Source organism: Ictidomys tridecemlineatus, chromosome 12, assembly GCF_052094955.1.
Source record: "Ictidomys tridecemlineatus isolate mIctTri1 chromosome 12, mIctTri1.hap1, whole genome shotgun sequence".
In the NCBI taxonomy this organism is placed as follows: Eukaryota; Metazoa; Chordata; class Mammalia; order Rodentia; family Sciuridae; genus Ictidomys; species Ictidomys tridecemlineatus.
In genome coordinates, this window is record NC_135488.1 from 48,739,940 (window position 1) to 48,811,822 (window position 71,883).

Consider the following 71,883-nt stretch of genomic DNA (forward strand, 5'->3'; position numbering starts at 1 on the left):
TGGACTTAAAAATCAGTTCCATCCCACTATTATTTTTTACTTCTCAGGAACTTCAATGCATGCCAGGTTTGGAACTTCCTCACCTGTCTTCTGCTTTGGACACTTTCTTTCCACTTCTTTCATTTTGTCACTGTCATTTTCTTGCTGTCCTTCACTGTCTCCTATTAAGTTTGCATTTAAAGCTTTTCTCCATTGTCTAATCATGATTTAATCTGTTTCTTGTATTCTTTTGGTTTTTTCCTATATCTTTCTTGTCTTTCTTGATTTCTACAGATCTTTTTGTACTTGTCTATCTTTTTTTTTATTTCTACTCTTATTTTTTGTAGTTCTCTTATCATATATATATATATATAATCCCCAAATTTCTGTTTCAGAATATTGAATTTAGTCTGACAGGTTGTGGCACCATGTTTTCAGGTTTGTAGTTGGTTTGGGAAAGTGTTTGGCTTTCTTTTTGTGACTTTTACAGTAATTTGGTACTAATACACTCGGTCCTTTTCCACCCATGTTCATTTTATAGACAGGCCTTAGTTTGAAAGCGCCCTCTTGCATCTGTAGTGCCTCTTCTGTGTGCTTTTCTTTGTGGATAGTGGCGGTGATGGGAAGAGGAGGAAGAACAGTCAAGAGCTGCTTTTCTTTTCATTTCCACGAGGTCTTTACTTTTTCTTCCTTCCCTCCCTTCTTTCCTTTCTCCACCATATTTCCATCTAATGCCTCCCTTTCTCCGTAGATCTGCTTCTTTGTCAGAAGGTTTGCTCTCCAGGGCGGGCACTTCTGCTTCACTTGCAAGCCTCCTCCTGAAGTTTACGTCGTGTTTCACCCATCCCAGCTGCACTCAGTGTCTTAGCACTTAGCACTGGACTTTCTCTTTCTAGGAATGATTTCGTCCAGGCCTTATTCAGTCTTGCTGGCCTTGCTCATCTCCTGTTTCTCACAGAGCTCCACCTCTGTGGCCCTCCACACCCACAGACTGATGACTTCCCATCATGGCTCCCACATTTAACGATGTGGAAAAATGACTTGATCACTAGAAAGCTCCACTTTTGAGTTAAAAATATCTTGCTGCACAGTGCCCAGTGCTGGCCCATGACAGGAACTTGCTTATAGAAGTAAAAGCTGAAAGAAAGGCTGAAACTCTAGACAGAGCTTCTAGGGCCATCGAGGTGCCCCAGTGACCTCCCTCCCCTCAGAGGAATCGGCAGCTCTTTTCCATGCGATAACAGAGACACGCAAAGAACCAAATACCCCGAGTCTTATTCTCCCTAAACTTAAACCTCCAAAGCCTCTTTGTCTGCCCACCAGGCGCACATCAGTGCTCAACAGGAGAGGAAAGCGCTGTTGCCTCCGTGTTTTGCTGTGCCTCATTAGTGTCGCGCTCTCCCAGAATGGACAGGTAGACTGTGTGGGCAAGGGCGGCAACATGGTCTACGACATCATTCTCTAAGGCACAGAGCCAGTCATGGGGTCAATGTGGTTCCCAGCGTTGGACAAAGCACTATTGGATCCATGCAGCTGATGAGAAATGTCAACTTATTTCCCAGGTCTGGACCTGGCCAATAAGATGCCTTCTCCCAGAACCCTGAAGACTCATCTACCTGTTCAGATGCTACCACCGTCCTTCTGGAGAGAGAATTCAAAAGTAAGGTTTGCTACTCTAAGTAGAAACAAGCAAAGACAGCCAAAGGAAACTGATCAGAGAACTACCTAGAACATGGCTGCAGGCCATGATACCATACCCTCCACTCTGGATCCACCTGTCTTTCCTAATACTATTTCTAGAAATACACTGGGAAATTGTTCTGATTGACAGCTAAGCCACCGTCCAAGGCAGTGGTCAATGAACAAAGCAGGCGTTTCCTGAGGAAGGTCGGTATCTTAGTTTGGGCCCTCCAACAAGCACAGGGTACGGGGGGGGGGGGCGGGGGGAGCTAGATATGCAAATATCTATTTGGGGGAAAACCTGCGGGGAGAAAGTGGAGACAAAGGAGCATGCAGAGCCATCAGATCATGATGCAGGCCTGATCCCGTGGGGCAGGTAAGGAGATCTGGGACATTCGCAATGAAGCCCTGAACAAAATGCAGCCACAGCAATGCAGATTCCCCAACCAAAGCCAACCATCAGAGAGCCCTGATCGCCTAGATAGCCCTGTCATGCTCTCTCTTTAGCTAAGAGCAGCCTTTCAGAAATGTGGCCTTTCAAGGAATATGGTGGCAAATTCAGAGTGATGCAGCTGAGTCTGTCACTTACATTCTCCACTGTCAAATCTGAAGTCCATGCTCACGTTCCTTTTCTGGCGGTTCCAATTAGATAATGTCCACTTTGGTGTTCAAAAACTATTTCTCTTCCTTTCAGGATGAGAAATCTGATTTTGTTCGCATCTAAAAACTTGGCCCACACTTAAAAAGAACATATCTCATGAAGCAAGCTTCCAGAGGGTATTATGCCTCTATGTCCTCCTTTACAAATATTTTTGACACTTCCTAATTGAAATCCCACAAATGCAGTGCACATTGACTACATTAGTGTTTCCTTTTGATATGTGCTCTACCAGTGAAACTTGAAATCAATGTAATATGGAATATAAAACAAATACCAAATTAAAATTTCCAATAGAAAGTACAATCACGTGGCAGAATCAGATGCTCATATTAACTGGACTAGAATATCTCCTTATGGGCAAGATCCTAGGGAAACCCAATTACCTGAAAGTTGCAAACAAAGTGAGTTGATGTTAGGTTTCTCACTGCCAAGATAACCACAAGCTCTTTCACTTTCTATATGAACTCAATTAGAAACCCTAAGAGTTATGTCTGTTTAGCTATAGCACTGTCCTTGGTGCCGTGTCCATATACTACATGCAATTCTGTTTTCTGGGTTTCTAGGACTCACCAATTCTTTATCTTGACCATCTCCTCTCTCCCTAAAGTACAATATTACTGAACAGCTGTTCACATTCAGAAATGCTCTCCCCTTCCTGTGAGGGGGAAAGTGGGGGCAAGACAAAATAGTATAGACAGCCATAAGACTATGCTCAGGAATTCTACCCCATTCCTGAGATTACACCCAAGCTACCTTGACTCGTGAAAATTTTTTGTTTTGTTGCCACAGATACTTCCATTCATGACATGCTAATTGTGCTGCTCAAAAACCAGTATTATTACCAGATCTTGTAGGCTTAGTGTCAGAAGATACACTAGTTCTTGGTTAGTCACCATACTAACACCTTCTTTTTGTAAACTCGGGTCTTCTAAATAATGTAGAAATATCAATGGCATTATCTCTCTTTATCCACTAAGATTTGTGGGTTAGTTGAGTAGGAAATGACTTTAGAGAACTTAGTACAAGGTTTTCATTTTAGGATGGTATAATAGGGTGAAGACTGATTGCACAAAGATATCTGCATCTATTAAACAGTACCTGGGAATGTTATTATTGCAAAATGGACCTTGTAGGTATGATAAAATTAAGGATCTTAAGATGGTATAATTATCCTGGATTATCTAGGCTCTAGATATCACCATGAAGGACTTTATAATACAGGAGAAAGCTGATCAAAGGAGGAAATAGGAAATGTGACAAATAAAGAAGTTAAGAGTGATCCAGGAGGGTGTCAGGAGGCAAAAAATGCAGTCACACTCCAGAAGTCAAACACAAGGAAATGAATTTCTCCCTAGAGCTAACAAAAAGAACCAGCTTTGCTTACACCTTGACTTTAGCCCAGTGAAATCTGACCTCCATATCTATAAAAGAATAAATCTGCATTGTTTTAAGGCACTGAATTTGTGGTGAGTTGTTTCAGCAGCAATTCAAAACTAATACAGGCCAACAAACTCTTGGAAATTGATTTAACATTGGACTACACATCTCTATCTAGCCCAAGACTCATACTGTTAGTTACTCAGGCCTTGAAAGCAAGAGCCGACATAAAAATTAAGAAATAGCTAAGAAAATATATTGATACATGGCTTTGCAGTTACCTCAATTTTTTTGGTTTCTTAATTATGTTCATGAATATTGGATGGAAATCCAACAGCAAAAAATGGGCCAGAAAAATATTTATGACAGGACTAAGAGAATAATAGGTAAAATGCAGTTGGAAATGTGTGTGTGTGTGTGTGTGTGTGTGTGTGAGAGAGAGAGAGAGAGAGAGAGAGAGAGAGAGAGAGAGAGAGAAATTCACCAAGAGGAAACTATAACTGAGTATTAGTTGTGTTGGACACAAATTCTGTTGATAAAGTGATATGCTGGGCAAAAATGCTTAAGAAAATACTGAGCTTGTATCAGTTAGCTTTGAAGTACTGTAATGAAATACCTGACACAGTTACTTGTGAAGTAAAAGGAGGACTATTTTGGCTTGAAGGTCAAATACAAGACCAGGCAGCCCACTTAGTTAGACCTCCAGTGAGGGCAATTTATGGCAAAAGTGCATATCAGAGTGAGTTTTCACATCGAGAGAGAGAGAGAGAGAGAGAGAGAGAGAGAGAGAGAGAGAGAGAGAGAGAGAGAGAGAGAAGAGGACACAGGGTCCTACAATCCCCTGTGAGAATACACCTCCAATGACCTAAGGCCTCCTCTCACCACGCTCAGTCTCTTGAAAGTCCGTAGCACGTCCAGTAATCCCACCCTCAGCACCGACTCTTTACATACGGACCTTTGGGGGACACTGCCCATCCTCACGGTGCTCTTCCTCCCCAACCCCACTGACAGCAGCAGAGGCTGGGGCAGGAGGGGGACAGCAAGACAAGAAGCCAAGGGGTCACTTTTCCTTGCCAGGACAAACCATTGCCTTTCCTTTAGGAATCAGCATCCCAGACATCACTAAAGGAAGAGTTGGCACTGTCCTTAGAGGGCCTCAATCTTATCCAGGAATAAGACGTAGCAATGATGATTTACCTATAAGCCTGGGATTCGTCTTGCAGGAATGGGACGATAAGCTCATTGCTTTGGCTCCTTCCACTTTATAATTTAGATTTCTTGTTTATCAAGATCCAAGGAGAACCTCTCCTCCACATGTTATGACCCTCAAGTTCAAATACTGAAATTCTAAACCTCAAAGTAATGGTTTTAAGAATGGGGGTGCGTTCGTAGATGATTAGGTCCTTAGGTCCTAAAACATGGTCATCTGTGAGGAAGCAAGACCTGATCAGGCAATCGAACCTCTAGAACTGTGAGAAATAACTTTCTAGTTTTTATATGACACCCAGTCTCTGGTATTTCGTTAGAGCACCCTGAATGGATGAATCCAAGTTAAGTTAGGATGAGTGCAGTATTTATGTGCAAACCAGGATAATTCTAGGATTTTTTTTTTTAAAAAAAGAGGTACTCAGTAGTAATACAAAGACTACCAGCCACAAATCAGAACGATTTCTAGGCAGACTGGAAGAGATGATCACTCTGTAGAAAACATATGTACGTTCTATTTCTCCAATAGGATCATCCAAGATTCTCAAAACAGCTTTCTAAAAACAACAACCTCAGCACTAAATGGTGATGATTTTCTATCTTGCTTACTCTCTGCCTCTCTCTCCCTTTTCTGGATGATTCCAGATTATCTATGTAGCCAGAAATGCCAAGGACTGTCTGGTGTCCTACTATCATTTCTCAAGAATGAATTCAATGGTGCCTGACCCTGGTACGTGGGAGGAATACATCGAAACATTCAAAGATGGGAAAGGTAAGTGGAAGGAAACTGTGGGATCCTGTTTTCTCACTCACTCAGCTGTTGACATCAGAAAAGAAGAGTCTTCGCTGAATTGATTCTGTCAAGGTCAGGCAAGGAAGTAGATGTCAAGAATGAGGTTTCCCCGGAGATGTCAGCAAGTAGACTATCACAGTGCTGTGGGCAGAGTTGGGGAAATCAGTGAAGAATTCCTGAAGGAGCCACAGTTGCCTGCAGATAGGAGAGGTGCCCTTCCCAGGAGCTGAGGCCTTCGGTGGAGGGAGCAATCAACAAAGTGAGCCAACTGGGGGGCATCCGTGAAATAAATGTATTGTTCTTCCTCTCCTCCTGCTTGCCAAAGCCTCCCAATGCTTCTTGAGGTAAAGTCCACCTGTAATTCTGAGGGAAAAGGAGCCCCTGGTGGCAGGTTGTGCAGGTCAACTTGCACAGTGCCTGGTGATGTAGACAAAGACGCGAGGTAAAGGAGGGTTCACCCCGCAATCTTCTCTCCCTCCCATTCACCATCACTGACACCAAAGATGCCCAAAGAGCAGGTCATTAGAGACGCTTTAAAATAAAAGCCTTTTTTTTTTTTCAAAATCAGCATGCTGGAAACGATATTTATTGATCCAGGCAACTGGTGGTGATGCAAGGAAAAGATTTTTATTCCCTGGCCATAGACCATGTTTTGTGGAAAACTAAGTTCAACTAAGTTTCCCGGGAAATATCACCCAGGGAATTCAGAATATTTTCCACATCTTCCAAAATACTTTCAAAGGACAAGTTTTCTGTCTTGTGCAATAAGAATCCTTCTGCGCAGTATCGTTGTATTTTGGTTGTATTTAGTAACTGTCCTCTTTTATTTGATAAGTCATGCTCATTTGGTAAGTTTCATGTTGACATTGATGTCCCTTCTCTCTCCTCCTCAGTGCTGTGGGGCTCCTGGTATGACCACGTCAAGGGATGGTGGGATGTGAAGGACCAGCACCGCATCCTCTACCTCTTCTATGAGGACATGAAGGAGGTGAGGGGCAATATGATCTCATCATGTCCTCCCAGTTCCTGGGATGTGGGGGCACAGAAGAACCTCTCCATGGCACTCTTTAGGTTTTCTCCTCAGCTCTAAACACGATTTTTGTCTTCAGAATTACCTTGACTTTTGTTCACACTTCCCAGAAGACCCTTCTTCCTCTGGAAATAGCCTGCGCCTTCTAGCCAGATCACCTTGTTGAGTCCTGATACACAGGAGCCATGTTTCTTTACCTACAAAATCACATCATCTCTATCTCATGAGATCATTGTGAAGATTTGTGCAATCTTAATGATCAAGTGTGCATAGTTCTGTTCAAGAAATCGACTTCCTTCTCTCTCCTGTGCCCTCATCACTACTTGAGGTCTAGTCCATAGGATTAGTGTCACACATGAGGACAGTGGACTGATCACTGTGGATGAGTGGATTCAATCCTTGTGAGTCTGGATTAATGTCCTTGAATTACAAAACTACCACCTATGACCATGCTAAGAAGTTCTCTAAAATTGAATCTAAAGCTATAACTCCTTTTTTTGCAACTTTTTCAATCAGAAAAAAGCAAGGTATAAACATGTTCATTTCTGGGTAAATTGGATATCCCTTTTACTCATCCTTTTATTAGCCTTCTATTAAACTCATAGACCACTTGCTGCCAATTCTTATAGCCCAGAGACTAGAGTTGATTATCATACTGACCAACTCTATCTGTTCTCACTATGCCTTCCCTGATCTTCTCCTTCTCTTGAGGTCTCCTGGTGCTCTCTCTGGGTGCAGGAAGCACATTCCTTCTCCACCAGAACCTCAATTGGTCATTTTATACCCAATTTCCTTCTTGCAGGGTAATTTCCTTGATGATGGAAATAGTCCCAATCTTCTGTTGCTGCACATCTGGGGTAGTACAGTGCCTTTCACTAGGAACACTGGAGAATATTTGTTGAATATGTTGAATGAATCCCTTAACACATCTCTTTAGAAATGCAGTTAATCTAAACAGAATATCATCCCTAATGGAAGACCCCAAAATATTTGTTTTTGTGTCATTGTTCTACATACAGGACCCAAAGAGGGAGATTGAGAAGATACTGAAGTTCCTGGAGAAAGACGTAACGGAGGAAGTTCTGAATAAAATCATCTATCATACCTCATTTGATGTCATGAAGCAAAACCCAATGGCCAACTATACTACTCTACCCAGCAGCATCATGGACCACTCCATCTCCCCTTTTATGAGGAAAGGTAGTTGAGACACATGTCCTAAGCTGTAATTCTCACGTCTCCTTGGATTTTCCCATTAGTGTTTGCTGCTGCGTGGCTTATTCTTGCCAGCAGCACCACTGTACAACCTGGGTGGACACTCAATTCTCCCTGGACTCCTGCAGCAGTCACTGAGACTTTGCCTTGTTTCAGGGATGCCTGGTGACTGGAAGAACTACTTCACTGTGGCCCAAAATGAAGAATTTGACAAGGACTACCAGAAGAAGATGGCAGGGAGCACTCTGACCTTTCGCACAGAGATCTGAGAGCTGCGGTGGGGGAGGTGGGGTGCTGCCCCAGACGTTATTACTAGATTGTACCCTCTTAAGCCCCGTGATACTTAAAGGCATTCTTCCTCCCATCCTGAGTCATGCCACGCTATCTGTAGATCCTGTACTACTATCATCATACTTCATTAAAACACAGTCAAATCCTGGGTAGAAAGTTTTAAATTAGTTACCTGGTCCTTGGTGCGGACTCCTGCCTCATGAAAATTTACTCTGTACTAAGGCAAAATAAATACACCTTCACTCCATCACTTGTCTACAGCTATCTGGTTTCTCAAAGAGAAAACAAAAGAGGTAAACAAATAAGAACAGAATTTCCGCTCAAGAGGAATTTAAAAATAAAGCAAAGGGAATGAGAAGTCCCAGGGAGAATGTGAAGAACTATTGTTTTATTCTAAACATTGGTCTTGGTCCACTTTGTGATGCCATAACTGACATGGATGATTTATAAAGAACAGAGATTTGTTTCTGAAAATTCTGAAGCGTAGGGATTTCAAAGTTGAAGGGTTCACCTCTGGCAAGGACTTTCTTGATGGATCATTCCATGGTGGAAAGTGTGATGGTAAGGAAGGATCAGGGGTGGGGGCTTATCCTTTCATTAGGAACTCACTCCCCCCCCATTCACTCCTCTGGTGATGCCTTAATGACCTCATCACCTCTTAGGAGGGTCTTCCTCTCGACAGTGTTGCGATGGAGACTGAGTATCTAACACAAGGTTGAGGGACATGTTAAAAACAGTGATGGTCAAGAGTGAGAAAAATGATGGCACAACTCTAATATTAGACCATGAGATACAGAGGATAGCATGAAGAGTGGGATCCAGTGAGCTGGTGTTGAAACCGTCTAAAGACCAAAGAGAAAGGCCACTGCTGGGCATTGGAGCAAATGCTGAAAACAGAGGATAATCCAGAACCTGAGCCAACCTCTGTGACCAGAGTAAGGCTGGAAAGCAGAAAGAGATTTGATATTTCAGATGAACTTCCTAGAAAAAAGAACTATAAATTCACCTAGGAAAAATAAAATGAAATATCCAGTCCCTTGTACATTTTCAGAAAGATTTGAATCTTATATCTCTGGGGGAAAATATCACTTTTCATACTTCTTGAATAGAAGGCTTCTAGCAAAATTGTCCTTACGGTCAAGTTAATCATAAAATCGTGTTCTGTTTTCTCCTTTTCTTTAAAATCTGTCTCACAAAAATGTCTGCCATCATTTGCACAAGGTATTCAAACATATGCATTATTTTTACAGAATGTTAGCAAAATGCATTTTGTGTGAGGGGTGATTTCCTATACCACTAAACAAATGATAAAGAAAATTATCTCCACCCAAGAACAAATGAAGCCCTATCTGTGTTCTTTCCTCTTTCCACTTTCTAAGGGAAGCAAATCATTAACCACACGACAAACAATCCAGTGCTGTGGTCGTTGTGCAGTGTGGACCAGCGTGAAGGCCTTCAGTTCACATACCAGGAACTTCCTGAAACTTCCCACAGAAAGCACATAATCCTTCCCTTCTCAATGTCATGCGGGCTGGTCATATAAGAGGTATTAAAATATGAGCAATATGTCTGGAGTTTTCAACTAGGCAAAACCTACCTTACTTTTTTGAAAATTGTAAAAATTTTTTTACTTTTATTTTTGTAAAAATGAATTCCACTCTCCTAGTTCTCAAAAATTTCAATTAAAGTATTTCTGAACTTCTTTCTTTAAAGCTCTGTTATGCCCTTCTAATAATAGTCTAGGTGCTACAAAGAATATTATCTGGCTTCCATGTTGCACTCCTGTAACCCCAGTGATTTGGGAGCCTGAGGCATGAGGATTGAGAGTTCAAGGTCAGCTTCAGTATCTTAATGAGATTCTCAGCAATTTAGTAAAACCCTGTATAAAAATACAAAAAAAAGGGACTGGGTATGTAACTAAGTGGTCAAGCGTATCTTGGTTAATCTCTAGTACCAACAGAAAAGAATAATTAGTGGTTTAATTTAGTTTTTAAATATCTGTGGTCCCAACCCTATAGAATAACGATGATAGAGGCAAGGAACGTCCACATGGCCTTCCTAACCTGACATGCTCAACGTTCATGGGCACTTTCACAAACACCTTTATTCTAATGAGACACACACACACACACACACACACACACACACACACACACACACACCCCTAAATGAATCAGTCATGGAAGATCAAATTGTAAATAGTTATGGAAAAATTACTTGGTAACTATTCACTTACAATAAGTTTGATCAAAAAATTAGAAATAGAATTAGGAGAGCCAGAAATATTTCACTATTCAACAACCTCACTTTTTAGATGAGAAAACCAAGAGAGAGAGAGAGAGAGAGAGAGAGAGAGAGAGAGAGAGACACTATGTTGGATGCAGTGGAATAAGGATTCCTCCAGTCTCTAGCTAGTGTTCCATCCCCTCCTCACTATAAAACCATAGATTTGGGCTGGGGATGTGGCTTAAGCAGTAATGCACTTGCCTGGCATGTGCCGGGTGCTGGGTTTGATCCTCAGCACCACATAAAAATAAAATAAAGATGTTGTGTTCACTGAAAACTAAAAAATAAATATTAAAAAATTCTCTCTCTCTCTCTCTCTCTCTCTCTCTAAAAAAAAAAAAAAAAAAAACCACACACCATAGATTAAAAATGCCTTAAGCTTAGAAGGCTGAAGCAGAAAGATTGCAAGTTCAAAGACAGCGTCATCAACTTAGCAAGGCCCGGAACAACTTATTAAGACCCTGTCTCAAAATAAAAATAAAATAAAAATGGTTGGAGATTTTTCTCAGTGGTTAAGCACCCCTGGATTTAATCTCTAGTACCAAAAGAAAAGTACCTTCTCTTCAGACAACATTTTTTAGTTCTTTGATTCTACTTAGCACTTAGAAGAGCACTACCACAATTTAACTGCTCTTTGGATCCTTCCTTATCATGTAACAAATCCCGAAACCTAGCAAGCTGGCTTTATTCCATGATTAATCCTTGAATTTCCCTGACTCCCAAACCCACCTTGGCTTCCATTTAATTAACTATAAAGTCTCTTCATTAAAATCATCAACCATTTCATATTTCATCTTCATCATAACCAAAGCAAAAAGAAGGGTCCTTGTTTTTTCTGAGTATCTTGGTATCCCTCTTGGAAACCTCTTCTTCCTGGGAAATCTACCTGTGCACTGGGCTGCCTCTGGCCTTGTACCGGCATTGCCTCATGTTAGCCAACATTCTTGTCTTTTTTTTTCTTTATTTAAACAGCCATTTTATAAATTAATATGTATATAATGTAATTCATATGTATACATTACAATGCATGTTTTTGACAGGTATATACTCTATTGTCTTTGTTGTTGTTAGATACACATGATGGTAGAGCACATTTTGACATATTATACCTACATGGAGTACGACTCATTCCAACTAGGCTCTCGTTCTGTGGCTGTCCATAATGTGGCATGGCACTGGTAGTGTATTTGTTGAACTCACGGAAGTATGTCTGTACCAACCACCCACACACCCTGAAGAGCAGAAGTCTTGGGTTGCATAAATGTCCACCTGCCTGGAGTGAACATCACTGATTCGCCTCATCTGAGCCTTACGTAAAGAGACAAAATGATAAAAATATATCCAGAACATGGTTCCTTCTCCTCTGCCCCAGAGAGGCAGTGTGGCTCAAGCTGCATTTCTGGTGCCATCTAACTGGGACTTCTCTGAGAGGTGAACAGACATCCTCCAGATCCATATTTATGAAGGTAGAAGTCCTGCTTTAGGATCACCTGGAAGTCCCCAAATCTAGATGCTCTAAGAACTTTCCAATCTCTTTCCCAAAGAGCACTGAGGAGACCTCCTTCAAAATAGGAGGCTATCACCAGAGAGGGGGTTGCATCTGTGTGAGGCTGACGAGGGGGAAACACCCAACTGTCCAGCAAAGATGAAGGTCCAGGTTACCGGATCTGCTGAGCTCCTGAGGCGGGAGCTCCTCCTCCACTCAGCTCCCCAGGGGACAACCCCTTGGGAAATGGTCTACATGACATAGGAGTAGGGAGGTGGACACAGAAGAGACCCATGGTCAATGTGGTCATGCTGGCAAGAACTCTAAAGACAAGGTGATGTTTTCAAGTCATTAGCAGGAACGTGGCCTCCATCTAGAAGAGGAAGGGAATCAAGAAGAGTTCCGAGTACTTAGCTCTGCATGCATCAGGTCATCCCCGGTGAACCACTGGATTGTGAAATGTCGTGGGGAACAAGTTTCCAAGGAGAAGTCACGGATGGCACCCCCCAGAGTGATCAGGCCCATATCCAGAGTTTCAGAGGAAAAACTGAACTGACTAACTAGCGCTTGGCCTGCCAAGGCTGAAAATTCCAGAATCCATCATGTCTAACCAGGGGCCGCTGTCTGCCTCACTCAACTCTGAGGTGATGAAGAACATCCCCAACCACCAGGTGTGAGCAGCAGGGCATAATGAACCGTGCAGGTGAGGGGACAGCAGGCCAGTTCGCCTCCCTCCAGAGGGTCTGTGAACAGGGCTGTCCCTGCGGGAAGCCACCATGAGATGCATGAGGACCTTTGTAGCACAGAAGCCAGCGAGGGGGTACCAATCCCTGCTATCAAGATCGCCCTTTGCAAGTGGACTCCCCCTCCATCTGCCAAAAGGTCCCCAAGCATCACCAGAGATGGCATGACCCTTTAGGAACTGAGCAACCTGCCTGCCCCTACCTTTATCCTGTTTTGGTGAAGAATTTTCTATCAAAAATCTCTGATGTTTTCTGATATAAATAGATCAAGCGTGGGCTCCCTTCTTTGTTAGAAGCTAAACCCGTCTGGTCAGCTTGGCCCATGGCTGCCCTCACTCTGAAACTACTTTTCTGTGTCCTGTGGTCATCTCGTAGGAGTACGACTTAGCTTTGGTTCCTCAGCCAGCCCATGCTTCTGGAGGGAACTATTCCCGCGCCCTGGCAGGACGTGGGCGAAAAGTTCAGATGCCCCTCCCAGCAGCCCACATGTTTGTGAGCCCAGGACTCCTGTCCGGGCCTCAGGGAGGAGGAAGGGGGCATTGTTGGGACATCAGGTCACAGTCTGCTTGTAATCCTGCAGGAAACTGCAACCGGCCACAGGCTCTTTATGAGGAGCCTTCTCACAGCTTCAGGAAGCCACGGCAAACTCTGTGTGGAGCTGGGCTCCCAGAAGCAGACCCTGGCAGTGAGATTTGGGTGCAAGTTCTTCAAGAGAGGATCATCAGGGAGTAGGGAGACCACATGGAAGCCAAGCAGGATGTGGGCTCCATAAGTCCCTGCCTCAGCCTGATCTCAGCCTGTTCCAGGTAACATCCCTCCTGGAGGCAGGAACTGGGCTTCCTATTTACACATCAACCCAAGAGCCACAGGGAGGCTCTCGGAGTCTCACAGCACAGTGAATCAGTTCAAAGGACTGCACTCTGAAGGAGTCCAGGCCCAGGCTGCAGAGTGAAGAGCCAGACTGGGAGATGAGGCGGACTATTGGGGTTGGGGATTCACATGCATCTGAAAGAGCACCAGCAGCATAATTCCATCTATAGTGAGAATTAACCCTTTTCTGCAACCCACATGAACAGTACAGCTCTATATGGGCACCATGAAGACCCCTGAACTCCACATGACCACAGAGCATCCTTGTGAAGCCAGAGTCTTGGTAGTCAAAGGAATATAGGTTACACATGGGGGCTGGTCATACTGAGGCACAGCAGAAGCAGCACATGTGAGATTGACCTGCCAGCCCGGAGTTGTGAATTCCTTTTTGCCATACAAGCTGGAAGAACCACAGGTGATTTCCACTTGCTGTTCAGGAGAGCAAAGTTTCCTTGAGTGCTCTTGTTGTTGATATCCAATTTTTTAAATACTATGATATAAAGCTTAAAATGCTTAAATACTATGGTATAAAGGCAAAATGTCTCATGTTAATAAATGGGAAGGAAGAATATAAACACAATATATAGAGAGGGGAGAAAACACAAACATACACAATGACAGTCCTCAATTGTGTTAACTGATCATGTATCTAGGGGAATTGGTTCTAGGATTCCTCCATGGATACCTGAGTCCATGGATGTTCAATTCTCTTACATCAATGCTGCAGTATTTGCCTATAAACTACATACTCCTGTATGCTTTAAGTCGATTCTAGTGACAGTGCACTGTAAATGACTGGCAAACTGTATGGTCTATGGAATAATGACAAAAAGTAGTCAGTACATATTCAGTATAGACACAATTTTCAGTCTACGTTTGTTTAATCTGAAGATGCAGAGACTGTGGACATGGAGGGCCACCTGTACCTTGTTTCACTACCCATTTCATATTCTTTTTTTGTCTCCATAAAAAGCTCAGCAGATCTTTACCTGGTGTGTGGAAAGGGACCTAAACATTCATCCCTAAGTGTCTTAAGTCTGAATTGAAGTGTTATAATTCCCATTGGTGTCCACAGGTCATGACAATACTACCAGAATTCCATTCTGATTCATGTTTGCAGAGTATAATGATACCAAGAGAAAATCTAGGAGATCTGCTGTGTCCTGGACTTGCTCTTCCTTGCCTCCATCGTAGTCTGTGGGGCCACGGGCATTCAGGGCGATACATCATGTACGGTACTTGCACCATCAGGGACTGCCCAATCCAATCTCATATGTACCTCTTCCACTCATTGACAGTGCTGCACTGCACATGCCACCTAATAACTTGGGGGGGGGCAGGTTATAGCAGTTTGTGAGGGCAGCTGAGGTCACATGGTAACCTGGTGGCCCATAGTTAAATGTTCAGTCTCTATGAAAGTCTGGTAGCAGGCTAAGATCTATCTCTAACATGGGGATAGTTCTCTGAGGGTGATTACAGTGATTTGCTCAAAAATCCTGAAGGCCTGAGTGATGATTCACCTATGCCTGATGCCTGAGTCTCTTCACAGCATCGATATCACAAGCACCATCCAAGCACCACTGTATCTGGTGGATCGTGTGGCAAGGCAGACTACACATACCGCTCTGGGCCTCCCTCAACACAGAAGCTTTGTGGTCAACAATATAGGGACTGTTCTCTGTCAACATGCCCCTCACTGGAAGAGCATCAGTGTGCTCTCCATGTCGCAGTCCTCTGGTCAGTGGACTCTGCGTGGTGCTGAGTAAGGCCAGGCAGCATCTGCTCTAGAGCTGCATTGCCAAGACCATGGTTCCTGCAACAGCAGGAGGACCGTGCAACCTGAGGTCTGTGTCTGTGCACCTGAATGTTGATCCCTCACTTCAGACTGACACACCTGATGCACTCAGTGACAGAGATAAGGTTGAGTAGGCAGTCACACCAAGACTCCACAGCCCACATTTCAGAGCCCAGAGTTTTCTGTCACCAGGTGACATTGAAACTTTGAGTGGCTACATGATACTCTATTGAAGCCACAGACAAGGCTTATTATTCCTCCTGCTCCTACAAAACCAGATTTCAACTGTCCTCAAAAAAAAGATGCAGAAACTGGCCGAGGGTGAAGGGCCTATGACCAAAGAAGAATTTGCAAAGATGAAGCAATGACTGGAAGCTTTGATCTTGCTGTCTTTAAGAAGACTATGTCCTCTCATGAAGTATTTCTTCAGTAGCTTTCTTCTCATTCTGTTCTCAGTAAATCACAACTTTCATGTTTTCCTGGAATACGATCAGGATCTTAGTGTTCGGTGGAAAAAAGAGATGTTTGGTGGCTTCTTTAACAGTGTGGTGAAAAGTGCTGATGAAGTTCTTTTTCCTGCAGTTAAGGAGGATGACTTCTTGGAGCAAGAGGACTTTCTTATTTACTATTCCCACAGGACCAAGGATTCCTGTCCTAAAGCAGACAGAATGACCAGATCTCATACAAATGTTGCTGATGACTATAGTCACACTGCAGCCAGCTTGCACAGCCTGGCTTTAGGTAAACCCACGATCGTCAAAAATACCTATTGAAGTTGCTGAACAATTTGAAAACCTTATGAAAGTGGAGGGTAGAGTCTTATCAGATGAAGATTTAAAGTTGTCAGAGCTTCTCCAATATTACATGCTCATAGAGGCTGCAAAGGGTCTCTTATACAGAGGCACCAAAGGCTTCATCAACTAGAGAACTCAAACAAAGCTCTGGATAAGGCCCAGTTAAAAAGCAAAGGTGTCAGGTTGGCTGAGGAACACCAGCAGAAATGCTAAGAGAAATTAGAACAGCTTTCTGAATCTGCAAAAGAAGAGCTTAAAAATTTCAAACAGAAGACAGTGGCAGCATTTAGAAAGAACCTAATTGAGGTGTCTGAACTGAAAATAAAGCATGCTGGAAACTATGTCTCCTCTTGCAAAACTGCATTGAGTTGAGTTGTTCAAGAACAACTAATCTACCTTTTCTCTGAAGGAAACGAATGTGAAAACTGCATCACTTAAATCATTACTGTAAAGTATGATTAGCTATGACTTTAAAATTATGTGAATAAATATTCTGATTTCTAAAAATCTTAACACTTAACCATGTTGGTTTAAAAATATGTATTTTTTATTTTTTAAAATATTTATTCTTAAGTTTTAGGTGGACACATTATCTTTATTTTACATTTATGTCGTGCTGAGAATCGAACCCTGTGCCCTGTTCATGCTAGGCAAGCACTCTACCACTGAGCCACAACCCCAGCCCTTAATTTTTTTAATATTTATTTCTGATTTGTAGTTGGACACAATATCTTTATTTTATTTATTTATTCTTATCTGGTGCTGAGGAGAGATCCCAGGGCCTCACACATGCTGGGCGAGCCCTCTACCACTGAGCCACAATCCCAGCCCCTAAAAACATTTTTTTTTGCATGTTACTTGGACATAAGTAATCTTTTCCTTATGCATTTAATACCTCAAAATGGGCAGAATCTAAATACTGGATTCTCATGTAGTTTGTCTTTGGTCACTTAAGAAAAGGTGTAGAAGACACGTGTCTTCTGGAAGTGAGTAGACACAAGCACCAGGCCCATGTCCGTTTCCCTAGTTCATGTGCCCATGTCCCCACACACTGATGATGTCAGAGGTTTCCGTTCAACAAATCAGAACAGGTACTTGTTACAGCTAGAAGATATTCCATTCCTTCATTAGATGTTTCTTTTTTATTTTCTCCTTGTTACTCTCATGGTTCTTGAGTCACCTCAAGTTTTGTATAATAACAAAGGCTAGAAGTATACAATAAAATAACACAGCATACTTCAAAAAATACATGGACTGGTATAACTCACCAAAATAAAAAATATGATGCCTTCAAAAATCTCAAGAGCTCCACTCAGCATTTTCCCTCTATTGTTTGGCTGTAAGAGAGCAGCAAATGACCCTTTACCTTAGAAGGGGTACCTCAACAGGCCTCATATCACCAGACACTTAGCTGTGCTCTGAATTTTTTAGCAGGAAGATCTGAATTTTGATTAGAATTATTTCCTACCTTCTCACATGGAACTGTCTTAAAATGTATGAAATAGTGTCTTTTCACTAGGTCCAACCAACAGAATGGACCAGCATAACATCATGTGGAAGGGAAAGGGGATCAAGATTTCTGCAGACTAGTGAAAACTAAGGGCTAGAGAGTTGATATACCCTTGAGGAAGGACAAAGAATGTGTATTTATGGCCTTGCCAGAAAACAGAAAACTCTTTCTGGTGGACCTAATTGACAGGAAATGGATAAAAATAAAATTCTCAAATCAATAACTGCATACCATGTGCCAAGGATGTGTTAAGCAATGAAACCAAATCTGGTATAGTAGCTGCAATTGAAGATAATACCTAGTTAAACTTAGAATAATTCATTGTAATTTTCTAAGATGCATCGGGTTTTTCCTATTTATTTATTTATATATGTCAGCAAAATTCATTACAATTCTTATTACACTTATAGAGCACAATTTTTCATTTCTCTGGTTGTATATAAAGGATCCATCTGCTTTGTGCACAGGGTGAACAGGAAAGTTGAATGAGGATGTGGAAATCGCCATCCTTACATCTCCCAAGTCCCTGATGGTGGCACTACTCTCCAGTCCCTTCAGGAATTGGTACTGTTTTTGGCTTGTGACTTTTTTCTAGGAAGGGACAGTTCTACTGTATGACACTTGCCATTTTGCACCATAATAGCCCTAAATCCATAGGAAAGGAAATCACTGTTGATGATTATGACTGTGCCAATTATACATGCCTGATCCAGGAAAACAGCCACAGAATGAGTTTGTGAACATAGAAAACCACTAGGAGAGAGAACCGAGGTAAAACTCCACTGATCACTCGACTTCCGCATGCCCAACAGGTAGACCTCACTGATGTTTAGTCTCCTAGGATTAATTTTAGTTCAGAGCCCATGTGTTCAGTAGTCTCCAAAATTTCTGATTCTTTCCTTTTTCTCATTGCATTTAACCTGATAAAAGACCATAGGTTCCTTGGAGGAAGACTGGGAGAAACACTAACAATATCAATGTTGGCAGTGTACAGGGCCCTTTCCCTTCCATTCAAAATACTGTGCATCTGTAAACAACCTCAAGCCTAGGAAGTGATTGAGGGACAACAGATTTATAATCCTCTGATTCAGGTTAGACATTGGCTCACTTGACCTAGAACTTTCCTGCTTACACAGAACATGAATTTAGCAGTCCTATCTATTTAATCTCTGGGAACACCTTGATCAAGTAACCAACGCCATAGTCCTGCATGAGGCAGACTCTTCTGATTGTTGCTTTGACTCATTACCTTACAGTGAGTGTCTGCCACTTGGCTCCTGCAATCCTGGTATCCAGTCACTGTCACTGAATTCAGAATTCCCGATTCAGGGGCCACAGTTCCCACTATACTGACTCGTGTACAGAGAAGAGCGACCACCAAGTCCTCAAGAAGGCCAGGGCTCCCCTCACTTATTTGTTTCTCACAGTTGTCAGGAAAAGTATGTCTCCAAAATGGGTGACAAGATCTTAAGTGACAGATCCACTCTGACATTGAAATCTCCTAAGACTGACAATCCGTATGTCTACACTAAATCAAGACTGGTCTGACACTTGTAGCTCATTCACTGTGAGCCATTTCTCAAGCCATGTTTCAGCCAACCATATAAACTTTGAAAGCCTTTTCTAAGTCCCCAAGCTCTAAAATTAACTGCACTTAGTAAACTCATACCAATAAACTCAGCCAGATCCAACTGTGTGTTCCCCTCCTTGTTATCCCATCTCTTTAATATTTGCTGCACATGTAAACTCCAATTATCTTGTATAAACTGGGAAACTCAAATTGTTCTCATGGGGTATGGTTCACCTCTTCATGGGTCACATGCTGCACTTAACCTGGGGCCTTCTGGTTCCAGACTCTAATTATAGGATTAGAACCATGAGGAATGATGGGGTGGGACCTGAGTAGAGGATCACTCCTTTGCCATACAACTGGCTGGAGTGGGGATGGAGCTATTATTTTTCCTTAGGTAATGCAAGGTTAACTCCTCAGGTGATTTTGAAGAAGTTGCTTCTACTGGAAAAGACTATCATTAGAATTTAGGGATTCATTTTCTCTAAGTTCTTCAGTCTTTACTTATCTTCCCAATTCAACGGATTTCTTCCAAATGAATGTCCTTACATTAAGAGTAGACATCCTGTGAAGATGGTGATTCAATGTGAGTTGTATTTTTTTTTTAAAGACAGAGTGAGAGAGAGAGAGGGAGAGAGAGAGAGAAATTTTTTAATATTTATTTCTTAGTTCTCGGCAGACACAACATCTTTGTTGGTATGTGGTGCTGAGGATCGAACCCGGGCCGCACGCATGCCAGGCGAGCGTGCTACCGCTTGAGCCACATCCCCAGCCCGTGAGTTGTAATTAAATCACCTAAAGGATAAGATTCTGGGTTTGATTTTTAATGAAAATAAACTCTGCAGCTATGAGAGATAAAAATCTCTCTCAGGACAGAAAAGCTTTCAGGTAGATTTGTGTGGCCCTCAGCCCTGGGCCCAACTTTTTCTTTCCCCACTTTGTTCTGCAACATTAGGAGCAATGTTATTATATGCATTAATTTAGACCAGAATATTTGCAAGTACCATATATGTAATCACCCAGATTCTTGCTTTTTGTGTTTGATTAGGAATTTAGAAAGGGGATTTTTTTATACCTCTTTAGTCAGATCATGTCATGGACTATCATGCTCTCTTTACTACTGAAAAGAGAATCGTTAACGTTTTTAAATCAATATATTAGAGAGTCGATTTTCAAAAACATAGAAGCAATTCAGAAAATTCACTCAAGATTTGTTCTTCCAGAACTACTCTCCAGAGAAACAGAAACCATGGTACAAACATACGAATGTGAATGTAATATATATTTATTATAACCAAGTGACTCACACAATCATGAAAGCCGCAAGTCCAAAATATACAGAGCTAACATCTCAGTATGTCCAAAGACCACAGGACTGCTGCAAGAGTCCCATTTCCAAGGCCATCAGGGAGTGCTGTAGTGCAGTTCAGTGGCAGAGAACCTGCTTAGCATGCACAAGGCCTACTATCGACGCCCAGCTCTGTAAAAAGAAAAAAAAATGGTGGGGGGAGTGAAATAGAAGAATACTCTTCTAATCAGATAAGGTTTAGCCTTTTGTTGTATTTAGGCCATTAACTAATTAGATAAGGTCCAATACAAACCATTTTACTCAGTCTAAATGTTAATCACATCCAAAAATGTCCTAATGGAAATATATAAAATCATGTTTGACCAAATATTTGGGGATCCCATGACCCAGTCAAGTTGATATAAAATATAGACCATCATAAGGAGCTAGAATCCAAGTTGTGCATTCTTAGCATCTCACTCTCTAGCAAGCCCCATGGTCCCATATCCAGTAATGGCCACCTGTCCATATGTGTTGCCTGCTGTTTTTCTCTTTCCCATTATCCCTCTCCTGGGCTCCTATAGCAGCCTTGTAATTTCCCTCCCGTTCTCCACAGTGGTTTCTCCAGCCCATTTGGTGGTCTTCCAGCATACTTTCCTTTAAAGGAAGCTCCAAATATGCCATTTTGCTACACAAAACACTGTGAAAGTTACCTATTGGCTATCAGACTACTCATGTGCTCCTTGAAACAGGATTAGAAAAGCTACCACAGTATTATGGCCATTATATTATTTAGGAGTCCAAATAGATTTTGTTCATCAATATATTTTATGTTAGAAATTCCATGAGACCTTTTTTTAAAACACAGGAAACACATACTACTTATTCCATCATTTCATTGATCATCAAAATAATGGCATCATCACATATGATATAGCTCTGAAGAACCCAGGGCACATTCCTGAGAGATGAGTGTGAAAAGAAAAATGCCAACTTATTATTATGAACATTACTTTGACCTTGTGGGACTCCTGATAGGGTTTCAATTATCACCAGTATTTCAAAAGCATACTTGGGAAAGTGCTGCTCTACATTGAAATCAAACAAGAATGGTCTCCATTACCCAAATAGATCTTCACCTTCCCATCCCCTTAACTTTATTCCTTTGTCTTGATCCTTTCTGACAATCTATATGCTATCTTGGAAGATATATTCTCTGAATTAAATCATGTAAGTTGCAGATAAATGGATGAAACTTGAGATCATACGTTAAGTAAATTTAGTCTAATTCAGAATGTCAAGTTTTATGTTTTCTCTTATATATGAAAGTTAGAAAAAATGCAAAAAAAAGGGGAAAAAGTAGTGAGGGAATTGTTAGTCAATGTTTTCTAATTGTGACCAAAATAACTGAAAAGAACAACGTAGAGGAGAGAAAGTTATTTGGGCTCAAGTTTTATAGGTTTATTCCATGTCTAAATTGCTTTGGGCCCCAAATGAGGCAGGTATCATGGAGAAAAGGTGTGGCGGAAGACCACAGCTACCTTCATTGCATTCAGAAGGCAAAGAGAGGAAAAGCTGAAAGGGTCAGGGCATGCCCTAGGGACCCACCAACCGCGATACACCTGCCTACAGTCACCACCCAGTCAGTCCATTCAGACTAGGATGAACCAATTAGGTTACAGCCCTCATGATACAGTCATTTTACCTTGACTATTCTTGCATTAGCACAGGAGCTTCTGAGGGACAATTCATGTCCAAATCATAACATTGTATCCCTGGTCCCCCAAAGCTCACATCTCTCTCAAAACACACACACAAAAATGAGTTTACTCACTCTCCAAGAGTCTCATAAACAGTTTACCATTGTTCCAAAAGTCCATGTCCAAAGTCTTCTCTGAGACTCAAGGAAAACTCTTGACTGTGAGTCATTGTAAAGATCAAAAAAAATTATTGTTAATTCACGATAAGTGGGGAATAGGAAGAAAATACAGGTACTTTCAATTAGGCAGAGGGGAGTGAAGAGGGGTGAGGGTATGGGGGTAGGAAGGATAGTAGAATCAATCAGATATTATTGCCATATGTGCATATATGATTATACAATCAGTGGGATTCTACAACATGTTCCATGAGGAAGTTACACTCCATTTATATATGATGTGTCCAAAATGCATCCTACTGTCATGTATAACTAATGAGAACAAATTTAAAATTACATAACCTTAAAAAGATAAATAAATAAATAATGTAAAAAGGTTAAATATATCCAATGTACAAAAGCAAAGAGTAAATCTTCCCATTCCAAAATGGACAAATACAGACAGAGACAAAAGAGATGGGATTAAAACATGACCAAAACTCAGCCAAACAAATAAGCCTTATATCTCCACCTCTGGCATCTGGGAAACTTGGTGGTAAGATGTGATTTCCTAAGGATCTGGACAGCCCCGCCTCTTTAGTCTTCCTAGTTGCAGTGCACACATGTTCTCAATAGTCTGAGTCTCTGCACAGGCCGAAGATCTTTCCAGTGGTAAGTTCATATTACAGGCATCTCTTGGTTCCTGGATCTTCATTTCAGCTCTGTTGTTATGATCACAACTTCATGCATCACCCCTTCATGGTCAACCAACAGGGACTTGGATCCCGCTACACTTTGCCTGGCCTCCCAGTCATTCCATTGAAATCTTGGTGGAAGCTTCCATGGCCCTTACCTTGAGCATTCTGTATTTCAGCAGAAGTGACACCCTGTAGATGATGTCAATGTCTGCTACCAGTTGGGGCAGTACCAGGGGCCCCTGTAATCACAACAGCAGTATCTTAGGTCCTGCGTGGCTGAGCAGTGTGAAACAATTTCCTAGGCCCCCTGGTGAAAGCAGGCTGCCACCAAGATCTTTTCTAAAAGGATTTTTTTCCTCCACATTATCCAGTAGGCAATGTGTGCTGTCTTGCAAATTCCTGAGGTGCCCTCAGCCATCTTTCCTATTGTGCCTGTACAAAGTGCTTAACATCTCTGTAGTGGTCATAATCTCCTTAACAATCACATTTTTCTTGAGCACAGATTTACATGCACTTGTCTAGTCAAGCTGAAGTTTCTAAAATTCTTCAGATCTGATTTCTGGCCCCACGTTTTCACAGCAAACCTGGCTAAAAGCTGGGGACAATATCCACACCACTGATTGAATTCTTTGCTGCCTTGAAATTTCCTCAAGAAGATGTCTATCGTCTTTATATAGAGTCTCACATGAAGTCTCAGAACGTGGGCAGGATGTAACAACTTCTTTGACACAATGTAACATGAATGGACTCTAGTCAAATGCCCAAGGGAATCCTTATTTCCCTCTGAAACCTCATGAGCAGTTTTTATCTCTGCATTCTAGTATTCAGAGCTCCCACCAGAATTTCCCATTAAGCTCTATTTACAACATTCTAAAGCTTTTCTAGCTTGCAGCTCCAGATTTTTAAAAATTCTCCCCCAAACAAGCTCCAAAGGATTCTGAATCATATAGTCAGGTTAGCCACTGCTTCTTAGTACCAATTTTCATGTTAATAAATTTTGCATTTCTCTGTCAAAAAGACCTTAGAAGTGGGAAAGTTTACTTTTGTTCACAGTTCCCTAGATTTAATCCATGTTCAGCTGAGTCCATTGCTCTGGGCCCAAAGTGAGGCAGAACATTATGGCAGGAGAATTTCATGGAGACCACTGCTACATTCATGGCAGCTAGGAATGAGAGATAGGAAAGGGGAAAAGGGTCACAGGAAAGATCAATCTATATTTCCAGGGCACATCCCTACTGACCCCCTTTCTCCAGCCATGTCCCACCTGCCTACAGTTACCACCCCGTCCCTTCAAACTTGGGTGAACTGGTCAAGTTACTACTCCTGCAATCCAATTCTTTTACTTCTGAATATTCCTGAATGCATATAGCAGCTTTGGGGGCACACCTCATATGTAACTCATAACAGGGAAAATGTCATGAAAATAGAAGGGAGACCAGTAGAGTACAGGAATGGTCCACAGGGAGTTTTGAAAGGAGTGAAAGGGGAAATACTGAAAAATGACACTGACCAAATCAAATTGTTACATTGCATGCATGTATAACCATGTCATACAAATCCCATTATTAGGTATAATTTCAATATAGCCATAAAAATATGGAAAAAGAGAAAGATAAATTAAAAAATGAGTCTTAACCCAAGATTATCTTAACTAATAAAATGCTGAAGTGCTTACCAACTTGAAAAAATAAATAAAATATGCCTTCTTAGAAGGAAAACAATGTCATTTCCTTTGTGCAAGTTTTCAAGATGAATCACTGTGTGTGTGTGTATATGTGTGTGTGTGTGTGTGTGTGTGTACACACACATGTGCACATGCACGTCTTTCCTCAGAATTTTAAAAAGCTTCCTTCATAATGCTTATATATTCTTCCTTCTGTTATCGCTCTTTATGCATTTATCTTGTTCCTTTCTGGTTCATATATACTGTGTTTACCTTTCCAAAACCAATTCCCCCTTTGGTTATCACCACCCTGATTTTGCTTTGAGGAAACACCCCTCCCTAAATGTACACAATTTCATGGTATTATCAATCTACAAACCCAGCTTTCCTGGCCAAACTGTGAACACATGACTCAATGCAGTCCTGCCATATTCTCTGCTCTAGAATTTCAATTATGAGCAGAGACAAAATGTATTTGTGCTCACTCAATTTGACAGAAGTGATTTGAAGAGAGATTGTCCCATTAGACACAGTTTCCTAAATTTCTGTAGCTGCCTCATTTTCTTTTCTCTGTTTTGAGAACTATACCGTATCCTTCCTATTAAGTATTTTTGTTCCTTATTTAACCATGATCATTTCCTGTTTCTTACAGTCAAGGAATTCTAATAACTATTTGCCTCAATACACATATGCAATATACACATAAACCCACACAAATGCAAGTTCCATGACAGCAGGGCACATGTGATCTTAGCAATTTTCTAAAATTCTGCCAACACCAACCCACCACACACACACACATACCACATAACCACACAAAGAAGTCAATAATAACTTGAAAAAGTTAAATTCCATGAAATATTTATTATCACAAGTTTCCTAATTTAATGACATCATCTCTTTGCTAGTGATGGCAAATGAAAATTACTGAGAACACCAAATTCTACAAAACCTGAGGCTTTTAGACATCATGCTGCCTGTGGGCAATTCCAATTCCAGTTCCACCTACTTCCATCTAATTCCACCACTACCACCTCAAGCCCCCAGTTTCCATTAATACCTCCATCACTTCCAGAATAAGTCATGCCTGCTGATAAGCCAAAATGTCATCGACCAACCCTATCTACATCAGTGATGCCAAGAGTGCACTTCCAGAAGCAATTTAAAAAGGCATTCAGCTACCAAAACAGAAGAGCAGCATGAACAAGAAGCTCACTGGGATGACATTGCCCCATCCTGTCTGGCCATATTGCCGTGAACTTGAGTGATTCAGGAGGTGTTTCAGAAGCTGATGAAATACAGTGGAGATAATAAAAATCATTGATAATTATAATAAAAATGAATGCAAGTGTCTTTTACCATATTTGTTGTTTTAAAATGTTTGCTCATTCTAATTTTTTGCTCTATTTTTCACATGATAAATAATCCTTTATCACCTTAAATTATTATTTCTAATAAAATAGGTATTATTTTATCAGAAATAATAGTATATATTTATTATTATATATTTAATAAATATATCATTTAGTATATATTTCAAAGTAAATGCTTTGTTTTGGCTACTTTTTCCCTAAAATGATCTAATTTAGTCAAATAAACCCATACTAAGCATGAACATCAGCTAGAGTAGCAGATGCATTTTTTGACATATTTTAATTGTGCACATGATGAATTTTAATGTAAAAAAAACCCCACTTTGATCAAAATCTTGAGGGCAGTTATATCTTCTGAGGATTAGTTAATTTCTTAATGTTCTGAAAGAAGAAACAGTATCTTGACTATATGAATCACTCAGAATTGTGTATTTAGCTTGTAGTGTTAATCTCTCTTAACAGAATCTTGAATTTAAAAAAAAATTTTATTTATTTTAATATTTTAAATACTTACTTATCTTACTTAGACATGTGTCCTATATTCATATATGAATACACAACCAGTAAAATTATACATCATGTACAACCTTAAGAATGGGAAGTTATATTCAGGTTGTATATTAAGTTATATTCCATATATGTATAATATATTAAATTACACTCTACTGTCAAGTATTTCTAAAAAGAACAAATAAAAAAATTTAAAGTACTTATTTGAGTGTTTAGTATTACTCTTTTTTTATTTATATACTATATGGTACAGGTTTGCTTGCCTCTGAGAGAAATATCTTTCCATGTAAAATAATCTGGATTATACATAGATGCAATTATATAACTGTTAAGAATAACAGTCTTTAAAAAAATGAGCAAAAGACTTGAATAGACATTTCTCCAAATTTATAAAAATGACCATCAGTATTTGAAAACAATTCTCATTGTCTTGAGTATCACATTAAAAAAACGTGATTCAAACTACAATAAGATATCACTTCATTGGGCTAGGGATATAGCTCAGTTGGTAGAGTCCCCAGCATCACAAAAAAAAGATATTACTTCATACTCACTAGTAAAAAAGAGGTAATAAGAAGTGTTAGTCAGGATGTAGTGTTAGATGATGCAGCTAACCTGGGCAAATAGCATAAAGAAGCTCCTTCAAAAAGTTAAACAACAAATATTTGCTATGGTTTGTACCCCAAAAGGTTCATGTGCAAGAATCTTGGTTTCTGGAATTTGTTGGAACATTTAAGTGGTAAACCTAGTGGGAAGTAATCAGGTCATTGGAATAAACTAATGCTGGTCTCTCAGCATGAGTTAGCTTTCAAAAGACATATGTTCTGAAGTGAGGCTACCCCACATGCTTGGCTCCTCTGTACTCATGGAGTTCCCTTTCCATTTCTCTGCTATGTTGTCATGCAGCCAGAGGGCTGCTCCATGCTCTTTGGGCCCTATGGTCACAAGACAGGAACATTATTTCTTTATAAAGTATCCAGCCTTGGTATTTTGTTGTATTAATAGAAAACCGACTAATGCTCCATATGATCCAGAAATTCCACTCCTGGGTATAGAGTAAAAAAAGAATTTTAAAAGCAACCAAAAGGATATGTTCACACAAAACTTCATACACAAATATGCATATAGCAGCATTACTCACATTACCATAAAGAGGAAACAATTTCCATCAAGTGGTGAATGTGTTAACAAAATATGAAATATTTATGCAATTGATTATTATTCAGTCATAAAAAGAAATAAATTCCTGATATAGGCTGCAGTCTGGATGAATCTTGAAGAGATAGTGAATTGAAATTCCAAAATTATTATGAAAGAATCTAGTCACAAAAGGCCACTTATTATGTGATTATATTTATATGAAAAATCCAGAATAGGTGAATCTACACTGTCATAAAATAGATTAGTGGTGGCAAGAGCTATGTGGCTGATGGAAGGACTAGGGGAGGTATCTAATGAGCATGGGATTTCTTCTGTGAACACATTAACTGTACATTTTAAATGGATAAATTCCATGGTATGTAAATTAGACCTAAATGAAACATTTACAAAAGAAAACAAAAAAGAAACATTAAACACTTAAATATGAAGGAGGGGACAGGACAATACGAAGGAGCGGGCAGTCAGAGATGCAAGTAGAGACAGGTTTACTAAAAGTGGTTTAAAGTTCAAGAATTTACTCTTTATTCTATGTACCAGAGTGCAGCTTGCCACTTGTTTTTGTAAATAAACTTTTACTGGAGCACAGCCCACTCATCCATGCAGTATTGTCTTACAGCTGTTTTTACACTGCAATGACTGAGTTACATAGGTGCAACCCGACACCCTCTGATCGAAAAATCAAAGTATTTACTACTTGGTCACGTAGATGAACGTATTCTGACCTCTCCTGTTAAGGTTTGAATTTATCCCCATTAAGTTCTTGTGCTGGAAACTGAAAGCCCACATTCATTTGCTAATGGATTTGGAGGTGAGGCCTTTGGGAGGTGAATGAGAAGAGATAAGATTATGAGGGAGGTGCCCCCTTGTGGCATTAATGGCTTTATAAGAGGGAGAGACCTGATCCTGCAGGCTTGCTCTGTCTCACCTTGTGATGCCCCCTGCCATGTTACAATGCAGCAAGAAGACCCTCACCAGATGCTGGCACCTTGCTCCTGAGCTTTCCAGACTTCAGAACTGTGAGCTGAATAAAATTCCATTCTTTATCCATTGTCCAGTATTGGATATTTTGTTATAGAAACATAAAATGAACTAAAATCCCTTCTATGTACAGGGCAAAGACTTTGAAGATTTTTAGAAAGAAAACTATGATTGCCACTTAGAGATTGAAAAAGTAGAAACGTAGATGTGAAAGATAGAAACAGAAAGCGCAGGCTTGCCCTGAACCTTGTTCCTTCTTCTCACAGGACCCTCAGAACGCTGTCTACCTCTTTCTCTTCCACAGAGCAGTCACCTCCGCTTATACCTCCTGATTCTCTCTCTGGTCAGGACTCCAATGGCCTTTCACTTTAGAATTTCTACCTGTCCCTGAGACTGAACAGGTCACAAGCCACTGTGTGATAAGATTTTTAGAGAGCGGTAACAATTTCATAGGTTCCCAGATTCCAGAAGTCAACAAAGATCTTACAAAATTCGTATTTCTTTGTGTTTTCAGTGCCTACCATGGTCCTGATGATCAACTAATGCTGGATGAGTGAACGATAGTAGTCAATATGCTTTGTTTTTTCTCTTCTATTTTGAGAGTCTCTTGGGATCATCTTCGTCTTTTTTATGGAATCCCTGGCCTTTCCTTACCTGCTTTCACTTACCTTCTGGCTTTCCATAACTGAAACATGGCTGCAGGAACAAATGTCTAAACTAATAGCCCATGAACTCTCTGGCAGGAAGTGCAGAGAGTACACTGTCCTCTCACTCTGGCCTGATTTCCACTGCACCCATGCAATCAGTTCCTCCACTCTGGAAAATGAATTCAGCATGTGTATACTTGTTCCCAGAGGACAGAACTCTAAGCCTGACTCTGCACCTAGGTGTAGGCAAAAGTAAACTCATTAATCAGAGTCCTGATAGGGCGATAGGAAACACATCAGTTCTCGAGGAAGAAAGCTATAGCCATGTAGGAGCCCTGCTTTGCCAAGGTGTGGCCACACTCTTGGTGACTGGTTTCCCATGCTGCCAGTTAACCTTGGGTCAGGGCACACCCAGTTACCCTGAAGGAGGGCCAGGATCTGGACCCCAACTTCCTCACCTAGTGACTCTCTGCTTGCTGTTAAACACCAACTGTAAGTAATCAGAATCACAGTCAGACGAAGAATGTATTTGTAGCTTTTCTTTGAGTTAGTCCTATAGATAAAATTGTATTTAAATATTGAATATAAAATATGCTATTAATTTTGAAATGTGGGTGGGATTGTGAGTCACATAAAAGATAAATCTGAATAAATTCCAGATGACCTTTTTTAACAAAAAATTGTTTTCCTTTGAAGTGATAATGAGCTGGGATTGTAGCTCAGTGGTAGACGTAGGCTACATGCATGAGACCCTGGGTTCAATGCTCGGAATCATAGACACACACATAATGATACCACTCCATACCCCAAACAATTAAATTATCCTTAACACTTAAAATATGAGACCCAAGGATAAGAGAATAATTTTCCTAGAGAAAAAGATGAGTTATAAATGTTTTAAGGATGTGGCCCGGAGTTCCTTCAGGCTTTTGCAGAGCTTCAAAAATATATGTGATATATGAAAGTACCGGGTGCCTTTGCCTGCAGAAATACAGACTGAAGGTCTAGCCTCAAGGTACAGGACCCAGTGTGCTGGTCTTTTTTCCCATTATTATAACAAAATAATTGAGATAAATTAACTTTAAAAGAGAAAAGTCTATATTGCCTCAGTTTCAGAGCTTTCGATCCATTCTATTGGGTTGGAGTGAACCATACATTTTATCAGGAGTGTATGGTGGAAGAAACTGCTCATTTCATGATAGCCAGGGAGAGAGAGAGAGAGAGAGAGAGAGAGAGAGAGAGAGAGAGAGAGAGAGAGAGAGAGAGAGAGAGAGAGACCTAAATCTAGTCCCACCTAAGTTTTAATAGCATAGCTAAGAAAACTGAGGGCATTGGGCAGTTAGTTGATTTTTCTCTTTAAAATAAAAGAGCAAATTGCTATTAAAGAAAGGCAAATTACGCATGCTATCTTATTCTATTTTGTGCTAGTATTACAGAATATCTGAGACTAGCAATTTATAAAGAATAGAGAAATATTTTTATGGCTCTGGAGGTATGGAAATTCAAGTTCGAGGGCTCACAACTGGAGAGGACTTTCCTGTTGTGGGATAACATGGCAGAAGGCATCACATGATGTGAGAGAGCAAGAGGGGATGAACTTTACTTTCACAATACACAATAGTGTTGTGATAACAACTTACTGAGACTTAATCACTTCTTAAAGATCGCGCCTCTCGAAACTGTTGCACTGGGGATTACATTTCAAACACATAAACTTTGGGAGACACATTCAAGTAATAGCATTTGTAGGCTACATACTGTATGATTTCACTTATATTTGTATGCATAAAATATTCACAGTAAACGAGTCAATTGACATACAAAATAAATTAGTGGCTACCTAACGCTGATGAATAGGGGCAATGAAGGGTAACCATTAAATGGTGCAGGGTTTCTGCCACTTGCTCCTGTTCCTCCTCCTCCTCCTTCCCTTTCTTATTCTCCTCCTATCTTCCTCCTCCTCCTCCTTACTTTGTGTGTTGGTACTTGGGATGGAACCCAGGCCTTCAAGCATGCTAGGCAAGTGCTATACCACTGAGCCGCACCACCAGCACCAGAGTTTCTTTGTGGGATTACAAAAATGCTCTAAAGTTGATTGTAGTGATGGTTACACTAGTTTTAGTTTTACAACTAAAACTATTTTAAATAGGTGAAGTGAATTAGACCTCAATAAAACTGTGACTTCTTAAAAAAATAAGAGCTAGTTCATAGCACAGTTTACTTTCAGATAGAATCTGAGAACGGCTTCAAGTAAAATTTGATTTTAAAGCTGATACATTTGACTCTATAAAATTTGATTAAGAATATTTTGGAGAGGGAGAATAACAGGACTGAAGCAAAGAGGTAGGAAATTATAAGATGACTCCAGGGAACACTAAGTTCAGCCATGGATGGTGTCATATTAAAGAAGACCTTGAATTAATTATGACTTTTGACCATACAGGATGAGAGGTAACTGCTATGGACTGAGCTAATTTATATGATGAACACAGTAAAGACCAGAGGAAAGAGACTGGGGAAAAGGAGAGCTGATAGAAGGTTTTGCAACATCCCAGATCACTGATGTGAATGCAGAGGGAGCAACCAGAGCTGTACTTAAAACTATAAATTCTGGGATTTTAAAAACTATGGGTTTATTTTATTTTTAAATTTTGTTTTAATTAGTAATACATTACAGTAGAATACATTTTGACACATGATACATAAAAGGAGTTTAACTTCTCATTTTCTGGTTGCACATGACATACATTTGCACTGGTCATGCAATCATATATGCACATAGGGTAATAATGTCCAATTCATTCTACTTTCGTTTCTACACCCATACCCCATCCCTCCTTTCACTTCTATCTTTCTAATCAAAAGTAGCTCTATTTTTCCCTAGAGCCTCCTCCCTTATTGTGAATTAACATCCACATATCAGAGAAAATATTTGGCTTTTAGTTCTTTGGGATTGGCTTATTTTGCTTAGAATAATATTCTCCAGCTCCATCCATTTATCTGCAAATGCCATAATTTTGTTGTTCTTTAAGATGGAGGAATATTCTATTCTGTATATACACCACAGTTTCTTTATTCATTCATCTGTTGAAGGCCATCTAGGTTGGTTCAATAGTTTAGCTGTTGGAAATTGAGCTGCTTTAAACATGGATGTGGCTGTGTCACTGTAGTACCCTGATCTTAGGTCTTTTGGGTATAAACCAAGGAGTGGGATAGCTGGGTCAAATGATGGTTCCATTCCAAGTTTTCGGAGGAATCTCCATACTGCTTTCCCAAATTGCACCAATTTGCAGCCCCACCAGCAATGTATGAGTTTACCTTTTCTCCCACGTCCTCATCAACTTTATTGATGCTTATATTCTTGATATTGCCATTCTCACTGGAGAGAGATGAAATCTCAATGTAGTTTTGGTTTGCATTTCTGTAATTGCTAGAGATGTTGAATATTTTTTCATATATTTGTTGATCGATTATATTTCTTCTTCTGTGTAGTATGTGTTCAGTTCCTTAGTCTATTTAGTGATTGGGTTATTTGTGGGGTTTTATTGGTGTTAAGCATTTTGAGTTCTTTATATGGTTTATTTCTTATTTGCAGTTGTCCTCAATAAACATGTGATGATAAAAGATATTGTTAGATAGGTCAAGGAATCCAAGGTAATGCTTCAGGTGTGAAAGATGGCAGCCTCATGACCTGGAAGGAAATGGGGCAAGGGGATGAGGTAAGAGAGGGGTGGCATACATGCAGGTGGCTCTGGTATTGCAGACACCCACACAACTGGACATGAGGTATTTGAACTGCAGAGAAGGATCGTGAGTTAGCCCTAAGAACTTTGGAGTCAATCAAATGAGGTTGAGTGTTGACAGCACTGGAATAAGGGAATTGGGAAGAGAGTAGAAGAAAAAATAGATTGCAATTAAACAAAGAAAATCCCCTTTGGAAAAGGAGAGGAAAAGAGATGTCTGATGTCAGTACAAGGTCAAAGATGTCAGACTTTGGCAGGACAGGCAGCTAGGTGCACAGTTACAGAGAAGAATGGGTTCTCTGGAAGAGTCCAAGGATTTCTAGAGGGGAGGGGGAACCTGACTTAGCACCAGTGGCATACATAACGGAAAAGAATTTCAGCACATGCCAAATAAATTTATAGACAGAGGTTTAGATACACATTCAAGGGAGAACGGGGGCAATCTCAAGAGAGGTGTCTTTGGGGTAAAGCAAAGAATACACATCCAAGAGAGACTGCAGGCTATCTCCAGAGGGAAATAAGCAATCTATTGGAGTGGGGTATAAATATTTATAGGAGGCCTATGCTAGGGGCTGGACTAGAGGTGGAGCCAGGGAACAAGGACATAATTCTGCATAAGTTTTTCCTGTGCTTGACAGTTTCCCTCATTTTACAAGGATGAGGGCCAAGGGCATGTTGTAAAGAATCACAACTATTCCTGAGTGCATTCAGCATTTCAGTGGCTCACAGATGTGAGAATCTGTGCACCTTTGAGACTTGGTGTATCTTTCTTTTAATCCTAAATCCTTCTCTCAGTTACACTTAAATTCCAGAAAGAAATCACTAGGTCAGAACAAGGTTGGGACTTGACGGAAGAGTAGCAGTCAGTGAGTATTTAATGCATGGCCAGTCTGATTTTCCAGGTAGCCTACGTCACTAAAATATAGTCTGTCTTCATAACTGCATGCCTTTTAAAAGATAAGGCAAGGCTAAATAAGTGCATATCTAAACTCTAGACTTTTGCTGTGTCTTTTCTGCATATAGGTGTTGATGAATACTGTTCAAGGAGAAAGAAAAGGAAAACCAATATTTGTAAGCAGCATGGGCTAGGAAAGATGTTTTCATTATTGTTTTTAAGCTTAAAACAACAATTGGAGACAATCACCATTTCCTACATTTGTTTTTAGATGGACACAACAGAATGCCTTTATTTTTTATGTGGTGCTGAGGATCGTACCCGGGTCCCGCCGGAGCTAGGCGAGCGCTCCACTGCCGAGCCACAATCCTAGCCCCGTCTCCTACATTTTATAGATTCAGAAAGGGAACCTTGGGCTAAAGAAATCACCAAAGGAGCAGGAACTTATTTGTAGCTCTTGCAGTTCCCCCATTAATGAACCCAAGTCTATTTACTCACCTCTTATAAAAGAGCCCAATGACTTGAGGACAAATTATTGGGGCAAGGAAAAAGATTTACTTGGTAAGCTAGCAAAACTGAAGATAATGGACTAGCATCCTGCAAGCCCGCTCTTCACACAGGTTTTAAGGCCCCTTTATGTTTAGCTAAAGGGAAAAGAAGGGGATTCAGGTTGGGAAATGATGATAAAACCGGGTGGCTGGTGATCTGTTGATGTGGCACATCATGGCAGCATCAGTAATGAAGCGGGAGGAGAGAGTCAGATACATCAACTTTGGGCTGCTACTTTAAATGATTAACAAGGGCTGGGTGCTCAGGCAGACACAGACCCTGCCTAGAAAGGAGAGGACCTGGAGGCCACGCGACTGTTTTCTCTGAAGTGTAGCCTGGGTACACCCCATGCCCTGCCCATTGTGGATCCTCTGCCAGTCTGAGAGCCCTGGGGGGAGGAGCAGAGCCATGCAGTGCTGGCTTCTGCTGCAGAACTGTGGCGCCCACAGGTGCAGTCACTGGGAGGTCATAGGAAACAAGGAGGGGTGTGTGTGCTGCCGTACATTCCTCCAGACAGCCTCGAGTTTTCAGCTCAAGACAGCTGATTGCAGAGCAGTCAAGGCCACAGCTAAGTGAACGCTGAACAGTGAAAGGCGATTCTTTGTCTGGCAGGTGGCAGCGGGGTTCTCTCCTGTGCAGCCAGACTCTTTCAGCAATGACTGCAGTGCACCACACCAACAGGAGAGCCTCCCCAGTGCCTCTACCTGCTGGAGGCCATTCAGCGGCAGCACAGAGGAAATTTGGGCCTCTGTGATTGCCATAGCCAGGGAACACCACCCTTTTCCTTGGAATGTGACTCCTGGGCCTACTGACCCTTGCTCAGGTCTTAAGGCTGCTGTCTCTCCTGGAGCTTGAAGGTAAGAATATGGCTCAAAAGAAAGGCTGTTCTTACCTCATTGTACTTTTTCATCTTGTGCCATGTAGGTGTTACCAAATAGGTCAACTCAGCCAGGTCCTAAGGAAACTGAAAGCAATGGCATGAAGGTGTGTGTGATAGGTACCAGTCAAACTGTTCCATCTAGAATTCAGGTGATTACTCCCTGAACTTTCTCCCTGAAATCTTGTCTCCTCCGACAGAGCTTCTGCAGCTAGCAAGGATCTGAGGGAAGGTGGAAAGGGCCTGGAGTCCCTTCCATGGCACGGCCCTCTGCTCCCCAGCACTACCCAGCTCTCTCCACCCTCCTGCTGAGCCCCCTTTCCTGAGCTTCAGCCAGGTCCCACCCGCCCTGTGACTGCCTCCACACAGTACGGCCTTGGGGATGAGAGCACATTAGACAGCCCCACCTTTACTTCCCTAGTCCCAGACAGCCATATTTCTCAGCACCCTGCGTACTGTGGCCTGTTGAGCTCCAGGTACCTTCCGTACACAGATGCCGACTTACGATGGGGTTGTATCTTGATAAGTCTGTCATGAATTGAAAATGTGATAGATGAAGATGCACTGATAGCACCTACCTCCCACCCATCCTAGCTCAGCCACACAGCACACTGTGGAGTGTAGCTGATTCCTCTTGTCATCATGGGGCGGCTGGGACTTGTGGCTCTTTGCCATTGTCCAGCATCAGGAGGGGGTTTTACCACACACTGTAATCCTGGGAAATGATTCACATTCGAAATTCAAAGTAAGATTCCTACTGAGTGCATACGGCCGTTTCATCATATAAAGTCATAACTCGTAAGTCGAATGCAGTTAAGAACTAAGTGCCTCTCGACTCCCACGCTCTCCTCGCACACCTCAGCCTCAGCACCTGCCTCACTCACGGTTTTCCCAGCAGGGTTGGACAATGTGTTGACCAGGCCAGAGCTCTGGACCCACCTTCTCACCTGCCTAGGGGTTCCAGATACAGAGGACCCACAGGCAGCTCAGATTCCCCCTCAAACTGAACCTAGCCACGCAAAAACTGCTCCCCCCCAGGGCTCCCACTCGCAACAAATTCTCTGCCTCCCCAGCTACCCCCATCAGAAATCTGTTCACAAGCTTGGCTTTCCCCCACCGCCCCTTCCCCTCCCATTAATCATTAAGGGACATTGATTCTACCTCCCAAAGGTCTCTTAAGTCTGCTGACTTCTTCTTGTCCCCTCTGCCATACCACTAAGCAAAGACACAATCACCAACTCCATCTGAATTGCTGCAGAACTCTCCCACTGGGCTCCAGTCCACTCCTCCCAGTCCCCCACCCAGTGTGACCTTTCTAAAGTGCAACATGTCACCTTGGGCAGTCTCCAGCTTCCCCCTATTTGGTGACCTCCTATTGCCCTTAGAATAAAAACATACCCTGAAAGGCCCTGGTAACATCATCCATGCTCATACACTCTCCACCCTAAAGCTCTGAGCTCTAGAAACTATTTAACATGAAGAAACCTTGCTCCCTTGTTCCTCTGAGCCTTTGGTAAAGTTTGAATGTGGTGTGTCCCCTGATCCTCACCTCCACCCCCAGCTCATGCAGGAGTTTGGTCTCCACACTATGATGTATAATATTGAAAAGGTGGAAACTTTATCTTACTATAGTGTTTAGAGGCAGGGCCTTTGCGAAGTAATCAGATTAGTTCAGGGTTGTAGGATGGAGTCCCCACAATCAAATTTCAGAGAGGTAGGGAGACCACACAAGGAAATACACACCTACTTCCCCTCTGATATGTTACACCCGAGTGGACCTTTGCAAGAGCCTGTCCAGTGTTGTTTGGACTTCAGCCTCCAGAGCTCTAAGCTAAACAAACCTCTTTATAAGTAACCTAACTTAGTTAATAATAAAAACAGAAGCTGACTAATGCAGCCCTCACCTGCTTCTCTGTCTGAATGTGCCAGTCCTTTCCCATGATACTATCTGGATTTCTATTCTAATACAGTAATGCACAGTTTAATACATGACGATAAAGCAAACATCCCTGTGTCTGGCACCCAGGACAGTATATTCTAAAAACCTGCCAACTTAAAAAGAAGCCCCCATTTTCTCTGTCCTCTAACTTTTTAGAAGTAGCCACTGTCTTGACACTTAAGATGATCACTTCCTTTTTTAAAGTTCTATTTTGTTTCCTTTTTTATTATTGTTTTCCTCTTGTGCAGTGTTGGAGGTTAAACCTGGGGTCTCCTGCAAACTAGACAAGTGCTATACCACCGAACTACATCCTCTGCTCCCTTCTTTAGTTTCTTCAAAGTCTAATCACCTAAGTGAACATTCCTGTGCATGTCTTTTCTTTAATGTCTTTTTAGGTGTTTTTAAAAAATATACTGACTCCTCTTTCTTTTTTTCAACTGTCTTGTCATTTATTTGAAGTAAGTTTATTATTGTCCTGTAGACTTTAATGTGGTTTACATTTTTAATTAATTTATTTTAATTGGTGCATTAGAATTATACATAAAAGTGAGATTCATTTTGATAGATTCATATGTGCACGTGACATGGTTGGATCAATTTTCTTCTGTTGTTACTCCCCTTTCCCAACCTTCCTCCCCTTTCCTAACTTTCCTTCCTCTATTCCACTGTACTCCCTTCTATTTTCATGAGATTCTCCCTTCTTTAATTGCTTATTTCTCTCTATATTTTGCATGTAAGAGAGAATTTTTTATCCTTAACTTTCTGAGTCTGGCTTTTTTCCCTCAGCTAGATGTTCTCCAGTTCTATCCATTTACCAGCAAATGATAGAATTTCATCTTCATTTATGGTTAAGTAAGACTCAATTGTATCTATGTGTGTGTGTGTGTGTGTGTGTGTGTGTGTGTGTGTGTGAATAGACGGATGGATGGATAGATAGATAGATCACTTTTTCTTTATCCATTCATCTATTGACAGGTACCTGACTGGTTCCATAACTTGGCTTGTAAAGTGTGCTGCTATACACATTTGTATGGAGGTATTGCTATAACATGCTGATCTTACTTATTTTAAGTAGAGTAGCTTGGTCATAGAGTGAGTCCATTCCCAGCCTTTTGAGGATTCTCCATACTGATTTCCAAAGTGGTTGTACTCATTCACAGTCCTGTCTACAATATATAACTATACTTTTTTCCTCACAACCTCAACAGCATGTATTATTATTTATATTTTTTATGATTATCATTCTAATTGGACTGTAGTTTTGATTTGCATTTCCTTAAATGCTAAGGATATTGAACATTATTTTCATATAGTTTTTGTCCATTTGCATTTCTTCTTTTGAAAAATATCTTTTAATTAATTATTTGTCTGTTGATTGGGTTGTTTGATTTGGGTTTTGGTGTTTTTTGAGTTCTATCTATATTCTGCATAATAAACTCCTGTTGGAAGAGTAGCTAGCAAAGATTTTCTCCTCTCTTTGTGTTCTTAATTGTTTCCTCTGCTGTGCAGAAGTTTTTTAAATTTGAAGCATTTCCATTTATTGATTATTGGTCTTATATATTGACTTACATTTTCATTTCATTGTTGTGATATATTTTAATATGAGTTTCCTTTAAACCGATATTTGCTTACTGACTTGGGTTCCATGTATGTGGTAGGACCACTTCATAGGTCATGTGTCTTCTACTGAGAGGCATACACTGTCCAATCGTCTTTCATTTCGTGATGTAAACTGTGCTTTCGGGTTTCTCTCTCTGGGAGGGCAAGGCCATTTGAAAGCTAGGTTTGGCCAAGCTGGGCTGCCAGTTCCCCCACCCACTCTATGGAATCATGGAACCAGCTTCTGTTATTGAATTTCCAACAATCGCTTACTATTACATTTTCTGTAAGGACCCTTTAATCTCCAAAGTTCTGTCACTCACATTATGCAAGAACTGAGAACTAATTCATACAGGCATTTAGCCTAACACATGACCAAGTGTTTGATACGTGCTGGGTTTTGACTATTATCATCTCATTAATAGTAGTATTAATAAATATCTCCTGAAATCCCAAGAGTAACAGTGGCCCACTACTTCTGTCTTCCTCCTTTTGTGCTTTTAAAAGCCTTCTTTTCAATACAACTTCTTTCAAAACAACAAAAACAAATGCAAAGATGGGCAAAGACTTTGACAAGACATTTCTACAAAGAAATGAACACTTAGCTCATGAGAATACGTTCAACGTCATTAGTCATTAGGGATATGCAAATCAAAACCACAATGAAATAAAACCTCATCCTCATCAGGATAGCTATTTTTAAAAACCCAGGAAACATCTTGTGTTGGTGGTAATATAGAGAAATTGGAGCCTGTGTACTGCATGTGAGAACATGAAATGATATGGCCACTGTGGAACATGGTACAATAGGTTTTTCCCAAAATAATTTGGGGAATTACATTTCTATGTATTTACCCCAAAGCATGTACAATGGGAACTCAAAGAGATATTTATATACCCATCTTCATAGCAGCATCAATCACAATAATCAAAAGGTAGAAACAACCCAAGCTTCCATAGATGAATTAATGATAATCAAATACAGCACATGAGCAAAGAATATCATTCAGCTTCAAAAAGGAAGGAAGTCCTGCAACATTACACAACATGGGTTAATCATAAAACTGTTAAGCTAAGTTAAACAGGCCACTCACAAAAAGGCAAATACTGTATGATTTTACTTAAGTAAAACAACTAGTGTTTGTGGAAACAGAATGAAGAATGGTGGTTTTCAGTGGCTGAAGAATGGAGAATGAGGAGTTAGTGATTAATGAGTACAGTGTTTCCATTTAAGAAAAAGAAAATGTTCAAGAGGTGGGTAGTAGTGATGAGTGCACAACAATGTGAAAGTAATTAATGCTACTGAATTATACAATTAAAAATGGTTTTTAGTTTTTAGTTTTCGGCGGACACAACATCGTTGTTTGTATGTGGTGCTGAGGATCGAACCCGGGCTGCACGCATGCCAGGCGAGCAAGCTACCACTTGAGCCACATCCCCAGCCCCAACACCAGTTTTTTCTTAAAAAAAGCTCTTTTCTTTTCCCATAAGGACTCTCCACCGCAAGATACTATGGCCCTGACCTCGAATTTGAAGAAACAGTCACAACTGAAAGAGGTGGCAGGGATCCCCCTGCAGAGTACCACTGTAGACAACTGGAGCCAGATCCAGAACTTTGAGGCGAAGCCGGACGATCTTCTCATCTGCACTTACCCTAAAGCAGGTGATGGTGGGGCAGGGCAACAGCAGAGGCCTCACCCTGCTGACTCAGTATGCCCCAGGACGGAAGACGGCTCCTTGCTGTACCAGGAGGGGGCTTAGGCTTGGATGCCTGGCACCCCTGGATTCCCGGAAGGGGCTGCAGCATAGCAGTGCTGGAGGCCCCACCTGCTGCGCTCGGCCATGCCCTGCTCTTGGGTGGTTGTGAGCTTTTCCTTTGCTGCTCCACTCCAAGTAGAGACCCAAGGTCTGTCCCGCATGGACGTCCCTCTCTCGTGGCAAACAGGATCCTGGACCCAGAGGAGGTTGAGGCCAACAGCGGACTCCATGTCCCTTCATCCTTCCCCTCAGCAGCTTCAAGAAGATTATCTAGAAGTTTTCAGCTTCTTGCCTTTCTCTTCTGACCCTCAGGGACAACGTGGATTCAGGAAATTGTGGACATGATTGAACAGGATGCAGATGTGGAGAAGTGCCAGCGAGCCATCATCCAACACCGCCACCCTTTCATCGAGTGGGCTCGGCCTCCCCAGCCCTCCGGTGAGTCCCTCTGGTGAGCTCCAGGGAGTTCACAGATACACACACAGAGAGAGAGAGAGAGAGAGAGAGAGAGAGAGAGAGAGAGAGAGAGAGAGAGAGACACTTCCCAAAGCTGAGCATTACAGAGATCCATGTAATAGAAACTTGGGAAACACAAATAAATAGAGCTATGAAAACGAAGCAGGCAACTCTAGCATGGAGATCCAGAGTTGTTAGAAAACTGTTGGTGGTGGTCTGATAAACCTTTCCACTGCCTTAAGAAATGAAGTTCCTGGTGTGATTGATATGCACAAGAACTTGTAACCTTGTCCAGGTGTATCTCCAAGCCAAGATACCCTTGAGGTCCTTCTGGATCTAAGTTCCTATGTAGGTGACATGGCTTTGCAATTCAATGCCTGATGTTCTCCATCTCTTATTATCTGTGGAGTGCCAACTCCATACACAGGCTAACCTCTGTTTGCCTAACTGGGATTCATTCCATGTGCCATCAAGATCTTCCATTTTTCTTTGTCTCTGATTATGACTCCACAGCAGGGTAAATCTAGACAACTGGGGTTCAAATCCTGGCTATGTCACTTATCCCATGACTTTTAGCAAGTTATTTAACCTCTCTCTACAATTTACTCAGCTACAAAATAGCCACAGAATTTAGCACCTACCTCAATTAGTTGTGAGGACTAAGTGAGTTGATATATGTAAAAAGCTTGAAACAGTGCCTGTCTGGGTCTCTCATGGTAAAGTATTGTTGACAGGTCCCTCTCCAGGATAAATCACTTGCCCCAGGGTGCCATTTGGTCCTTGGACCAACCAAGCCCAAATTTTTATCTGGTTTCTACATCCTGCCCCCGTCAACATTGTTTAATCTCTGACAATTGGGAGATTAAAGAGACAGAAAATCCTGAGCAAGATTTCTAATGAGGTTTCTTGCCAGTGGGGAGCACAATGTCCCACCACTAAGTCAGAAAAAAACAAGACAGAGCCTCCCTCAGGTCTCCCAGCAGCTGTAGGATTTTGAAGAAGCCGGGTAACCAGTCCCCAGTTTGGCATGTGATATGGAAGCCAAGACGGTTCTTTATGAATCAAGGTGCCCTGAGTCCAAGGAGGAACAAACAGTCTCAGGTGTTCTTTCTTCCCAGCCACTGACAGAGGGCACTCAGTGGAGACTCACCCACGCCGTGGCTATTCCAGGATAGACAGTCTCTGCCCACAGAGGTGAGGTGTGCCCCCAGAGGAGGAGGGCAGCGGATGACACCGACTCATGCACGTGAGTCCAGGGTCAAAACCTCTGGAGTGGATGGGCACCACTGGGCCATGAGCAAGCTAGTCCGTCTCCTTCCTAGGGCCCTTGCACCCTCTGACCAAATCCCAGGTGCAAAGACATTCCACACCAAAAGCATAGAGTCCAACAGGAATACATTTGGAAAGACTGGGGAAATGTGCACGCATGTGGGTGTGTGGACTACATATAGGTGAAACCTAGGAGTAGCCCACTCAGTTCCACACTCACTGCAGGCCCCCGACTGCTCATCAGACACCTTGCATCCACTGGCCCTCAGTAAGTCATGGTTCCATGGAAGAGAAAAATGCAGACAATACGTACCTCACAATCCGTGGGCGAGTCAGAGGTGAGCACGGAGTGCTCTGGGCAGAATGAGGGGAGCATGGCCAAGCTGCACTCCTGGGGGGACCAGAATGATCAGCTGTCACTGTCCTTGTGACTCTTGCCTCTCTCTTCTGCCAGACCCCAAGCTCCTGGAAGGCAAGAACTATTTAACTATTAGCTGCTTAACGTTGCACCCCCTGGGGCTAGTTCCACAACGCAAGCTCAACTACTTCTCTCATCAAGACGCAGGATGTATGTACGGCTCAAATCCCAGGGCTAGGACCTCAGTGCAGATGATGAGGGCCAAAATGACTGACTCCATGGGTCCCCTGCTCCCTGCCAGTGACATGAAAATGGGTTCCATGGCCTCAACAGGGATGAAAGCAGGAGGGAAGACTCATGTCCTCCACACAGGGGCCGGGAGCAGGGGGACCCATGTGGACAGACGGGCAGAGTTTGAGCAGGAGACCAGACAGGAGCTGAGGAAAGGCAGGGCAAGTTTGAGAATCCTTACTGAGAAGTATGAATTTAATGGCCTCTAAAAGTGGCTTTCCAACTTTATTTTTAGTACTAGAATGCTCTCTTATTTAAAGAGAAATATGTTGGCACCGCATGATCCAGCAATGTCACTTTTAGGCAGATATCCAAAAGAATTGAAAAGAATTATAAACAGAGTTTATAGCAGCACTAGTCACAATAACCAAGAGAAGCAAGCACAAAGAAAATGTAGTATATACATACGACGGAACACAATTCTGACGTATGCTTTAACATGAAGAACACCGAAGACGTGTTAAGTGAAATAAGCCAAATGAAAAAGGGCAAGTACTGTGATCCCACTTATATGAATACTTAAAGTAGTCAAATACAAAGAGACCGAAAGCAGAATTGTGGTTGCCAGAGACTTGGAGAAGAATTGTGGAGTTAGTGTGAAAGGGCACAGAGATTCAGTTTGGGAAAATAAAAAAGTTCAGGAAATACATAGTCATACAACAATGCAAACATGCTTAAAGTCGCTGAAATGTATACTTAGAAATGGTGTAGATGGGGCTTGGAGTATAGCTTAGTGGTAGAACATGTGCTTAGCATGCCCGAGTCCTGGGTTCAGTCCAAGGCACACACACAAAAAGGTTAAGATGGTTGTTATGTGAAACTGTGATGCCAATTTCCTAAAACCTCATTGGAGATTCCCATAAGTAAAGTTGAGATGATCAGAATGTTAGTGCAAATGCTAATGCTGAAGTGAAAGTTTGGGGAGAAAATGTGAAGAGCCGTGGAGATGAGAGATCATGCCAAGCTTCCAAGAAGAACTCTTCCTCAATCGGAGTGGCCCCAAAGCCGCCGTGATTGGAAAGCACTAGGTCTGCATGCTTCAAGGTGTCCACACACGATGTCAGCTCCAGACCGGGCCCTCCCTGTTGAAGGGCTCAGTTCTCATGCTCTTTCCTGGGATCTAGCAGAGAGACTCCCTCCTCCTCAGGGCCAGTAGAACAGCCATTCCCATAACACTTAAAGACTGCCCAGGAGCCTGGTGGACAGGGTGGAGGGAAGCTGGCATCCAGAACAACACTCCCTAGTTTACAGGTGTGCCCAGGACCAAGGACAAGAGGCACAGAGAGGCCTCTTCTCCACAGTGTCCTTCCCGATGAGGCCCAGCCTTGAAAAACAGGCACTGAGAGAAGAGGGCCTAGCCCCTCAGTCAGCTGAGGGCACTTTGATTACAGGCTTAGAACAGAGACCTGACCCCCTGCCAGCCCTCACACCAGCCAGCAAAGTGGGAGTTTGTGTGGAAGCCACTTCTCAGTGTAGCTCCCTGCTGCACATTTAAAGTGACGTGTTATTTTATGTCATTTCTTATTTATTTTATAAATACCCTCCCTCAGCAATCAGCATTCTTGACCCTTCATGCAGAGGGATCTTCACCCATCACATACAAGTGGTCCAAGTTCAACTGTGTCACCTAAGCACATCGATTCACTCCAGATCTTTGGAGCAATTTTGATTTTCAGCACTGACTCCTTTGGCTCTCCATGGCAATTTACCCGAGCCTCCGATTGCTACACTAGAGTTGAAACTCCTTAGAGAGAAGACGTTTGCTTTATTTGTTGACTTTTCCCCATAACCTCAGTTCAACACAATATTGCATACAGCAAGTACCCAATAATGGTATAAACGAAAGAGTAGAATTCGTGACTTACATGCCAGGAAATGTCTGAGGTTTTGGAGTTGGAAAGAGTGATTGGCATAGGCCAGTCACATGGGGTTGGCTCTAGCTGGCTGGAAGGTGACAGCCCTGCTCTCTGGTCCTGGTGGGCTCCGTCTCAACACGATACAATGGTCCGTCTCCTTATCTTTGAAGTAATGAAGTAGCTTAACTTGAAGCTCCCTGATAGCCATCATGTTGTCATTCTTCAAAATGAAAGTAATATCAGTAAATGACTGTGAAATCCCGAGAGATAAGTGCATGATGAAACATTCTGGACAGAGCCTGAGACACAGGTCCCCACACTGTGCTTACGCCATACAGATGTATCCTCTTGAATTATTTTAAAGGTGTGGAAAAAGCCAATGCGATGCCTGCTCCACGGATACTAAGGACTCACCTTCCTACTCAGTTGTTGCCGCCATCGTTCTGGGAAAACAACTGCAAGGTAGGATCAGTTCAGCCACCTGGTGGCAGGAGGAGAGGAAGCCCACCCAGAGTGAGGCCCTGAAGGGTTGGCAGCTTCTCAACAGTAAGGGAAAATGCAAGGTTCTATGTTCAGTGGATAGTTTCCACAAGGGCACTCCCGTGGACAGTTTCCACAAGGGCACTCCCGTGGACAGTTTCCACAAGGGCACTCCCCTCCCGCGGACAGTTTCCACGAGGGCACTCCCGTGGACAGTTTCCACAAGGGCACTCCCGTGGTCAGTTTCCACAAGGGCACTCCCCTCCCGTGGACAGTTTCCACAAGGGCACTCCCGCGGACAGTTTCCACGAGGGCACTCCCGTGGACAGTTTCCACAAGGGCACTCCCGCGGACAGTTTCCACAAGGGCACTCCCGCGGACAGTTTCCACAAGGGCACTCCCGCGGACAGTTTCCACGAGGGCACTCCCCTCCCGTGGACAGTTTCCACAAGGGCACTCCCGCGGACAGTTTCCACGAGGGCACTCCCGTGGACAGTTTCCACAAGGGCACTCCCGTGGACAGTTTCCACAAGGGCACTCCCGCGGACAGTTTCCACGAGGGCACTCCCCTCCCGTGGACAGTTTCCACAAGGGCACTCCCGCGGACAGTTTCCACGAGGGCACTCCCGCGGACAGTTTCCACAAGGGCACTCCCGCGGACAGTTTCCACAAGGGCACTCCCGCGGACAGTTTCCACGAGGGCACTCCCCTCCCGTGGACAGTTTCCACAAGGGCACTCCCGCGGACAGTTTCCACGAGGGCACTCCCGCGGACAGTTTCCACAAGGGCACTCCCGCGGACAGTTTCCACGAGGGCACTCCCGTGGACAGTTTCCACAAGGGCACTCCCGCGGACAGTTTCCACAAGGGCACTCCCCTCCCGCGGACAGTTTCCACAAGGGCACTCCCGCGGACAGTTTCCACAAGGGCACTCCCCTCCCGCGGACAGTTTCCACGAGGGCACTCCCGCGGACAGTTTCCACGAGGGCACTCCCCTCCCGTGGACAGTTTCCACAAGGGCACTCCCGCGGACAGTTTCCACAAGGGCACTCCCCTCCCGTGGACAGTTTCCACAAGGGCACTCCCGCGGACAGTTTCCACGAGGGCACTCCCGCGGACAGTTTCCACAAGGGCACTCCCGCGGACAGTTTCCACAAGGGCACTCCCGTGGACAGTTTCCACAAGGGCACTCCCGCGGACAGTTTCCACAAGGGCACTCCCCTCCCGCGGACAGTTTCCACAAGGGCACTCCCGCGGTCAGTTTCCACAAGGGCACTCCCCTCCCGCGGACAGTTTCCACGAGGGCACTCCCCTCCCGCGGACAGTTTCCACGAGGGCACTCCCGTGGACAGTTTCCACGAGGGCACTCCCGTGGACAGTTTCCACGAGGGCACTCCCGTGGACAGTTTCCACAAGGGCACTCCCCTCCCGCGGACAGTTTCCACAAGGGCACTCCCGCGGACAGTTTCCACAAGGGCACTCCCGCGGTCAGTTTCCACGAGGGCACTCCCGCGGACAGTTTCCACAAGGGCACTCCCGTGGACAGTTTCCACAAGGGCACTCCCCTCCCGCGGTCAGTTTCCACAAGGGCACTCCCCTCCCGTGGACAGTTTCCACAAGGGCACTCCCGTGGACAGTTTCCACAAGGGCACTCCCGCGGACAGTTTCCACAAGGGCACTCCCGTGGACAGTTTCCACAAGGGCACTCCCCTCCCGCGGTCAGTTTCCACAAGGCCACTCCCCTCCCGTGGACAGTTTCCACGAGGGCACTCCCGCGGTCAGTTTCCACGAGGGCACTCCCGCGGACAGTTTCCACAAGACCTGGAGGCAGAAGCTGTACTGAATTTCTAGAGAGAATAGACATGGGGAGGCATGAGGATCCACTGCTCTGAAGAGCAAGGCTTGCTGTGAAGGGAAGAGGGAGAACAGGGGCCACAGGCTGGGCCATGGGGAGAGGGAAGGGGGAATAATAAAAAGCCTTGCCGATTGTTCAAGAGGGAAAGTTGACGAACAGAGGGAGCCATGAGTGCTCTTGGGGAGGCCCTTGGCCACAGCCCTGCGCTCCCTGTTTTACTCATTCTGGGACTTTATTTATCATGGACGTCAGTGCCTGTTGAATTTCTGTCACCGCATAGGGCAGTAGATCATGTCTGCTGATCTGCAAAAGATGAGAACTGTGTACCAAGGGGAGGCAAGAGCACAGACTGAATACGGGGCACTGCTTTCTCAGCAGTGGAAACAGATGGGAATGACCAAGAGGGCAATCTCAGGATGACAGGAGTGCAGGGGCAGACTCACGTCAAATGACATGGCTTCCTTTTGGAAAACCTGGGTGAGGAGTGAGAACTTCTGTTTCCAGGATGATGTTTTGTATGCAAAAACATTTGTATACCACCCAGGAATGCTGCAGGACATAGCAGAATTCCCTTTTTAAATGTACAACTGAGATGGGTTTAAAAGTAAGGAAAGTCCCTAAGTTCTAAAAATGAAGAGGGAAATAAAACTCAGAGAAGTAAATTAGGCCTGGACCTGTCTGGGGAAATTTGGTGACCTGGATAATCCAGCAACTTAAATTTTGATGGCTGCAAAGGCACAAGGCCAAAGCCAAGGATATCAGGAACCAGAGGAATAAGGAGAATAACTGGGATACTGACAGGTCGAATCCTCAGTGGTGGGGGGAGACGGTGAAGGAGAACCCAGGCAGCCTGTCTTGAGCCTGCTCTTAGCCCCCCTAAGAATGTGTGCCCACTGTCCTCCTCTCTCAGAACTTGGGGTTCAAATTGACCTTCCTTATGCTGTTCAAGAAAATACAGTAAGTCAAACGGCATATAGCAACTGTCAGTGTTCCCAGGATGCCTGGCAGGCACACGGTCTGGAAGAAAACAGTTTCTGCCCAGGCCCCACAAGATACCCACCTGAGCTCACCATCCCACATTACAAAACACAGAATTTGCCAAGATACTGAGATTGAGATAGAGGTGATAGACAGACAGACAGACAGACAGATAATAAGCAGCAGAGTTAGACCTCAAGAACTTTACTTAACAATTTATCACCCATAGAAATAAAAGAAGAGGTCTGGGAAGTCCTAGGGTGTTTTCCTAGCATACAAAGTTCTGGTTTCATCTACAGCACTGGAAAGAAAAAAAGAGAGAGAGACAAAGAAAGAAGAAAAAAGGGAAGGAGGAAGGAAGGAAGAATAGGTTGTATAAAGAAATGAAAGATTGAATCAAAATTAAAATACAGGAATAAGATATAATTAGAAACAGAACTATTAAAGAAATACATGTCAGTTATTGAAATTTAAAACCCCAAAATAGGCTAATATGCAGTATAAATACCGATGAATACCAGATTCATGAACTTGGAGAGGGGATGAAGTCTTGTGACTGGAGGTCGGAAATGAGAAGAGATTCACACGCTGGCAAGGGACAGTGGAGTGAAAGACAACTGAGGTTCAAAAGCTGAAGAATTCAGGTGTTTCTTTTTAATATTTTAAGAAACGTGTTCATTGGTGGAGGAGACGGATATAGGACTTAGACAACAGTGGCAGAGTAACCAACTTGGAAAGCAGGGCTTCTCAATCTCAGCCCTTGTTTTATAATTTTGTTTTGTTTTTGCTTAAAAGACAAATGGGATGTGTTCAAAGTGATGTGGTAAGTAATGCAGACACAGAAATGACCGTCATCGTTCCCTAGAAACAGAAGGTATGGCAAGCCACATAGAGCCATATAGGGAAGCACCAGGTCAGTCAGGATGCAGAGAGATGAGGTAAAAATATGTACGAGAGCCATGATTGTGGTTTCTGCAGGGTGGGGACAGGAGACGCAAGGTGGGCAGGCTTGGAGCTGGGTGGTTTGAACAATTCAGCAGACTCTGGAGCATGGGGCTGTGTCTGATGGTCTGGTACCTGCCCTGAGTTGAGTGGGCAGGTGGACAGTGGTTCAGAGTATGGGAGCTTCATGAAGGAGGAGGTGGAACTGTGGGCTCTGGGTTGGTTGGCTGTGTATTTACTAGACCTAGGAATGAGCTACTCCTAGAAAAACAGAAAGGTTCCAAAACGTCCAAGTATCAGAACAGAGAACATAAAAGATAGTTTAATATGAATAAATACAGCACTACTGATATTTTGAGCCAGGTAATTCTTTCATGTGGGTGGAGCAGAAGGACTCTCCTATGTATTTTTTATTAATTTTAAAAATTTATATATGACAGCAGAATGCACTACAATTCATATTACACATATAGAGCACAATTTTAGATATCTTTGGTTGTATACAAAGTATGTTCAAACCAATTTTTGTCTTCATACCTGCACTTTGGATAAAGATGACCATCACATTTCACCATCATTTCTAAATTCATGCCCCCTCCCACCCCCATGCCCTATCTTGAGTTCCTCTATTCCTCCCATGCTCCCCCTCCCTACCCCACTGTGAGTCAGCCTCCATATCAGAGAAAACATTCAGCATTTGTTTTTTTGGGATTTAACATTATCTCCTCCAACTCTATCCACTGACCTGCAAATGCCATGATTTTATTCTCTTTTATTGCTGAGAAAATTCCATGGTGTATAAGTGCCACATTTTTTTAATCTATTCATCTACTGAAGGGCATCTAGGTTGGTTCCACAATTTAGCTATTGTGAATTGTGCTGCTATAAACATGGATGTGGCTGTGTCCCTGTAATATGCTGTTTTTAGGTCCTTTGGGTACATATAGTCCGAGAAGGGGAATAGCTGGGTCAAATGGTGGTTCCATTCCCAGATTTCCAAGGAATCTCCACACTGCTTTCCCTATTGGCTGCACCAGTTTGCAGTCCCACCAGCAATGTGTGAGTGTGCCTTTTCCCCACATCCTCACCAACACTTACTGTTGTTTGTCTTCATAATGGCTGCCGTTCTGACTGGAGTGACATGAAATCTTAGTTTTGCCTCCTGTGTGTGGTAGGGTGATGTTCAGCACTCCTGACCTTTACTCACTAGATGCCAGCATCACTGTCCCAGTGTCACAACTGAAAATGTCTCTGGTGATTGATGAATGTCTCTGGTGATTGATAAATGTCTCTGGTGGAAATATCACCTCTGATTATGAACCACTGCTTCACGGTGGAAATCAGCACAGCTCTGAAATAACTGTTCATGGGTCCTGGGTGGATAGTTGGGAGGCACTTGGGGCTGATACAATCAATGTGAATTTACCTACCTCTCTCATTTTATAATAATGAGATGAAAGTTGTGAAGAGGAAGGTTTGAATTTGAGGTCAAAGTGACACATAAAGGGACGCTTTGTAGGGGCAGAGCTGAAGAGATAGAAATAATAAAGTTGGAGAGGCCGGAAGGAAGACAGTGACTCTTGTCTTGTTCCACAGTCCAGACCCTAACCACGAAGCTATCCTGTTTCACCAGGAAACCAAGATGAGTTTGTCAGAGGCTCATCCACATGCATGTGGCATTTTTTAGTCACACGACAGGTCATCCTTTCTAAAGGAGGGTTTAGCCCCCTGCCACCAGTGGGGATCAGGTTAGCTCATTAAAGACTTAATAGGACCAGGTTGGAAACAGTATAATTGGCAAAGATACACGGAGAGTGGTGAGAGGTTACAAAGCCACACTGCCAGCTCCGAAGTGCTAAACAGGTGTGTGTAGACAGCCTCAGGAAGACTCAACCCAGGTGGACTTTGTGAAAATCCATTTCTATACCATTTTTCACCATCTGTCTCCTTACCCTAAAGTTCCTTTACGTAGCTCGAAATGCCAAAGACTGTATGGTTTCCTACTACCATTTCCAGAGGATGAATCAAGTGCTACCCGACCCTGGAACCTGGGAAGAGTATTTTGAAACCTTCATTGATGGAAAAGGTAAAAGAAAATGCTGCGTGTACCTGTCTCCCATTCCAGTGAGACGGGTTCAAGAGAATCAGACGTGACATTTGATTCTCTAGAACTTTGCCTCTTTAGGTGAGTCCTGCCCCGGATGGGGACCAGGCAGAGCAGCTTGGCTGCTTCTCCACTATAGACCCACAGCCCTCAGTAAATAGCTCCCACCTGATTAGAAAGTCGGTGTTCTGGGCCACAGGTTCTGTTGAGGCACCCTCGTTCCAGAGGGATTGCCATCTCAGTGAGGGTACCATGTTTGTGCATCCTCAACAGGAAGACACTTTGGGCAGCATGTTTGGACAAATAACCCCAAGCCCGACCCAGTCCACATGACCATCAAAATCAAACAGATCGGGACTCTTAGGAGGTATCTGATGCAGAGTCTGTCCCCTTTACACTTCAAATCAACAAAAACCCTGACCCTCAGAAGGTTCTGTGCCATGTCTCTGTAGACTGCTCTTTGTGTCTGTTACAGTGGGTTGGGGCTCCTGGTTTGACCATGTGAAAGGATGGTGGCAGAAGAAAGACACACACCAGGTTCTCTTCCTCTTCTACGAGGACATAAAGAAGGTGAGTACAGAGCCATTTCGACCCAGGGCCAGAGAAACTCGAAGCTGTTCAGGGCGTACTTCTGAGAAAGAATCACGGCTTCCTGAAACTCATCCACCCCATTCAATGTCACCCTCACCACAGGACCCAAAACATGAGATTCAGAAAGTGGCACAGTTCATGGGAAAGAGCTTGGATGAAACGGTGCTGGATAAAATTGTCCAAGAGACATCATTTGAGAAAATGAAGGAGAATCCCATGACAAATCGTTCTACAGTTCCCAAATCCATCCTGGACCAGTCCATTTCCCCCTTCATGAGAAAAGGTTTGTGGGGCCTTGTCACAAATGCTGAGCCTGCCTGGTAACATTGCCAAGGTGATACTGGGTTTCACTAATTCCAAAGCCATGTACTGGCTATTCATGATACCTGGTTCTAATAAGGCTAGGCACTTGAACCTGGTGTAGTAGACAAAGCTCTGCGAATAGCAAAGGAAATGCAACCTCGTAAATGAATAAAGGCAGGAGCAACTATTGATCCAGAATTCACAGAGACTCCTGGACCTTCCTAATGATCTGGGACCCAAGCAGCAGGAGGTCACAACTCTTTGCTCTATGAATCCACCACATAAAAGGCTCAGCTACTGTCAGCATTAGGCATATCTTCCGTCATGGCCCATTTCCTCTCTCTCTGCCCATTGTAACTTTAACGTACATTATAGTTTCTGCTGAAATTATTTCATTGCCCTTTCCATCTAAAAGAGTACTCAATGCTTCTGAAACAAATCAAATGATTCCATTTCTTTTCAAATAGCTGATGGTGATTTTGCAAATAGCCCTTCTTTAGGCCCTTACATGCCTACCTTTCTATACACACTCCTCCTTTTGTCTCATACAAACACAGAGATATGTATACCATATGTACTTATCCTATACAAATTTGCCCACCAGAATGTGAAACATCTCTTCAGGGCAACGCATATAGATCCAAGCCCCTCACTGCTTTTAGAAGTCCTCTGTTATATCAAAGTGGCATAATAAACTTTCCTAATTCACCCATCTGTTTTTCTAGTGATAGGGAAGTTATCATTGCCTTCAGTTTTCATCTTTATGAATAATGTTACAATGAAAAATTTTGGGCATAGTCGTTATTTCCTGATACTTTTCTGTCACATAATTTTTCAGAAGAGACATTGGTGGAACAAAGAACATTTTCTAATATGAAATTATTTTAATCACTGCTTAGTGAAAAATAGTATCTCCTTCTAACTATTTTCAAATTCTTTTATGTTGATATATAATCTAAATACAAAAATGCTCAGATCTTAAGCATAAAGATGTTAAGCAAAGTTTAACGTACTTTGATAAATATATGTAGCCATACAACCAGCACCCCAATCAAGATATCATTTTCATAACTCCAGAAGGGACCCTCTCCTATCCTGTTTTTATCACCTGCAGAGACAAGTGCTATTCTAATCTCTATCCTGTAGATTGGTTTTACTTATTCTTGATGTCATACATATGGAATCACACAGTACACTTTTTTATGTCTGGGGCCTTTGGTCAACATAACATCTAGAGATTTCTCCATGTGGTGTATTTCCATAGTGCATTTGTTTCGATGTCTGTGTAGTGCCGCTGTGTGACTCTACCGTAGGTGGGCTGGGTCTTTCTGGGTCACCAGCTCCTGGCACCAGTCATGATTAGATTTAGAAGCCCATCCTCCTGCACTGGGCCTCAGAGGGCTGCTTCCCATAGCAGGTAGCTGCAGCGGGAACGGAGTTCATTGAGGGGTAACTGGGTGAGTCGGGCTACTGACAGCCAAGCCTAATGTGGGTGCTCCACTGAGTAACGTGGATCTACTCAGTCTGTCCATAAGAGAATGACAGCTCCTATCTGGTTTCCATCTTCTAGGAACTGTGGGGGATTGGAAAAACCACTTCACTGTGGCCCAGAATGAAAAGTTTGATGAAATATATAGGGAGAAGATGAAAGGAGTCACTATAAACTTCTGCATGGAACTCTGAGGAGGTAGTAAATAAAAAGTTGGAAGACAAGAACACAAACGCTGTCTTCAATCCTCAGCCACAGCCAGATGCATCTCTGAAAGCACATTGGAAATGTTTGTGATTGTGGTACAAACCATCTCTGTAATTATGAACCATATGTCACAGCTTTGCAAAAGGATCATGTCTAATGCCTATTTTCTCCTCTATTTTTTCCAAACTAAGAATAAGACATCTTAATAAACTAGGTAAAAATATAACACTTAAATACTACAAGGATTTTTATAATCCCCATTCTTTTGGGAAGTGTATCCATTCTCTAGGGTGCAATATAACAATATCTTGAGAACAAATACACAGATATTAGATAAAATATATACTAACAACATGAAATTCTGATGTCTGCTCTGACCACTTGGGGAACACTGGGCTCAATCCGGAGGCTCTTCCTGGTCACAATGGGAAGAGAAATAATGGGAAGGGATACAACCCTGGTGCTGCCAGACCTGAGAAAATACATTCTGAGCACCCAGAGAATGAAAGGAAAGGCCAGAGAGTGAATGTCAGAAGCCTAAAACATGATGAAGAGGGACAAGGTGCCAGGCCATATAGGAAAGAGCAGGAGGGTGGTGTTCGGGAGCCCAAGTGAGACCCTGGTAAAGGCAGAAAGTAGGGAAGTGACTGAGGTCAGCAGTGTCAGCCGGGTGCGGTGCTCAACATGGAGACAACTGAGCCTCCGCTTCCCTGCCATGCACTCTGGGGAACACTTCCTGACCAAGTTAGGTGTCCCTTGCACTCAGTTCCCATATTTTCCCCTATTGCTTATCTGTACGTCCCACTACATTGTAAATCCCTTGGGGTTTGGTTCCATATCTTAGTCACCATTTTACTCCCAGTGCCTAATGCATACAGCACAGGCCAATGCAAACTTGTTGCATGAGCGAATGAAAGCACAGAATACAGGAAGGAAGGCACATTTCAAGTTACTCATTCCAGACGTTGACCCTTTTCTTTTAGACCCAAATCAGAGGGTGCGCTAAGCCAAATAAAACACGGATTTCTTTTCATCACTGCTCAAGTGTGGACCTGAGCTTTCCCACAAAGTCCCGTGTGTTAAAGACTTGGATTCCAGTGTGTCCCTACTGTGTGGTGATGAACCCCCAGAGGAAAAGCTTAGTGGGACTCTCCAGGTCATTGGAAATATGGCCTCAAGGAGGATAGTGGGACCCAGGCTCTTCTTCCTGTCTTACTTCTTAGCTGTGAGATGAGCAGCTTATCTCTGCCCTGCATTCGCACCATGCTGCCTCCATACCAGAAGCCTAAAAGTAATATGTTTAACCAATCACGGACTAAAACTTCAAAAGTTTGACTCAAAGTAAGTGATTGTATCAGGTAATTGTTTCAGGAATGGAAAGCTGACTAACACAATCACCATGCACTGCCAATTCTAAATGACATCAATGGTAAAATATCCCTCTCTGGGAAAAAAAAAAGAATCTTCCATTGTCCCAACTTTTAAACAATTGTTTATGTTGATTTCATACAGTTAAAAACACTTAGCTTTAAACATACGTAAGTTTCAAATTAACATGTTTGTTACGTTAAAAAATCATCTGTATCTTCACTGGATTATATTTTTCTGTTATTTGGTTCTATGTCTTATTCACCTCTGTATGCAAACTGATTCAGAGATTCACCTGGTAAAACCTTCCATAATAAACAGAAGCTATAAGAAAATTCATAACAAGAAAGAAAGCCTGCACTACAAAGCATACCAATGAAATATTTCATGAAGCAAAAATTAAAAATAAAAAAACCAGCATAGAGATGCATTACACTAGAAGAAAAATCAAATGACAACCAAGTCTGAATTACACTTCAGAAATAAATCAAAGTGGCAGGAAATAGAAACCATCTCCCTGTAAGGACAAAAGCCAATGAAGGAAGTAGAGAAGAGAGGCAGGTCAACACCGACACACATTTGTCCAGTGAAAACCTGCAGATGGAGACTGAGACCGACCTTCCACTGCAGCCTGGGGCAGACATAAGGGCGGGGGGAGTGTGGGAGTTTTTGTGGTTGGACCCTGGTTAGGAGGGTTGTCAGGGAAGGGTCCCTTGGGGTCACCTGTATTCTTTGAGGTGATCACTGTTTCATGTTGAACCAGGTGTTTTCAGAATTCCAATCTCAGGAATTTCCTTTTCCTGTGTGATGGTAAATTATTGTTTGAGACTTCTTTGCACGATGATAGGGTATTTCTGGGGTTTAACGTCAGGCTAAGTCAGAACAACAGTGAGGTGACTCTTATTCCGTGATGGGGGATGTATTTCAAATGGTGTTGCCTGTGTCAAGTTCTACCTAACAATCCTGCCTTTTTAAAAATTCATGGAAAAGAAGTGAAGGGAGGGGTGAAGGGGAGGGGCAGTGACGTCTCTTACAGTCCTTCCTGCTGAGGGAGGCTTTGGTGGAGGACTCCTGTAGGCATTGACAGGAGCAGTTCTCTTGTTACTCAGCGGAAGGGTGTTCCGGGTCACGTGATTAGCAGTGGCATTGATGGTCCTGTGTGGAAAGCAGATGAAGAGCTGACACAGGGAGGGCCCCGTAGCAAGGTCAATCATGATACAGAGAATTGGGAAGACAAAAGGGGCATCCAAGAGAACATAGCCAGGGGCGAAAGCACCTCATATCTCATGAGGAGGAGCACCGATGAACTTGGTGCCTGTTCTCTTAACTTTAATGCCATTCCAGACGTGTTAGTGTCGAAGCAGCAGGTTTCTTGTAGGAAGGAATAGATGCCTCCTTTGTCTGAGGTTAATAAATCTAGATCTCCTCTGTTGTGGAGGACAGTTGGTGCCAACAAATCTCTTTGGTCCTGAAGCATAAAGAGTTGGGTTGAGATTTCTCTGAGGCCAGCTGCCGTTTCTTTAGATAGTACTGCAAAACTGATGGGTGGAGACTCCTCCTCCTGCCACTCCTGTGCCCACTGCTGCAGTTATGCCCAGGCGTATCAGGAGGGGAGCAGAAGGGAGAGCTCATTTCCCTCTGGGTAGGGTGTGTCCTGGACTGGGATGGGTCCCTTCTCAGTGAAACGTAGGAGGACTGGTGTGGGAGAGGCTGGGGTGCGAGTTTCTGTGCAGTCAGTGGGTAAACAGGTGTGTTTTTCACAGAGGAGGAAGGTTCCCTGATGAGCGTTAAGGCAACAGAAACTTGCGTTAGTTGGAGGCTGTTGAGGTTCCATGTCCACCCCTGGTAAAGGCAAAGGTGGTGGCCATGTGTGCAGCCCCAAGAGGCTGGGGATCAATCTCGGTGTTCAAAAGATGGGACTTTTCAATTAAAATCTGGTGTTTGGAGGTTTGAGAAAACTTGTCCGGGTAGAGGAAGGAGCATTCAGTGTTCTACATGGTGGGGCTTAGGGTTTATGTTCATTAGAGGCACACGGTTAGTGGACCTCTACCTTGGCTTTTGGTTATAGGTAAACTCCAAAGAGCACAGGGAATGAAAGCTCTTATGAGTTTGCTTGTGGGCCCCTTTTAGGTGCTGTGTTCACAGTGGGATTGGGGAAAGGAAGGTATAATTACACAAAGAAAGAGAAGGGAAGGCTGCTGGGGTTTCCTCTTCTGTGCATGGGATACAGAGGAGAGTCTGAGAATCAGGGGTTCAGTAAGGGTTCCCATCTGACCTGTCAAGGGGATAGTAATGTGTGAGGCAAGGTATTTGGCAGTCCTACATCAAAAAGGAACATGTCGTATGGCTGATTCCCTGAATTCTGTTCCGTCTTCTCCGTACATGTGAGGAAATCCTTGGTGTTTGCCCCTGTGGTCAGAGGCGCTGGCTGGGCTACCGAGTTGGGGCTCGTGGGGGTAAACAAATCCAGCAGGGGAAACTGGATGTGTTCGTGGAATTTACCAGCAGGTCAACAGAGGTTTTAATAAGTGCAGGCATGTAATGAGGTATTAAGGCCAGACAAAAAGGAGGCAGAAAGAGAAGAAGGAAAGCTGAAGATGTGAGAAGTCCCAATAAGGTCCTTCAAGCCATGCTTGATGCATGGATTTGAAAATTTAAGCTGGAGTATTCAGGGGCTCTGGGAATAGATACCAAGCAATGTCCTGGGTAGTGAGGATAATAAATTGGCAAAAGTTGGGACAGAAAACGATGAGTAATGAAGAGACCTAAGTTTATAAGGCATAATCCTGGTCCTATGGTCTCTGAGTATCTGGGGGAAGTGTGTAGGAGTGGGGCTTGTGAAAAAGCAAGAGTACTTTATACAACCAGGAGGGCTGTGGAGGATGTGCGCTGTTCGGGGGGATGAGTGAGCTGCTACCTTTTTCAGCTTGGAATTGGGTATCCAGTGTGGGAATGATTTCAGCTTGGCTGCTGCAGGTGGTGTCGGGACTACCTGATGTGAACCTGCCCATTTTGGGTTAAGGGGAGTAAGAGAGTCTGCTCTCCACATCAGGTCCCCTGGCTGTAGTTTTAATGGAGTCTCAGAATAGTCAATAGGTTTAGGAAGGAATTGTTCTGCATGCCATCTGCTTAGGGGTTGCCTCAGGTGTAAGGCTGGCCAGGTATCAGGAACAGGAGGGGCTGAAGGAAGAGGAAAACCCTGGAGCACAAAGGGGCAGCCATGGAGGAGCTTGAAAGGGCTTAGACTGCGGGGTTTTCAGGAAGGACTCCTAAATGGAGGAGCCAAGGGAGAAGTTGGTCCAGGTAAGCGCAGTTCTAAGCATTAGTTTGCTCAGGTGCAGGTTTAGGAGAGCATTTGTGCGTTCCACCTTTCCTGGGGATTGGGAGCAGTGTGGGATAGAGAGACAGTTGTGTACAACCCAAAATGTGAGTACTCAGGGCGGATTAGGTTTCCCATAGAAAGGCTGACAGGAGAGGAGCTGACCCTTCCCCAGAACTGGTTTCCCACCATAACATTTTATAATCTCATTTTATAACCAGGTCTAGTTTTGCCACCATAAGTAGGTAAAAGGGGGGCAAATATCCTGAATGTACTTAGGAAATGAAAGCCAAAAACATAGATTCTGTTGGGGACTGAAGGAGAACAGTTTTTTGGTGCTCTATTAGAAACCAGCCATTTTTTAAGGGGAGTCCCAGGTTAGAAACACTTTATATTCGGAGGCAGAATAAGATGGAGTAGGGAAGAGAAAATAGGGAGTAGGGAGGGGTGTTTGGGGACTTCTTTAGGCTTCGTGTAAGAACAGAGGTGACCAGTGGGGAAGGGTCTTGTCAGCAGCCGGCTTTGCTGCTGCATCAGCTAATGCACTGCCTTTGGCTCTGGGGTGGTTCATGCTTGGTGTCCTTTGCAATGGATGACTGCTGCAGCCATCCATTTTGCAGCCTCAGGTAGGTATGGGAGTCAAGAATGTGAAAGGTGCACTGGGAGTTGGTATATACGTCTACTCTCTGTCCCTGAGCAAAAGTGAGTTCACTGGTTAAAGCTATTAACTCAGCCTGTTGGCAGCCGGTATGGGGAGGTAAGGCCCCTGACTGTGTAATCTAGTCTTTGGATATTGTGGCATATCCTGTAATAGGATGAGGATTTATGAAGGAACTTCCATCAGTAAACCATGAAGGGACATTGAGTAATGTCTAAATTATGGGAAAGGGGGAGAACATGGTGTCTAGAAGTCAAGGCGGGAGTGAGAGGGAAGGGGGTCTGAGTTGTTACCTGAGAGGAGTGGTAGGAGGGAGCCTGGGTTATGGGTTGACAGTGTTGGGAAGATCAGTGGGTTGTCTGCAGAGGAAGCATGTATTTTTGGAGTCTGAATTGGTGGTGGGGAGGGACAGAGAGATGGCTGTTTAGTTCCTTCGGGTTGTGAGAGGAGGAGGTAGTAGTGTGTTCATATAGAGTTAATTTGTTGGCCTCTGAGTCTAAAAGGGCTGCAGATCCAAGCACCTTGGAAAAGGGGGCCATCCTTGAATCGCTGCGTCTAACTGTCTTGAGAGATCATCCACTGACTCGGGGGAATTTCCAAAGATCTGACAGGAGCCCCAGGGCTACAATCTGGGCTGTGCAGACACAGAGAAAAAAATGGTTGTTCTGAGTCTGGAAGTCCAAAGTGGGGGACTTCAAGAGGGCCTGCTTTAGCTTTTGGAAGGGAGTGTTAATGGGAAGAGAAGGGTCGAGTGGTTCAGAAAGGCCACTGTGAGAAGCAGACAGAAGGGCTTAGCACTGAGGCCAAAGGTAGGAAGCCAGATGGGGAATAACCGGCCGGCTCCAGGAAGGAGAGAAAGCCACATTTGCCAGCAGAGAGCAGGAGGTGCTGAACGAGCTGTTTACAGGCAGTGGGTGCTGCAGTCTGGCTGGGCACAAATAACCGGGAGGTCCAGCCACTTGTAGAGTCAAGCAAGAGTGGACTTTATTTTCCAGCTCATGCCAACGCCACCCACGCGACCCTCAGCCAACCCACGCGAACTCTCCAGGAACTCCGTGAGAGCTCAACGGGAACTCAACGGGAACTCTGCGAGAACTCAAAAATAGCAGGCACCCTAGGCAGCAGGAACCGCCCCTTGTGTCAAAATGCCAGGCACCATCTTGATCTGCCCGCGGCTCTCAACAAGTGGGAATGTGCAAAGCTGAGGAGTGAGTCCTAAGTAGGTAACTTGGGTTTGAGTCACTGGGGCCTTGCGAGGGGAGGTGCAGTAACATAACTTATTTAGTAGATTTAAAAGAAAGGTAATGTGTTTAGCAGAAAGAACATGGAAAGGACTACAGAAAAGTAGTCATCCATATACTGCAGGAGACTAGGAGAGAGTTTGAGGTTAAGATTAATGAGGTCATGAGATTAGGCTTGGCTGCCTCTGAAGCCCTGAGGAAGGTCATCCAGGTCAGCTGGGTAGAGAAGTGAGGATCAGGGTCCAACCACATTAAAGCAAATAGATCCTGAGAGGCGTGATCCACAGGGAGAGTGAAACAGGCGTCTGAAGATCAAGGACTGAGAAGTGAGCTGTGGTTGAGGAGAGAGGGGAGCACAGGTCAGGACTACAGGATGACTTGGGACAACTGCCCGATTAATCAGATCCTGGGCTAGTTAGAAAGTACCCTGGGGTCTTAGACAGCCAGGATTGGGGGGTTCTGAGGGCAGCTGGTGGTCAAAGACTGTCAGCTTTGGGAAGGCAGGAAATGATGGGTTTAAAGCCTCAAAGGCCTGGGGTCTGAGAAGATGTGGGATCATCAAAAGGAGGAGATGGTTCCTTATAGAGAACTCTGAACGGTGAGTTTGGAGGAGCATTGACGGAGATGTTAGAGGGGAAGGAAGAGCACCTGCTCAGCATCAGAGGGTAAATTAAAATGAATGGGAGCGTTGAGTTTGGTTAGGATGTCCCTACCAAAGTCAGGTGCTAAGGATTGGGGTATAATTAAGAAGAAGTGAGAGAATGAAGTGTCAAATAGGCTACAGAGTAAAGCACTGTTTGTCTAAGGGTGCTGTGTTTTCTGCCAATGCTAACAATAGAGGTGAGTGAATCTTAGAGGGGACCAGAAAATTCTGGTAGCGCTGAAAGGTTTCCCCCATGTGCAATAAGAAAGAGATGGGTTCACCAGATACTGACAGCATTACCCACATCATGGATGGAGTGGTAGTGATCGGGGTAATAAGTCCAGCGGCCATCAATCCTCTGTTGATTGGCTGTCCACCATCAGGTAGAGGATGCTTGCCAACCTGGGGTTTGTGTCTGTGGCCTGTGGGAATTGGAAGTGATCATAGGAGAGAGAAGAGTCTCACTGAGTGCATCCCAATTTCCAGTGTCCCCTTTGGTGACAGAGAAGGCATGGCCCAGGCAGAGGTTTAGAGTGAGGGCATGCATTTGCCCAGGGTCCCTGTTGGTCATATTTGAATCATGGCGCACAGGACCTTTGTTTATAAGGTCTTTGGGGACCTTGTGTGAGTGCATCTGCCAGCATTTGGTATGTGGTTGATCTTGGATGAGTTTTTGTGTTTTTAATTCCTCTTCTCTATTGTTGTAGACCTCAAAGTCCAGCTTTACAAGTTCGTGTTGAAGGATCTGTGGTCCATTCTCCAGTTTTGTAGCTTTTTTATGATGACCTGTGGCAGACTGGAGATAAAATGTAAATGAAGACAGAGTCTGCCATCTTCTGAGTCAGGTTCTTTCTGAATTGGGAGAGAAAGAGGGCAAGGTGTCCATCATTGCCTCGAGTTGTTCCATTAATCTTTTCCCAGGTGACCGCCCTAGGACAGCCTTCCCATGCTGCCAGGATGTAGGTAACTGGATGACCTAACTTCAGGCTTTCAGCAGAACTGGTCTGATAGCCAGGGTGTGTGCTGGGAGCTTATGTGGTACCGATGGGTCACGACAGGATTGGGGCAGTGTAGGGTGTCTGCATGGGCCCCAGCTGCTGACGAGATGGTATCCTTATCCTCAGAGGAAAGACAGGAGGAAAGGATGGCATAGATGTCATGCCACGTGACAGAGGTCATAGGACTGGGTAAGGTGTAGGAATTCCTTTCAAAATGCGATGGGATCTGAAACGAAACAGCCTAACATTCTTCTATCTATTGTCCATCTAAGAGGACAGGGACACGTAATGCCTTTACTCCTACTGTCTCATGAAGGGGAGGACCTTGAAGGGAGCAGTAGTTTCCATTGGGAGAAGCCCACGGTAGTGATTGTGTGGCAGGGAAGGAAGCAGTGGGTGAGAATGGGAATGAGAGAGAGGGGGGCGGTCCATGTGCAGGGTCAAAATCAGCGCTGAGGGAAAGGCAGAGGGAGAGGGAGGGGATGAAGGGGAAGAAGGGGAGTTACGGATAATGGAGGGGGTTTCATCTAGAAGAAGAAAGTGAAAGGCGGAGTAGTTTGGGCAGAGAGAAGGTCTGGAAAAGTCCCAGAAGACCTGAACATTGGGCACCTTGGACCATTTGCCATTGAGGTGAAGAAAGTTTTCAAGATCTCTTAGAATTCGGAAGCCAAATTCAAAGCCATTTTCAAGCTGGTGACTATTATTGGCCATCTTGTCCTGGGGACAGGCAGAATTGCAGAAGAATATGAGTCTTTTGGGTTTCCCTGTGTCTTTGAGACCTAGGGTCTGGAGATGTGTGAGAAGGCACCCCAATCAATTATTACATGGAGGTTTTGATGTGATCTGTCCCCTGATGAACAAGATGGATTGAAGAGGGCCCCCAAGGACTCCAGGAGAGAGAGAAGCCAGAACCACGAGGTTTCCACAAAGTAATCTGGTTTCTCCCAGGTTGTTCCAGGAATGACCTATGGAACCACAGGCAATCAATGGGCATTCCCAAGGAAAGCAAGCCATTGGCACCAGTGGTGGCAGGGCTTTTCTCCCACCCAGCACTGTGGTTTGTCATAGGAACAGTCAGAGGAACAGTGTCTGCAGAGAGAAAACCACAGCAGGGCTTCCGGGAGTCTAGAGGAATGGAGTGGGGTGGAATCACTCACCCAACAGGCGATGGTGGCGGGTGGCGGAGGTGAAGTCCAGCCATGTGAGTGGTTCCTACTGGAGCCCCTGGAGGGAGAGGAGGGAGAATGAGAGGGAAAATAGAGAGGCCAGGCGGAGGTAAAGTGGAGCCAGCTGTGGGGGGAACTTGAACACCCTCCAGGTTTGGCACCAAACAGAAAGAAGAAGTGGATGAAGAGAACAGAGAGGGGAGCGGAGGCTCAGCAGGAACAGGGTTATCTGGGACACACCTGTGGAGACCGAGACCCAGCTTTCCTTTACAGCCTCAGTTAGATACAGGGGCATGAGGGAATGGGGACATTTTTGGTTAGGCCATTTAAAGTGTCAGAGAAGGGTCCTTTTGTTTGCCACCTTTATTCTATGAGGTGGTCACTACTGTCACTATTTCATGTTGAACCAAGATTCCTGTTCCAGATAGCAATTACTCTTCTTTTCTAAAAAAATTATCTGTTCTCTTTAGATATACATGACAAGAGCATATATTTTTACATATTGATATAAACATGGAGTATATCTTATTCTATTTATGATACCAGACTTGTGGTTGTCATTGATGTGGAGGTTCATTGTGGTGTATTCATATATGTACATAACAAAGTTGTGTCAGATTGATTCCACTGTATTTCCTATTCCTATCATCCCTCCCTTCCTTTCCTTTCAACAGATGAATGGATAAAGAAAAAGTGGTGTATATGCACAATGGAATATTACACAGCCATAAAAATGACTTCATGATTGCTGCTGGTTCAATGGAATGATCTGGAGACTTACATGCTAATTCAAGAAAGCCAATATCAAAATACCAAAGTTCAAATATTCTATTTGATATGTGGATGCTAACACACCACAAGGGAGATGGGAAAAATAGAAGTTCAATGGATTAGACAAAGGGAATTTCCTTTCTTTGTATAATGATGAGGTATTATTTTGGGTTTCTTTGCATGATGACAGAGTATTTTCTGGGGTTTAAGGTCAGGTTGATTAAAAGTGACCATGAGGTGACTCTTATTCTAAGATGGGGAATACATTTCAAAATGGTATTGCCTCTGTCAAGTTCTACCTAACATTCCCTATAATAACACTGAATGTAAATAGTCTAAATTCTTCAATGAAAAGACATAGATTAGCAGATTGGATTTAAGAACAAGCCCCCAAAATATGTTGTTTGCAGGGGACTCACCTTCCAGGAAAAGACACCCACAGACTGAAGATAAAAGTATGGGAAAAGATATATTATGCAAACTGTACCTGCAAACAAGCAGGGGTAGCCATTCTCATTCAGACAAGTAAATTTCAGGACAAAATTAATCATAAGAGACAAAGAAGCCATAAAAGAAGAATGAAATTATGGCATTTTCCAGTAAACGAATGGAAATTAAGAATATCATGCTGAAATAAGCCAGTCCCAACAACCCAAAGGCTGAATGATTTCTCTGACACATGGATGGTAACACACAACAAGGGAGGGTAGGGAGGGAAAGAAGAGAAGTCCATTACATTAGACAAAGGGGAATAAAAGGGAGGGAGGGGCATGGGAATAGAAAAGACAGAAGAATGAACTGGACATATTGTTCCTTTGCTCATATATGAATACACAGCAGTGTAAGGACATATTATGTACAATCACAAGGATGGGATCCTAATTGGAATGGATTTTACTCCATGTATGTATGATATGTCAAAATACACTCTACAGTCTGCATGTTTAAAAATAAGAAATTAAAAAATTAGCTAGGATTTTTAAAAAGACAACAAATGTCACTTTATACTGGTGAAGGGAATTATACAACACCAGGACATGATGATTGTAAATATTTATGCCCTAAACAATGGTGCATCTACATAGAGAAAACACTCTCTTCTCAACATTAAAAATCAAATAAACCCAAATACAATAATACTGGGTGACTTCAACACACCCCTCTCACCACCAGATAGATCATCCAGACATAAACTAAGATGCTTCAGATCTAAAAGTACTGTTAACCAAATGGACCAAACAGACATCTATAGAATATTTCACCCATCAAGGAATGAATTCATATTCTTCTCTGCAGTGCATGGAACATTTTCCAAAATAGATTGTATTTCAAATCACACAAAAAAATCTTAGTAAATAGAAAAAGACAGAGAGTGGAGCAAAATTAGAAGTCAATGACAAGATAAAAAACAGAAATCATTATAATGCCTGGAAATTAAAAATATACTTGCAAATGGTGAATGGATAGCAGAAGTAATCAGGGGAGAAATAGAAAAAAAATTGCAAACAAATGATAGAACATATCAAAATCTCTGGAAAAGTATAAAGATAGTTCTAAGAGAAAAATTTATAACACTAAGTTTATGCATCAAAAAGAAAGAAATATATAATACTGAAGAAATAATCTAAAATTATGTATCAAGGTCCTAGAAAAAGGAGAATAAATCAACAGCAAATTCAGTAGAAAACAGAAAATAATTAAAATCAGAGCCCAAATCAGTAAAATAGAGAATAAAAAATACAAAGGATTAATGAAATGAAGAATTGGTTTTTTGGAAGAATAAACAAGATTGATAAACCCTGAGCCAAATTAACCAAAAGAAAGCAGACTCAAATAAACAAAATTAGAGATGAAAAAGAAAATATCATCATAGATACCAATAAAATCCAGTGGATCATCAGAAACTATTTTGAAAATTTATGATTATTGGAGAAAATATTCTAGAAATTATTGAAGATATTGACAAATTCCTAGAGACATATCAAATACAGAATTTGAACCATAAGGATAAAGAAAATCTAAACAGATCAGTACCAAGTAATGAAATTGAAGCAGGTCTCCAAAGCTTTCCAACAAATAAAGCCCAGGACTGGATGCATCCTCAACCAAGTTCTGCCAGACACATAAAAAAGAATTAATACCATTCCACCTCAAATTATTTCATGAAATTAAAAATAAGGAAACACTGTGAACATTATCCTACAAATACTGTATCACCCTGATACCAAATCCAAACAAAGACACATCAAGGAAAGAAAATTTCAAGCCAATACCCTTCATGAACATAGATGCAAAAATGTTAGTAAAACATTAACAAACTGCATTACCCCAAAAAAAAATTTGTAAAAAATATTGTACAACAATCAAGTGAGTTTTCATTCCAGGGTGGTTCAATATATGCAAGTCAACAAGTGTAATTCATCACATAAATAAAATTAAGTACAAGAATCACATGAGTATCCCAATAGATGCAGAAAAAGCATTGGACAAACACCCATTTGTGTTGAAAACACTAGGAAGACTAGGGATAGAAGAAACTTAAGTCATCATTGTGAAGACTATCTATGACTAACCCCAGATCACCAACACATGGAGAAAAAACTGAGAGCATTTCCTCTAAAACTGGGAACAAGGCAAGGATGCCCACTTTCACCACTCCTATTCAACTCAGTCCTTGAAACTATGCAAAGCAATCAGACAAGACAAGAAAATTAAGGCAATACAAATAAGAAGAGCTCAAGTTATCTCTGTTTGCTGATGAATGATTTGATATTTGGAAACTTCAACAGAAGACTTCTAGCTCTGATAAATAAATTTAGTAAAGTGTAGCAGGATCCAAGATCAGCATATATAAATCAATCACTTCCCTATACTCCAATAAGAAACCTACTGAAAATATAATTAGGATAACTACTCCACTAACAATAAGCTCAAATGAAATAAAATACTTTGGGATTAATCTAACAAACTATGTTAAGGACCTCTATAATGAAAACCATAGAACACTGAAGAAATAATTGAAGAAGAGCTTAGTAGATGCAAAGACCTTCCATGTTCTTTATAGGAAGAATTAATATTATTAAAATGACATAAATCAAAAGCACTATACAGATTCAAAGAAATTCCCATCGAAGTATCTAAGACATTCTTAACAGAACTAGAATAATATTCTAAAATTTATTTAGAAAAATAAGAGGCCCAGAATAGTCAAAGCAATCCTGAACAAAAAAAGTGATGTGGGCAGCATCACAATACCAGACCTCCAAATATCCTTCAGAGCTATAGTAACAAAAACAGATGATACTGGCACCAAAACAGGCATGAAGACCTATGGAACAGAAGACACAGAGATCAACCCACATAACTACAATTATCTGATACTAAACAAATGTGCCAAAACATTTGTTGGAGAAAAGGGACTTCTAAGAAAATGGTAGGGAGAAAACTGGAACTCCATATGTAAAAAATGAAACAATACAGGTCAAGACCTGTATTGCTCACCCTGTCTTTAAGTCAACTCAACGTGGATCAAAGATCTAGGAATTACACCAGAAGCTCTGCAAGTACTAGAACAAAACATAGGCTCAGCATTCCAACATGTTGGCACAAGGACCGATTTCCTTAACAAGACTCCAAAAGCACAAGTAATAAAATAAAAGATCAAGAAGTGGAATATCATCAAATTAAAATGCTTCTGCACAGCAAAGGAAATAAGCAATCCACACATTTTCCCTTTCCTTTGCCTTGGATAAACACTGCCTTCCCGTGTGGATCTGAGCTCGTCCTTCCCCTGTCCACAACTGCCAGGAGCCCACAGAGCTGTGTGAAGTCCTGGGTGAGCCCAGCCGCTCCAGGGCAGGTCTGCTCCACGCTGCTCTCCTTTCTCATGGGTGGGAGAAGGGGTCGTAACTAGTAGCAATTCCTCTACAACCTTTCTAGATGGATTCTTAGATCCCACCACAAGGTCACTCATTCTGGTTTAATCCAGCTATCTGCAAGTGGGAAGATGTTGATGTATTGAATTTCTTCTCAGGTGACTGGTCAGCTGTGGGACCCACAGAATGGCTGCCATTCCAAGCATGGGCTTCTCTCCACAATTTGGGTCTAAACTGCTCGACCACCTTTCAATGACTCCACTGCTACGGATGCATTTTAATTTGATCTATTTCTTTCCAGCCATTGTTAAGGGGTGAACATTTGTGCTTTTCCGCTCCTTCTCTGTTTTCCTCTCCCCCAATCCCCATCCTGGGCTGGACTGGGGATTAGGGAATTCAAGACTGACGGGAGTTTGAGAAGAGCAGACTTTGAAGTGTGTACTCCCATGTCAGCCCCTTGAATCAGAGCTGCTGTTCAGGATTTAAACACTCAAGTCTCTCCTGATTTAATAAATACTTACTGTTCCTCTTTTAAGTAGCTGATGACAGGTACCTTCTCTTACTCTTCATCATTCATTTTACTGTGGTCCACAGAAGCCCATTGCAAGTGTTATTTCCAAAGTCTCTGAGGTCCTTATGGCCACTAAAGCCATGAATGGGTTTAAGTCCATATCTTTCTTGATTTGTCTGCATCCTTTGAAATGGTCTCCTCCCTCAACGTCTCTGATAATAAACATGCCAGATTGTTTCTCCTACCTCTATCGCAGTATTTTCTCATTTACTCTCATCTTCTTCTTCAGGAATTTTTAAATTCTTCTCTTTGCTTTTGTTGTTGCTGCTTCTTTGTTTTATTATTGTTGTTGCTGTTGTTTCTGTTCACTCTTTGAGACATCCATAAATGACTCCAACTCTTTTTATACACTTAGATATGTATCTTCAGGCTAAATCTTATTCTTGAGCATATTAAACTACTATTTGGATTCTTGTTAGCATCTCAAACTCATCTAAAACAGCACTAATCACTTTGGACTATAAAATGTATTTTGCTTGGTTTCCTATTTTATCAAATACACCATCAGTTTCCAAGGCAAAACATCTTTCTCTCTTTTCCACAGCACACCACCAACACTTTTACCTCCTTAATATTTCATAAACCCTCCTGCTTCCTTCTATTCAAACTGAGTGGTGCCTAGTTGTTATCATAGCCAGCATCGATTTCCTCTTCATTCTTCCTAATCAAATAGAATTCTAGAGTTCACCCTTCGCCACAAACCTTTTGTACCTCAGAGGAAATGGAGCTCAACCCCAGCTCCAGGAATCAGCCTGACTGCTTCAGAATAAATTCACTCTTCTGAGCAGTGGTCAGGGTAGGAACAGGCATTGACTCTCCTTAGACAGTAAGGGCTGGGAACAGGCAAGCTGAGAATTCAGACCTGTAGGACGTTTCTCACTCTTCTGGGATGACTTCAAGAAATCACCATATCACTTCCTCTGGAAGTCTAAGTTGCAATTTTAGATAGGAAGCTGTCACAACAATTGCCAAAATAAGGAATAAGGTGCATTTATTAGGTAAATACCTATTATGTACAAAGCACTGTGTGTGGGGCTAGTCCACATTGGAAGAAACATCAAAGAGGACAGTCATTGCTTTCATGATCCCAAGTGCCACTTAACTTGGGAAATTCTTGATATTATTAGTAATTATCATATTCCTCAAATGAAACCAAGATTTTTAAAATACCTAGACAGGCATGGTGGCACACACCTGTAATCCCAGCAACTCAGGAGGCTGAGGCAGGAGGACAGTCCTGTCCCAAATTAAAATATAAAATGTACTTCAGGTGTAGCTCAGTGGTTAAGTGCCCCTAGGTTTAACCCCTAGGGAAAAAAATAATAAAAAATATACAGAAATATTACAAGTATGTAGTTTGTTTTATACTAAAATTATATGTGCATTATTAGGACAATAAATTTCTCTATACTACTAAAGGCAAACTGCGATCAAACAGGCCAATAGTATTTTAAAGATACAAGTCTTTGAAAAATACCCAAAACACTGCATGTGCAATTCTTGCTCTCCTAGGTCACAGAAGACAGTGAAGGGCAATCAGAGAACAGGAGTGGCAATACTCAGAGGAAGTGAAAAAGTATTGTCTTGGACCACTTAATTACTCAGTGACTTTGTGTAAGGGACTTTATCTTCTCAGAGACTGTTTGCTCATCTTTAAGATATGAATAAGGATGGTGATCAAGAATATAGGTCCATACAGCCAGATCAATTTTATAGCAGCACAATTCACAATAGCTAAAGTGTGGAACCAACCTAGATGCCCTTCAGTAGATGAATGGATTAAAAATGTGACATATATACACAATGGAATATTACTCAGCAATAAAAGAGAATAAAATCATGGCATTTGCAGGTAAATGGATGGCATTGGAGAACATAAAAGCTAAGTGAAATTAGCCAATCCCAAAATAAACAAATGCCGAATGTTTTCTCTGATATAAGGAGGCTGACTCATAGTGGGACAGGGAGGGGGGCATGGGAGGAATAGATGAATTCTAGACAGGGCAGAGGGGTGGGAGGGGAAGGGAGGGGGAAGGGGCTTAGCAAGGATGGTGGAATGTGATGGACATCATTATACAAAGTACAGGTATGAAGACACAAATTGGTTTGAACATACTTTATATACAACCAGAGGTATGAAAAATGTGCTGTGTATGTGTAATAAGAATTGTAATGCGTTCTGCTGTCATTTCTTTTTTAAAAAATCAATTAAAATTTTTTGAAAAAGAATATAGGTCCTGACAAATACTGAAGTATCTTAGAGTAAAATGATCAAATCTGCTATTTGCACTAAACTATTTCAGGTTAAAAAAATGACATTCACAGTTCAGTGGGAAACAACAGTAAAAATAAGACCAGCCACAAGTTAGTAAGTATTGAAGAGGGGTGGTTGAGTACTAGGAATGCAAGATTTGTGTGTATCTGGAAGTCTCAGATAATAAAAAGTTAAAATAATTATACAACACTTAGAATATCAATGCAGTTTCTGGAGTTGGGCTGGATTTTATTTCTAGCTTTTCTGTTTGTAAGCTTCATGATCTTAAGCATGTTCCACAGTCTCTCTAAATTAAAGTGTCCCCTTTTGTAAAAGGAATATATCAATAATATATGCTTATCTTTTTATAATAAATAAATGGAATGAAATAATAAGCACAGACTCAAATGCCTAGAAAGCATCAGTTACTCAGAAGCTGTCATTCACAGGGCACAGTGGCACATGGAGCCTGAGGGGTGCAAGCTCCAGGCCAACCTGGGCAATTTAGTGAGATCCTGTGTCAAAACAGAAAGTAAAACAGATTGTGATATAACTTCGTGGTAGAGTGCCCCTAGGTTCAATTCTCAGTACACAAAAAAGTCATTTAAAAAAGACACATTTATTTTTCCTCCCCCAAACTCTTACCAGAGTTTACTAGTATTGATTGTGTCCATTTCTACTTCTTTCTCTGACCTCACCTACAGCTGCTTTCTTACAAATCTGGGCTTCATCATTTGACTTTCCATAGGTGCCTCAATCAACATACTGAAAACTCATTTTTAAAATCATTTTCTATGCCTGCTCTCTGACTATAAAATTGCACAGCATCCCCTCCTGTCTTTGAGTTGTTAAGATTTGTTTCAAATTACGCTGTTCATTTCAGAACTGTCGTCTATCTATCCTCATTTGGAAACTTGCTGACCCTGTGTAGCCCCCATTTATCAACTCTCCAAACTTCTCACAATAACTGTTTCAGGCATTTTCCACTTACTATGAGAATCAAACTTATTCTAAGGAGATGA

At 42.6% G+C, this 71,883-nt stretch overlaps 2 protein-coding genes, 2 long non-coding RNA genes and 1 pseudogene across 5 annotated transcripts in view; 4 read left to right on the forward strand and 1 right to left on the reverse strand.

Moving 5' to 3' along the window:
* The window catches only part of LOC101970597 (sulfotransferase 1C1), a 13,562-nt gene extending 5,326 nt beyond the window's left edge, over positions 1-8,236 (forward strand). Inside the window, exons 3-7 of the mRNA XM_078029802.1 lie at positions 1,542-1,639; positions 5,549-5,675; positions 6,590-6,684; positions 7,746-7,926; positions 8,098-8,236. Of these exons, the coding sequence (XP_077885928.1) occupies positions 1,542-1,639; positions 5,549-5,675; positions 6,590-6,684; positions 7,746-7,926; positions 8,098-8,210 (614 nt within the window). The 3' untranslated portion in view covers positions 8,211-8,236. The remainder of the gene's footprint in view (positions 1-1,541; positions 1,640-5,548; positions 5,676-6,589; positions 6,685-7,745; positions 7,927-8,097) is intronic.
* A 7,478-nt stretch (positions 8,237-15,714) lies between these two features.
* Positions 15,715-16,597, forward strand: LOC101972530 (sorting nexin-5 pseudogene; annotated as a pseudogene).
* Positions 16,598-32,193: 15,596 nt separating this feature from the next.
* LOC144369321 (uncharacterized) lies at positions 32,194-37,281 on the reverse strand. Its single transcript, XR_013428840.1, has 4 exons — positions 36,685-37,281; positions 35,931-36,051; positions 35,539-35,610; positions 32,194-33,150 (listed from the first exon to the last, which is right to left on the reverse strand). It is a non-coding gene; the product is annotated as an uncharacterized LOC144369321 (long non-coding RNA).
* Positions 35,084-54,223, forward strand: LOC101961900 (sulfotransferase 1C2). 2 transcript variants are annotated; one of them, XM_078028910.1, is made up of 8 exons: positions 35,084-35,503; positions 40,553-40,724; positions 41,132-41,257; positions 45,414-45,511; positions 51,320-51,389; positions 51,883-51,977; positions 52,101-52,281; positions 53,872-54,223. In XM_078028910.1, exons 2-8 carry the CDS (start codon positions 40,574-40,576, stop codon positions 53,982-53,984), a joined length of 834 nt encoding a protein of 277 aa, XP_077885036.1. In that variant the 5' UTR covers positions 35,084-35,503; positions 40,553-40,573; the 3' UTR covers positions 53,985-54,223. The 2 variants fall into 2 exon arrangements, with proteins under 2 accessions (XP_077885036.1, XP_077885035.1); XM_078028909.1 differs by having other exon boundaries at positions 35,086-35,503; positions 51,263-51,389.
* A 6,030-nt stretch (positions 54,224-60,253) lies between these two features.
* On the forward strand, positions 60,254-64,254 carry LOC144369322 (uncharacterized). The gene is made up of 2 exons (XR_013428841.1): positions 60,254-60,561; positions 64,065-64,254. It is a non-coding gene; the product is annotated as an uncharacterized LOC144369322 (long non-coding RNA).
* Positions 64,255-71,883: the final 7,629 nt, after the last annotated feature.

Excerpts from the sequence above, each read along its gene's own strand:
- LOC101961900 (XM_078028909.1), top strand. The coding sequence starts at position 40,574 with ATGGCCCTGACCTCGAATTTGAAGAAACAGTCACAACTGAAAGAGGTG. Across the intron at positions 41,258-45,413 it reads TCGGCCTCCCCAGCCCTCCG|GTGTGGAAAAAGCCAATGCG; the intron begins GTGAGTCCCTCT and ends ATTATTTTAAAG. Across the intron at positions 51,978-52,100 it reads TCTACGAGGACATAAAGAAG|GACCCAAAACATGAGATTCA; the intron begins GTGAGTACAGAG and ends CCCTCACCACAG.